The sequence below is a fragment of the Acinonyx jubatus genome, chromosome C1 (genome assembly GCF_027475565.1).
Source record: "Acinonyx jubatus isolate Ajub_Pintada_27869175 chromosome C1, VMU_Ajub_asm_v1.0, whole genome shotgun sequence".
In the NCBI taxonomy this organism is placed as follows: Eukaryota; Metazoa; Chordata; class Mammalia; order Carnivora; family Felidae; genus Acinonyx; species Acinonyx jubatus.
Window position 1 is genome coordinate 105,315,306 of NC_069381.1, and position 72,089 is coordinate 105,387,394.

Here is a 72,089-nt window from a genome sequence, read left to right on the forward strand (position 1 = left end):
TTTTGTTCTTAGAAAATATCAAACTGGCTATTTATTTTCACTTTAATATCCAAGGACTCAAAGTTTCTAAAGTCTTCAGGATTTAATTTTAATAAAGGGTTCCCAAGGATTTTGCTGTTGAGACATACTCTGACCAGGTGTGATCCACTTTCCAGCTCAGCATAATTTTCTAAGGTGGGAACCACAGCTTCTATGTCTGGATCTATCACCATGAACTACTTGCCCCTCAAAACCTTAGAAATTCCTGGGTACTGCTTCCCTATAGGACCAAAACAATATGGTGTCATGACGAAAGTATGCCTCAAAAAATGTACAGGGTGTGGCACAAAAACAGACACTCAGGTCAATGGAACAGAATAAAGAACCCAGAAATGGACACACAAATGTATGGCCAACTAATCTTTGACAAAGCAGGAAAGAATATCCAATGGAATAAAGACAGTCTCTTCAGCAAATGGTGCTGGGAAAACTGGACAGTGACATGCAGAAGAATGAACCTGGACCACTTTCTTATACCATACACAAAAATAAACTCAAAATGTATGAAAAACCTAAATCTAAGACATGAAGCCATCAAAATCCTTGAGAAAGCAGGCAAAAACCTCTTCGACCTTGGCCGCACCAACTTCTTACTCAACACATCTCCGGAGGCAAGGGAAACAAAAGCAAAAATGAACTATTGGGACGTCATCAAAATAAAAGTCTTCTGCACAGCAAAGGAAACAATCAGCAAAACTAAAAGGCAACTGATGGAATGGGAGAAGATATTTGTAAACGACATATCAGGTTAAGGGTTAGTATCCAAAATTTATAAAGAACTTATCAAACTCAACACCGAAAAAACAAATAACCCAGTGAAGAAATGGGCAAAAGACATGAATAGACACTTCTCCAAAGAAGACATCCAGATGGCCAACCAACACATGAATAAATGTTCATCATTCATCATCAGGGAAACACAAATCAAAACCACAAAGGATACCACCTCACACCTGTCAGAATGGCTAACGTTAACAACTCAGGCAACAACAGATGTTGGCAAAGATGCAGAGAAAGAGGATCTCTTTTGCAATGCTGGTGGGAATGCAAATTGGTGCAGCCACTCTGGAAAACAGTATGGAGGTTCCTCAAAAAATTAAAAATAGAAATACCCTAGGACCCAGCAATTGCACTACTATGTATTTATCCAAGGGATACAGGTATGTTGTTTCAAAGAGACACATGCACCCCAATGTTTATAGCAGACTATCAACAATAGTCAAAGTATGGAAAGAGCCCAAATGTCCATCAATGGATGAATGGATAAAGAAGATGTGGAGTAAACACACTCATATACAATGTGGAGTATATACTCATATACAATGGAGTATTACTTAGCAATCAAAAAGAATGAAATCTTGCCATTTGCAGCTACGTGGATGGAACTAGAGGGTATTATGCTAAGCGAAATTAGTCAGTCAGAGAAAGACAAATATCATATGACTTCACTCATATGAGGACTTTAAGATACAAAACAGATGAACATAAGGAAAGGAAGCAAAAACAATATAAAAACAGGAAGGGGAACAAAACATAAAAGACTCTTAAATACAGAGAACAAACAGAGGGTTGCTGGAGGGGTTGTGGGAGGGGGGATGGGTAAGGGACATTAAGGAATCTACTCCTGAATTCATTGTTGCACTATATACTAACTAACTTGGATGTAAATTAAAAATATAAATGTAACAAATGCCAAAAAAGTGTTTAGGGTGAATAGGCTTGATTGAGAGATCAGAGTCATAGGATGGGAGGTTGGTGGACTCAAAATCACAAAATACACAGATCTGGGCAGAACTATCGCACTTGTACAGAAGTGGCTGGGAGCTTGGCCCACATTCCTAATAGCACACCAACTACCAGAAAAATAGGATTCAGCCTTTGAAAAAATAAAGCCTGACATCCACTAAGTACTGTAGAATGATAGTTGGAGCCTCAGAAGTACCCGTTGGTTTCAAGCTCTCAATGCCAAAGTGTCCAAGAATTCCTGCAGTCAATAAGTCCACTCAGGAGGGGGAAGAAACAGGAGTTGGACAAACCCATAAGGTTTGGACTTGCAACACCAGGACAAAAAAAGCCAGAAGTTATGCAGTTTACAATGCTGCCCCTAAGAGAGGACCCCAACAGCTGAGAGCTCAATGGGTAGAGAGATGCCCAGTTTTCATCAGAAGACTGCCCCCAACACCCAGTCCAGGATTCAATAGTTAATAATTCATTGATTCAGAAAATATTTATTTCCTATGTGCAGAAACCACTGTAGGTCCTGAGACATAAAGGAGAACAAGAAAGACAGTACCCTTATTTGTTGGCAATACAGTAGAATAAGGCACAAGTAGCCCTCTGTCTAGCTGGCTTCCCATACTCTTGGACTGGGGAGGCAGGGATGTACGTTTGGTTAACACAATGAAGGACCTCAACTTGGGAAAAATATCGAGGCTTAAACATACTGGCTTTGCTGGTGGAAAAAAGTTCATGTGGTGACTTGTTGCTTCCATACCACAGGCAATTGTCAAGTAAGAACAAGGGATGAATTATTCACTATGATGGGGAGCCTACTAGTGCACACATAGGCCTCTGCCCTTATGCCTTTTTGGATTTCTCTCCTTCGCTCCTTCCAAAGTCCCAGTGAAAAACCATGCCTGCACCAGTGCTGTGTGAAAGGGCGGGCCTACGCCGGCGGACTCTATCTTGTTCTGTGTCCTTCACCTTGACCACACCTCCTCCCCTTGAGTAACCTCTCGCTCACCCATTCAAACTTCCTGATCAAAACACGCCCAGTGACCTGCGTAACAGGACTCCGACCCTTCCCCAGCCAATCGGCCGAGGCCACGACCCTTCCCCAGCCAATTGGCTGAGGCCACAGCCATTACCTCACCAACTGCCCCTAGACCCCAATAAAACCTTTGTGCTTTTGAAACTCGCTCTCTCTCCCTGGTGTCTCACTGCTGCGTCGGTGCAGGTAGGGGATTGATCTCGAGCTAGCTCGAATAAAGGCTCTTTTGCTTTTACATCGGACTCGGCTCCCTGGCGGTATTTGGGGATCACAAATTCTGGGCATAACATTTGGGGGCTCGGCCCGGGATCCCCAAGACCCCTGAGGGACCCCCCGACCCAGAGAGCCTGACTGGCCATGGTTAGTGTCTGTCTGTTTGTTCTGTCTTTTCTGTGTGAGCTCATTTCTGGAATTCTGGTAGTGCCGACACAGTCTAAGTGGACGCACAGGAGGACCACGGGCCGGGAGTTTCGGAAGACGTTCCGATCCTCCCTTCTGGAGGGACGTGGAATCCCCTCATTGGTTTTGGAGGGACATGGAATCCCCTCAAAGGTCTAAGCTAGCTTTCAGTTTTGCTTCCATGGAGTTGGAAGACTTTCTAGGGGCCCTCTGTTTGTCATTTTTGTGTTTCTCTGTTTTGTTCTGTGGACTTACTGGATGGACATTATGGGACAGACTCAGACTACCCCTCTACCCACCCTCTTGGCTTAAGCCCTTCCTAGCCCCGCTCCCTCCGGAGCCAAAACCCATTCTTGCTTTGCAGGGGACAAAGAAGAAGAAAAGTCTTATCCAGCCTTCAGCATCCCTCTACCCTGTCTTACAGGGGGGTACTGAAGAAGAATTAATTTTTCTTCCCCCGTATAACCCCTCTAGGATGCCGGAAGAACACCATCCTCCCTCCCCCCCCTTCCCCCCCCCCCCCAGGGGAGGCAGACGCTGTTCCGAGAGCGGGAGGCGGAAACGCTCCAGTGGGAAGCCCGCCCTTTCCCAGACAAAGGGCTGAGAGGGAGCAATCCGCCTCCGCCGCCAACTCCACTATTCTGCCCCTGTGAGCCACCGGACCCCCAGACGCGGAGGGGAATCAGCCCCATCACTATTGGCCTTTCGCCACTAGTGACCTCTACAATTGGAAAGCTCAGAATCCTAAATTTTCCGAGAAACCGGCAGGGCTTATTGATTTATTGGACTCTGTTCTTTTTACCCATCAGCCCACGTGGGACGATTGCCAGCAGCTTTTGCAGGTCCTGTTCAGGACTGAAGAAAGAGAAAGAATCTTCAATGGGGCCCGAAAACTAGTTCCAGGCACAGACGGGAATCCCACCACCAACCAGGCTCAGATAGATGCCTCCTTCCCCTTAACTCGGCCCCAGTGGGATTTCAACACAGCCGAAGGTAAGGAGAGGCTCCGGGTCTACCGCCAGACTCTAATGGGGGGTCTCCGAATGGCTGCTAGAAAGCCAACCAATTTGGCCAAGGTAGGAAATGTACAATAGGGAAAAGATGAATCCCCAGCTGCCTTTTTAGAACGGATCATGGAGGCATTCCGTACCTATACCCCCATGGATCCAGAGGCTCCAGAAAGCAAGGCAGCTGTTATCATGGCCTTTGTAAACCAGTCGGCCATAGACATTAGGAGAAAATTACAGAAAATAGATAGACTAGGAGAAAAAAGTCTGCAGGACTTACTGGTGGTAGCCGAAAAGGTATATAATAACGGGGAGCCTCCTGAGGACAAGCAGGCTCGTGCCATGGCGGCTGCCAGCAGTAAGCAGACTCGAGACCTGGCCAGAATACTACTAGCTACCACTGCTGACTTCCCCGAGGAACGAGACCGCCGTCTCCGGCAGCTGGCAGACGACGCAAGAAAAGGTAAAAGAACCACCAAGGGGGGGAAGCAGAGGCTGCAGAAGGATCAGTGCGCATACTGCAAGGAGATAGGGCATTAAGCCCGAGATTGTCCAAAAAGGGCCGGCGGGAAGGGAAGCAAGACTGATCGAGTAAAAGTCCTAGAGCTAGATGAACTAAGTGATTAGGGGAGTCGGGGTTTGGACCCTCTCCCCGAACCCAGGGTAACTCTTAAAGTGGAGGGGACCCCTGTTGACTTCCTTGTCGACACTGGAGCACAACATTCGGTCCTCCACACCCCACAAGGAAAACTAGCCAGCAAGAAGTCCTGGGTACAAGGGGCAACTGGTATGAGCCAGTATTCATGGACTACCCGAAGAACAGTAGATTTGGGAATGGGCCGGGTATCCCACTCCTTTATGGTAATACTAGAATGCCCCTACCCGCTGTTCGGACAGGACTTACTGACCAAGATTGGAGCTCAGATAACTTTCAGACAAGGGGGGGCCTCAGGTCACCGATGGCAAGGGCCACCCCATCTAGGTCCTGACCATGAAACTGGAGGATGAATACCTCCTCCACCAGGAGGCGCTCCCGAGAGAGGATAATATAGACAGATGGCTACAAGAATTCCCCTCGGTTTGGGCAGAGACGGGGGGGGGGGGGGGGGAGGATGGGACTAGCCGCTCACAGGACCCCAGTCCTGGTAGAGCTCAAGCCAGGAGAGAGTCCGGTAAGGATCAAACAATACCCCATGTCTCAGGAGGCCCGGAAAGGGATCCAGCCACACATCCAGAGACTACGAAGCCTAGGGGTACTAGTTCTTTGCCAGTCTGCCTGGAACACCCCCCTACTGCTGGTCAAAAAGCCTCACACAAATGACTACCAACTGGTACAAGACCCCCGGGAAGTAAATAAGAGGGTCGCGGACATACATCCAACTGTTCCCAACCCATATACTCTCTTGAGCTCCTTGGCGCCCTCCAGGGTCTGGTATACTGTACTAGATTTAAAGGATCCTTCTTCAGTCTGCCGCTGGCACCCCAGAGCCAACCCTTGTTTGCCTTCGAGTGGCATGATCTGGAGGAGGGCTACAGTGGGCAACTCACCTGGACATGGCTACCTCAGCGATTCAAAAATTCACCCACCATCTTCGACGAGGCACTACATGAGGACCTGCGTCAGTACAGAAGGGAGCACCCTGGCCTCACCCTTCTACAGTACGTAGATGACATCCTGATTGCTGCCAACAGGGCCAAAGACTGTGAGCGAGGGACCCAGGACCTGCTGGCTACCCTGGGGGCCTTAGGCTACCGGGCATCCACGAAGAAGGCTCAGATATGCAGGGAGAGGGTAAGTTACCTGGGATATATCCTGGAGGGCGGACAGCGGCGGTTATCAGATGCCAGAAAAGAAACTGTCCTAAAGATCCCTACTCCCACCTCCCGAAGAGAAGTAAGGGAATTCTTAGGATCAGCCGGCTACTGCCGCCTCTGGGTTCCAGGTTTTGCTGAGATCGCCAGGCCCCTATATGAAGCTACCAAAGAGGGGAAAACATTTAAATGGGCTGAAAAAGAAGAAACTGCCTTTAATCAGTTAAAAAAGGCCCTCCTAAGTGCCCCAGCCCTGGGCCTACCAGACATTACGAAGCCCTTCCACCTCTTTGTAGACGAACATAAGGGATAGCAAAAGGGGTTCTAACTCAAGCCTTAGGCCCCTGGAACCGCCCAGTGGCTTACCTGTCTAAGAAACTAGACCCAGTGGCTGCCGGCTGGCCGCCATGCCTAAGAATTATTGCGGCGACAGCACTCCTAGTCAAGGATGCAGACAAGCTGACCCTAGGACAGGAGATCTGGATCACGACCCCACATGCCATTGAAGGGGTTCTGAAACAGCCTCCTGATAGATGGATGAGCAACACACATATGACTCATTACCAGAGCCTCCTACTCAACCCTCTACGAGTGCGGTTCCACCCCAGTGCAGCCCTCAATCCTGCAACCCTGCTGCCCAACCCTGACCTAGGTGCTCCACTACATGACTGTGCGGGAATCCTGGAACAAGTACATGGGTTCCGGACAGACCTGACCAACCTGCCCCTCCCCGATGCCGAGGCTACTTGGTTCACTGATGGCAGCAGCTTTGTGCGGGACGGACACAGGTATGCGGGTGCAGCGGTGGTCACCGAAATGGATACCATATGGGCGGAGGCTCTACCCTCCGGAACGTCAGCCCAGTGAGCAGAGCTCATAGCCCTCACCAAGGCACTGATGCTGGGAGCTGGAAAATGGCTTAACATCTACACAGACAGCCGTTATGCATTTGCCACAGCTCATATTCATGGGGCAATTTATCAGGAGAGGGGGTTACTGATGGCAGAAGGATGGACTATAAAAAATAAGCAGGAGATACTTAACTTGCTTACGGCCTTACGGCTTCCTGCCAAGCTAGCCATTATCCACTGCCAAGGGCACCAAAAAGCTGATAACCCAGTAGCTAGAGGTAATCGAAAGGCTGACCAGGCAGCCAAGGCAGTAGCCCTTACTTCAGTCCCCACCATGACCATACAACTACCGGACCTGGGAGACCCAGTTTTACCAGCCCAGCCCAAATAATCCCAGGAGGAGTTACAGTGGATCAAGAAACTCCCCATGACCCAGGAGATAAAGGGATGGTGGTATACACCTAACAAGGAGCTCGTGTTGCCAGACCAGCTCGGAGTCTCAATATTAGAGCACATGCATCAGTCTACTCACATGGGGGCCCGAAAATTAAAAGACTTAATCCGACATGCCGGAATCAAGATTCACCAACAGGACACCAAAATAGAGCAAGTTGTATCTGCCTGCAAGACCTGCCAACTCACCAACGTGAGAGCCACATCAAATAAAAAAGGAACCAGGCTCAGAGGCACCAGACCAGGAGCCCAATGGGAAGTCGACTTCACTGAAGTCAAACGAGGAAAGTATGGTTATAAATATCTTTTAGTATTTACCAACACCTTCTCTGGCTGGGTGGAGGCACACCCAACCAAGCATGAAACGGCTCAGACGGTGGCTAAGAAGCTACTAGAAGACATCTTACCCAGGTATGGTTTCCTGCCATGGTAGGATCAGACAATGGACCAGCTTTTATCTCGCAGGTAACACAGGCAGTAGCCAAGTCGGTGGGGGCAAACTGGAAATTACATTGTGCTTATAGGCCCCAGAGCTCAGGACAGGTAGAAAGAATGAATAGAACCCTAAAAGAGACCCTTACCAAATTAACCATGGAGACTGGCGGGGACTGGGTGACTCTCCTACCGTACGCCCTTTACCGGGTTAGAAACACTCCTTACACTCTGGGTTTTACTCCCTACGAGATCATGTTTGGCAGGCCACCCCCTGTTATTCCCAGCCTTCGAGCTGAACTTATTGCTGAGTTTAAAGATCAAGAACTTTTTCTTTCCTTGAGAGGGCTCCAGAGGGCGCACGAGGACATTTGGCCACGCCTCCGTGCCATCTATGAGCCTGGCCCGACCCCGACACCTCATCAGTACAGGCCTGGAGACTGGGTCTACGTCAAGAGGCACCACTGAGAGACCCTCGAGCCGCGCTGGAAGGGACCCTACATCGTGGTGCTGACAACCCCCACCGCTCTCAAAGTAGACGGCATCGCGACCTGGGTCCATCACACCCACGTTCGGCCAGCGGACCCCTCCTCAATCCGGAAGGACTTCGTCACACGATGGGCCATCAGTCAGGACCAACACAACCCGCTCAAGCTCAAGCTACAGCGCATTTGACCCACCTAATATTGGTAACTCTGTTAACTCTGCTTGTCATTGCTCATGCTGCCGGGAGTCCCCATGCCCCCCAAAACATCACCTGGCAGATCATAGACACCAGCTCAGGGACAATACTTAATCAGACCTCCCAGAGCCACCCCAGGGACACTTGCTTCCCAGAACTTTGCGTAAACCTCCAAACTCTGTTCCCCTTGTCACCATAAATGCAGCCGGTCCCATGATTGGGTCCCTAAGCTACATGACAAGGGGGGAATGAAAGGGCGGGCCTACGCCGGCTGACTCCATCTTATTCTGTGTCCTTCACCTTGACCACACTTCCTCCCCTTGAGTAACCCCCCCCCTCACCTGCCTAACAGGACTCGGACCCTTCCCCAGCCAATCGGCTGAGGCCACAGCCATTACCTCACCAACTGCCCCTAGGCCCCAATAAAACCTTTGTGCTTTTGAAACTCGCTCTCTCTCCCTGGTATCTCACCGCTGCGTCGGTGTAGGTAGGGGATTGAGCTCAAGCTAGCTCGAATAAAGGCTCTTTTGCTTTTACATCGGACTCGGCTCTCTGGCGGTATTTGGGGATCACGAATTCTGGGCATAACACTGTGCAGGTACTCTTCATTTGCTCCCTGTTATGCTGTGTTTGAGTATCTCAAAGTGGGTGGCCACAACCACAGGTCTTCCAGTGGCAGGTAAACAGACACATTTACTATTAATAATATTTTATCACAGCTATTATTTTTAATTATAGCTGTGATATAAACATCTGTCTATTCTTATGCATAATTATATCCCAGAATCTCTAGTGTTATAATAAAATGAATGTGACAATTCTACACAACTAATTTAAATGCAATTTCTACAAATGTTAGTCATTCACATCAGTTGCATCATGTCAAGTGTAGATAATAACAGTACCACAGGTACCAATTGTTATTCACCTTCTACCAATGATAACTCACCTTTCAGCTAAATTTTCCCTGACTACTCCAGCCTAGATGAATCACCTCCTCCTCTGAACTACTCCTAAAACCTGAAACCCAGAAACACACAGAGTGAGTGATTTACTGACACATCATTCATTAGATGTAGGTTAGTTTCTTGTTTCTATCTCTATTTCAGCTCTGAAAATCTATGGTCCATTTTGCCTTGATAACATTGTAGCCTTTTCCCTCCCTAAACAGCTCTACCTTAAGACAGCCATTACTTAAAAAAACCCAAGGAAACAAAGCCATGGATATCTAACTCTATAATCAATGCTCTTAATGAACATAACATTCTAGTCCCTTCCATCAGCCACATCTGCCCTCAATCATCAGCTTTATCACCTCTCTCTTTGCAAGGACCCCTGTGACTCCTGGGTTTCATGAATTCCTCTCAGTGGCCCCACCCTAAACCAGGTAGGGATGGAATTGAGGGAAACCCAGCAGAAGGTGACTTGTATTTCAAGAATAGAGAAACATCCAATGATAGTTTTTGAATGCTTTGAATTCGGAACTTTACAAAAAAATTGTTGGGGTTACTTTTCAACTGTTGCCCCAAAGGACTCAAGATTTCACCCATTTGGCCAAAACAGGCCTCTGTCCTTGCTTCTGGAAAGTCACAAAATATGTAAAATAAGTGTTCATTTCTGCAAGAGATTTGAACATTGGTTTGTCCTCCATGTTAGGACATTAGCTCAGCCCTCCTTCTCTCTTTCCCAGGAATCCCAGTTCAGTCCCTGGGTGCCATGAATCTTCTTTGAGGCCCCAGTCAGCCCAGACAGGGTCTCAGCTCTATTCTTCCATTGTTGTACCTCCTCATCTCACTCTGGGAGCTCAGGAGACAGTAAGCAATTCTCTGTGCATGTACCAGGGTGCTGGGCTGTGTGCAGTGTGAAGGAAGGCTGACACCAAAGACAGTGACCTCACGACTGAAGATGTTATGCACAGTTGCATTACAGCATTTAGCATGTGATGTTTGACTCCATATTTACGAATGTGTGTGTATTAATAGTTCTGTCACTCTCTCCTGAAAGACTGTGAGCTACCCAAGAACAGACAAGTGTGATATTCATCCATGTATGCCTGGTTTCCTGCAAAGTCCTTGAGCAGAGCCTGGTGTTAAGAAATGTGAGCTGGGGGCGCCTGGGTAGCGCAGTTGGTTAAGCGTCCGACTTCAGCCAGGTCACGATCTTGGAGTCCATGAGTTCGAGCCCCGCGTCAGGCTCTGGGCTGATGGCTCAGAGCCTGGAGCCTGTTTCCGATTCTGTGTCTCCCTCTCTCTCTGCCCCTCCCCCGTTCATGCTCTGTCTCTCTCTGTCCCAAAAATAAAAAATAAAAACTTTGAAAAAAATTAAAAAAAAAAAAAGAAATGTGAGCTGAATGAATGATGCAGGTGGCATGAAGGTAGACAGTGTGCAAATTTCCTGTTTCCCTTATCAGATGTCCTGCTAAGTCACAGGAAGGTGACGAATGCAAGGACAGTCCTAGGAGTGTGCCAGGCTGTCCACTCCCTGGGTTGTGAAAGCAGCAGAGGGCTCCAGCCTGCATGACAAACCCAGCCACAGGATAAAAGTGCTCCTACCTTGGGCTCCTCACCTGCAGCATCCTCAGGAACAGCCTCATCCTGCCTCCTCTGTATCTGGTGAGTGTCCCCTCAGCTGGGAGCTTTGGGAAGACAAGCCCAGATGTGATCAGAACCAGCAGGAGGGGACCCAGACAGGGGCAGCAGTGGGGGAGGGGGTGGTGGTGAGGAAAGAGCCACTGAGGCACCTGTCAGGGGGCTGTGAACCCTCAAAGCCACAGGTCTTCAGGATTCCTTCCATTCTTGTTCTGAGTAGGTGGTCAGGGGTGCACACAGACCCATCTGGTGTCTTAGTGTGCATGTCCACTCCGTGTCCCCATGTCCGTCCCACACAGCTTGGCTTAGGAAGCAGTTTGGTCATGAGGACAAGTGTTTGACAAAACCCAGAGGGAAGAGACTTTTGTCTGAAGCTTCTGTGTTCACATAAAAAAATGTTTCTTTTATTTGTTCCAGATCAACCTCCTGCCGCGATGTCCTGCCAGCAGAGCCAGCAGCAGTGCCAGCCTCCTTCCAAGTGCCCCCCATCGCCCAAGTGCCCCCCGAAGAGCCCAGCACAGTGCTTGCCCCCAGCCTCCTCCAGCTGTGCTCCAGGCTCCAGGGGCAGCTGTGGCCCCAGCTCTGGGGGTGACTGCTGCCTGAGCCACCGCAGGCGCCACGGATCCCATGGATGCCGGCGCCACAGCTCCAGCTCCTGTGATGGTGGCAGTGTGCTGCAGTCCGGGGGCTCTGGGTGTGGCCATGGCTCTGTGGGTGGTTGCTGACTTGGGATCCTGATGCTGAGACAAGTGCTCCTAGAGGGAATGAGAATCCAAAGTGCCTGGGAAAGCTCCTGGTGATGCAGACTTTCCAACATCCCCTAATCTCCCTTTCCTGGCTGAGCACATGATCTGTTCATGGAGATGGGGAAGTGGTGAGCTCTCCCCAGAGGGTTCTGTAGATGTCTTTTCCAGGAGCCCACATGGTGCTTCATAGCATTATCACCTCTATCTGACAAGGTAGAAAAATAAAGCTTCTTGTTACATCAACTGTCTCTCACTTGTCCTTTGACTGCATTGTTCCAGGATACTTAGTGGGTCCCCTCCCTGAACTCCTGTGGGTCCAGCATGCCAGCACGAGGACTAATCCTGGCATGGGACTAAGACATTAAGGGCTCGTATGTTTCTCACACAGAGGGACCCTGAGAACTTCAGGGTGGAAATGTGGACAGGGGCTGCTAGCCAAGGCCTGACCGTGCTTATGTGATATGGTGGGAAGAGACCATCTGATGCTGGAATCCACATTTCTGTTGAGGGTAGTAGAGTGGATCAGAAATTGAGAAAAATGAAACCAAAGAGGAGGCAGAAAGGAAGATCTGAGGGAGGAAGATCAAGTTAACCTACAAATGATGGGTTTGAGAAAGAGGGGTGAGCTGCAAAGTTAATAAATCCCAAAAAAATATGAGTTGAGCGTTCCCTGAGAGAGTGCCTGGTGCATTCAGTGTGTGAGGGGCTCTGAGCTCTGAGAAAACTGAGAAAAAAAATAGAACATGAGAAATGTCTCAGGGAGTTACAGATTGGACACCTATAAATTTCTTTCAAGAGATCTCAGGTAGGATGAAACTCATTTTCATTATTTTTTGGCCGTTGAATGCCACTTTTCAAAGTCAATGTATCAAGGAGACATGGCCATGCTACAGTTACATGGGGTCCCAAGTGGGGGAGATCCCACCCCAAATTTGGAATAGGGCAACATTTATCTGTATGCCAAACTGACTTTGTCATTCTTGATGAGAACCAAATTTGCTGTTTCACTTGTATCACTAGATTTTTGAAATAGATGGTACAAAACAATGGGGGTCTGTTACACCCAAGCTCTTGAAATGATTTCAGAAAGATGAAAAGACATTATGTAACTATGGCTACAGGCAAAGTTGAAATATTTGAGAGAAATCAGAGTTAGAGCTTGGAAATTATAGACAAAGCACAAGATCTGTGTGATATTTTGGGAATTCAACTGGATTAAGTATATTTTTGTCATTTCATTTTTTAAAAGTAGTAATCTGAAAATTAGTTTTGCTACAATATTCTTGGACATATAATTTCTTAAGAAACTGAAATAAAAAGTGTCAAAATGAACCCAAATCTGTTCTGTCAGTCCAATCACTCAACTTGCTTACACTTGCTTAGAACTCCTTGAGGAAGTGGCCACAGACATGGGGCCTACATTCAAGCAGAGTTTGAAATGAACGTGATTGGCTACTTGATTTTGGATATTTGAAACATTCTTGAGAGATATTCTTTAAATGTAGGAGTTAAAATACACAACAGAAAAAAGGAAAAAGTACGCATAAGCTCTGTGCAGAGGATTTGCTGCCTGCTGTTGAAACATGCAAGCCACCACATTCAACTATGTTTGCGCAAAGCCACAAACATTGATCAGTCTGTTCTGCTTGGCCTCAAATCCACAGGGGCCATGTACATTTCAGGTGGCTAGCATATGAGATTTATCAATCAAATTCTAGCTGCATAAAACTAACTCAGGAAACAAGAGATGTTGTTGAGGAGGTGGAGAAAGGGGGACCCTCTTGCACTCTTGGTGGGAATGCAAACTGGTGCAGCCACTCTGGAAAACAGTATAGAGGTTCCTCAAAAAGTTAAAAATAGAGCTACCTTATGACCCAGCAATTGCAGTACTAGGTATTTACCCAAAGGCTACAAAAATGCTGATTCGAAGGGACACATGCACCCCAATGTTTATAGTAGTGCTATCAACAATAGCCAAATTATGGAAAGAGCCAAAATGTCCATCAACTAATGAATGGATAAAGAAGATGTGGTATATTGCTTGGCAATCAAAAAGAAAGAATGAAATCTTGCCATTTGCAATAACATGGATGGAACTAGAGGGTATTATGCTAAGTGAAGTAAGTCAGAGAAAGACAAATATCATATGATTTCACTCATATGTGGAGTTTAAGAAACAAAACAGATGAAAATAGGGGAAGGGCAGGAAAAATCAGATAAATACAGAGTGGTATGCAAACCATAAGAGAGTCTTAAATATAGAGAACAAACTTGAGGATTCATGGAGGGGAATTGGAAGGGGGGATGGGCTAAATGGGTGATGGGGATTAAGGAGGGCACTTGTGATGAGCACTGGGTGTTATATGTAAGTGATGAATCACTAAATTCTACTGAAACCATAGTTACACTGTATGTTAACTAACTTGGATTTAAATAACATGAAAAAAATTCTAGCTGCACATCAACTGGGGAGCAGTGTAATAAGAATACAGAGTGCTTAGATTCAAATCCCAGCTATGCAACTTAAGAGCTCAGCAAATGACTGTCAGTGTCCTCATCTAAAAAATGAGGATAATAACATTGTGTTTTGTGTGGTGACTAGATTATGTTAATGCATGTAAATAATGCAGAAAATTACTTAAATGTTAGTGTTTATTGGCATTTAATATGAAGAATGAAAGAACAAAGTCTGAAATTCAGAAGCTTCCAAGGATTCCTGCTGTTGGTATATCTAATCTGGTTGAAGAAAGAAAGAAGCAGGGTCAATGAATATAGTTCAGACATGAGACACTAGAGCAGTCACAGGAAGTCAGATGTAATTAGGCATGGTTCCAACACTAAACATTGTCTCCAGTAGCTGGAGGAAAAATCCATTCTTTATACTTGGTTAGGGTTGTATGAAGCCATCCTGGGACCATCAATTCATTTTTTCAGTCATTCATAACACAAATACTTACTAAGCATGTGTTGCCATTCTAGGCAGTGGGGATACAATGGGAACCAGACGAAGTTGCTACTCACTTGGAGTAGACACACAGGTGGGGACTTTGCAGGTAGGGACTGATTTTCTTGGTGTGCATCCAGTGTGCTATGGTCTCAATATTTATGTCTCCCCCTGCTGGAAGCCCAGCTATCCCAGCCCGAGTGGCAGGGCCCGGGCTTTGGATGGATTGGTGACTGCAGGGCGGCCCACCAACAGTGAAGCTTCTTGTACTCTCGCTTTTAGGTAATTTGGCCTTATTAAAGTACCTGGGGTATTGTCTGTTGGGGAATTGCCCTCGGCAGGCCCCCTGGGAAAAGAACCATTAGGGAAGAAAATAAGGTTCCGCAAGAAATTGTGCAGCCTCACGTTTAGCCCTTGCCATCCCCTAAGGAGACTCCACTTACAGGAAGGATAGCCTTATACATTTGCCAGCAAAGAGGGCCTGTAAAGGAGAGACATATGGATTTGAAAGCCCCACTCCGGCAACTAAGGAGTGTATCTCTGGGCACAGGTGACTTCAACCCCTAGGCCCACCTAGCCCCCGGAGGCATTCCAGATGATGACTGAACCTAGTTGGTTAAGGTACAGAATGGTTCATTAGTTCCTAGGTGCCTTGTCTCTCTGAGAATGTATGAGGCATGAGTTTCTAAGGCTTTTTCAGCCCCTTTCTGGCACCTTGGACCAAGGCAAACCCCTTGTTCTTCTGGCCTCATGTGGTTAGGAGATCATGTCCCTGTAACTGTTCCACTTGAGGTGTTAGGAAATGGAGGGCCTTTCACAAGAACAGCAAAGCAAATGCTTTGTAGATTATAGATAAATGCAGATGCATAATGGAATAATGTAAGAAATTGATCTATAATCAAAGGGTATGCAGGAAAGTTAGGGGAAAATCACCATGTTATTTCTTAAAGGTTGTTTATACATAGGAACATTTTCAAAATTAGGTAATGTTAGAAAAACATAGATGACATATGCTACAAGGAAATCACTAGCATATATAATGCCACGTTTACTGGAATAAATCGGCCAGTTCAACACGCTGCTGTTGTCTGTGTCCATTTTTATTTTTTGCTTTTATTTTAGCTTTTTATTGTAGTTTTTATTTTAGTTTTTTATTTTAGTTTTATTTTCACTTTTTCGCTGACACTGTTCATCCTTTGGGAACCCTGGACCTGCTGGAGCTGAACTCCGGCATCCCCTAAATTCATATTTTGAAGTCCTAACCCCCAGGGTGATGGTGTTAGGTGGTGGGGCATTTGGGAGGTGATGAAGTCCCATGGGATTAGTGCCCTTATAAAAGAGACCCCATATCTTCATCCATGTGAGGTTGCAGAAAAAAACGGCCATCTAGAAAGTGGGTGCCCACCAGACAGTCTGTTGGTGCCTTGGCCTTGCACTTCCCAGCCTCCAGAACTATGAGAAACCAATTTCTGTTGCTAGCATTTTGTTACAGTTGACCAAATGGACAAGCTGGATTCTCATCTGGTGTGTGCTGGGCACCAGCATAGGTGGGATAAACTCAGCCTTGGCAAAATCTGAGGCATGAAGATGTTGAATTGTGTGGGAGTTAACAAGGGCATCTAGTGACAATGGGCCCCTCAGCAGAGCCAACAATAGTAGAGGGAGAAAGACAAGTCATTAATGGAAAAAGGTTAGTGGGGGCCCTGCCTACTATTGTTGCATCACAAACCACCTCAAACTTTAGTGGTGTGAAACAACTACTGCAGTTTTCTAACAGTTTTGTGGGTCAAGAATTCAGGAAGGGGTCAGCTGGGCAATTCTTTTTTGAGTCTTTCAAGTATTTATAGTTAGATGTCGACTGGAACTGTGGTCACCTGAAGGTTTGACTGGGCTGGACACCCAAAAAGGGTCACTCAGATGGCTGGCTATTGATTCTGGCTGTCAGCTGGGGGATCTACAGCTGGCACCTATACATGGCCTCTCTGACATTATAGGGTTGTCCTGAGACTTCTTACAAGATACCTGGTGTCCCCCAGGGACACCTCCCAGGGAGAGCCTTCCAAGAGCACCAGATGAGATCTGCATGACCTTTTGTCATGCAGAAGTCACATGGCATCATTTCTACCATATTTGGTAGGTTAAAGCAATCACAAGCCTGCTTAGATTCAAAAGGGGAGAATACAGTCCCCATCTCTCAATGAGATACGTGTCAAAGAATTTTGGGAAAAGTTAAAAAAAACTATCATATGGGGGTATTGAACACTATCCTCATCCTCTCTCCAGTTCACATTACTTATTACTGGAGCCCCAGTGTAAACTTATGTTCCCACAGTGTTTTTAAAGGACTCAGCTTTGGCTATGGTTGTAATATATTCAAGCTTTGAAGAGGAAGGCTGGTCCTGTAGCTCTGATGTACCTAGAATGTCCAGAATCATTATTGCAATGATAACGTCCTGTCAAAGATATCAAAGGTTTTTACCTATGTCACGTTAAATTATTATTTCATCCTAGGAAACTAAAATAAAGTACAGTGAGAAAATATTACAAAACTAATATATATCTACCAGAAACACTAGTAAAATGATATCAGCCACTTCTATTACCAATCACATCATTATTATTTCCACCAATTGTTATTCAAATCTCGTCTTCCTTTTCCCCCAAAGCTTTCTGGCCAATAGGACATGAGCATACCTATCTCTGACCCACTCCCATGACTCTTTGATCAATAGCACAAACAACATAGTTAGATTTGTGAGTCTTGTCACTTTGGCAAGTGTAGACTGCTAATCTCTGGTTCTGCTTTTAATTCCAACATCTCTGGTTCATTTTGCCTGTAGTCGTTGTGGTTTTAGCTTTTTTTTTTTTCCTTAGATGTTTCTAGCTTTATCTTCCTATTTAAAAGAGAAGAGGAAGGATGGGATTTTTTACTCCAATGTCTATGTTCTTAGTTAGCACATTGTCCTGCCTCCCATTATCTTAGTTTCCTCCCCTTTCAGATTCAACTTCCCTCAGACGGCAGCTTTATTTCCTCCTTCTTCCAAGAAACTTCCTGCCCAGGCATTCCTGGCTCTTGGGTCCCCTGTGTCCTTTTAAACAACCTTAACGGGACCACCACAGGACATCTCAGCTTCTGCCTCCTACTCAAAAGCCATTTTGAAGGCCAAACACCTCACCCATCACCCACAAGTGAGACCAGTTACAACGTCTGGACACCTCACTCCTGTCAGGGCAACGGGAAATTGATACCAAAGGCTATGACATAAGTCCTCTGGAATTCCTACACACTTACATTATAGCAGGTATCATTCTAGCTCATAATAACTTTGTTACTCATCACTCTGCACTATGCCTGCTGCACTGTAAGATTCTCAAGAATGGGAACTGTTGTATACATTTCTGAAATGTGCACTCAATTCATGTTTAAATGAATGAATGAATGAATGAATGAATGAAAAACTAGCCTTCAAAAGTCCTGAGGGTCAGGGCCAGATATTTTTGGGCCATGGAGGGACTTCCCTGCTATCAGAAAAACATCTGGCCATCTAATGAGGAAATGTTGAAGGCCTGGACCTAAAGATCTGCTACTCAGATTATAACTTATCACTGTCACCACTCTCCATGTCTCAGCACCTTTTTTCCTGCCTAAATCAAAGGAGTAAGGAAGAAAATTTTGGGATTGATCAGTAATCATCTTGAGCCAGGTCATTTCTGCCTGAGACCCTTTCTATTTCCCTGCTACCTGTAGATGACCTAAACTGTGGGCTGAGGGTCATAGGGTCCGGATCTGCAATAGTGGTAAAGGGGCAACAGGACAGGGTTTATAGTAATTTTTACATTTATACTCCTGTATCAATGTGAGGTAATGGATTACTTTATTCTTTATTTCCTCCAGTATTACTGGACTGAGAAGTCCTGTCAGGATAAATCAATAGCAGTGTCAGCCTGTCCCAACTGCCTAACCTCAAATATCCTTTAGAAGTCTGGCTCTACCTCTCTTTCTGATTCCAGTTCTAGGGGAAGCTGCTCCCTGAGCCACTATGAGACCCACAAATGCTAATGGCAGTACCATAAGAGCATTGTGGAGGCCACAGCTGCTGCTGTGGCCCTGCAGGGGGAGGGGCTATTCTCCTGGGTCATGAGGACCACAGAGCATCAGAGTTGGAGGAAACAAGGAAGCACATGCCTGTCCCGGTCTGGGCTTCTCTTCCTCTTCCTCTCTGCCACATCTGGGGTTGAGCTTTCACGATGGCACCCTTAAGGATCTGAACTGGCCCATGAAGCTCATTCCTTTTGCTCTCCAGAGGTCTGTGTTATCCCAACTTATGCCACTGTCTCAGGCCTTGTGGAATCATAAAGATTCTCCACTTGAGCACTATCTGACTGTGGGCTGCATTTGTACCCGTCCACTACCCACCTTCCCCTTCCCAGACAACCTGGGTTTTTCCCTTCTCTTCTGCTGACCAGAGAACAGCCCTATGCTGCATGTGATGGGGACCACAGGACCAGAGGAGGGTGAAGAAGTAGGTTTTCCTCCATTCAAAGGGAGTCTTTGGAAACTGAGTCAGGAATCAGGAATCATCATGGAATCATCAGGAATCATCATGGAAGTAGGCCTCGTGTGTTTTGACCCTGATATGAGCAGGACCCTGCAGTCATGGGACGTCTTTGCTGCCCCCACTTCCTCCTCTTCTTCACAGTGCTCCTCCCCATCGACCCAGGCTCTCCATCGTGCATCTGCCAGGCCCACACCCTTAGAACCCCTCCCTTGGCAGGCTTTTCCCCTGTCCCCCATTTCAAATTCTTCACTTTTTATACACTGCAACCTCTCCTTTCTTGGTCTTCATTTGATGGGTGACTTAATGCTCTCCTCCACCATCCACTTTGGTCTTATTCTTCTTTGCCCACTTCTGATTCCCTGTCCCTCTCACCCCGTCATTCAGTCAGGGACCTCAGAACCATGTTCTTATAGGAACTCGGTGAGCAGACCCTGGGCCTCCCAACATCACATTAGATCTCACCTCATTTCACACAGGAAAACTCCAGGCTTTCACCAATCTGTATTCACCAATACCTCTGCCTAACCCCCTTCTATGTAATGCACAAACCCCCAAAGGTTCTTGTGAGCTGGGGAGATGGGTATGAATGGCTATGTTTCTGTTCCTGAGACAGGAGGAGGCCTGTTGGGGCAAAGACTTGGATATGTTAGACAAAGGTTGCAATGCTAATGAGAAGCTTTGTTTTTTCACAGGGACATAAAGGAGAGGGGAAGCTTTGACCTCCTGGAGACCTCCCTCTGGAGGTCTGGAGATACACCCTCTGGGGGAATACTCTGAAATCCAAGGAGTATCTCAGCCAGAGAGAGGGGACAGGAAGAAGATGCACCCCCTCAGGTGGCTTTCAGTCATTTTGGAATTTTTTCCCCCCAAATGCTTTTACTTAATCTCATGACCAGGGTCAGCAGCCGCCCCCAGAGCCATGGCCACACCCGGAACCCCCGGACTGCAGCCCACTGCCACCGTCACAGGAGTCAGAGCTGTGGCGCCGGCATCCGCGGGATCCGTGGCGCCTGCGGTGACCCAGGCAGCAGCCACCTCCGAGCTGCGGCCACAGCCGCCCTCGGAGACTGGAGCACAGTTGGCGGGGGTTGGGGGCGAGCTTTTCGGGGGGGCACTTGGGAGGGGGCCGGCACTGCTGCTGGCTTTGCCCGCAGGACATTGCGGCGGGAGGGCAGGGAGCCTGAGCAAACCACAACCCAAACCAAGTGTGTGTCAGTGCAGAGGCTTCGGGCCTTGTTTCCTCGTTCATCTGTGGATCCTTCTTCTCTGGTCCACTGTTCCCCAAGCCGAGAGCAGGCGGGCACCGGAAACTCTCTGGAGTAGCGCCCGGGGCGGGGGTATGCTGTCCTGCCCCCTGCTCTGTGCAGGAGTCTCCCCGACCTGCGTGTCCTCTCTCCCCCACGACGCCCCCAAAGCGGGCCTGTCCCGCAGACCCAGTGAACAGCGCTCCCCTGTGGGCATTCGGTGCGCACTGCAACACTGCCCCTCGTCTCTGCACCTGAGGATGTAAACCACCCAGGGGTGAGCAGGCGGGGAGGAAGCGTCTGGAAAGACAAGGAAGGAGAGGCCCTGAGGTCAAACGAGTCACAGAGCCCCTCTCAGGGTTTGTGGACGCTTCCTCCTCATAAGCCCGGTTCCCATCAGCTGCCTGCCATGGGTCTCTTCGTCCACCTCCATCCTGTCTTCCGGCTCCCCTCTCTTTGCTGAAGCACAGACACATCTGCTCAACCCCATCAGCTCAGGCTGCCCCCAGCTGGACATTTACTGATTCTGTGGAAACAGAAGAAGGCTCCGCCTCAGGCAGTTGTGGACCAAGGAGCCCAGGACTTGAGCCCTTGTATGCTGAGCGTTATGACCAGCGGCACAAGTGTATGTGTCCTTCTTCTCCCAGGACTAAGCTTTCCACATTTTCCACGGATTTTGAGGAATGACAAAAAGGAAGCAGGAAATCTCGGTAACAGTCCAGTTACCCCTGGCTCAGTCCCACTAGCTGCCATTCTGCTTTTATTTATACATTTGGCTCACATGGCCTGCCCTCAGGATATATCCTTGTGGGCACTGGTAATACGGAGACAAACAGAGCTGCCCTTGTCTAGCTCAGTGTCTCAGAAAGACAGAATGGACCACTGGACAATTATGTAGAGCTTATGTTCTCACTGACATAGCACAGGTGTGTGCAAAGGCATCAGGCCCAGGGCCACTTTGGGGGTCAATCCCCCACTGCTCTGTAGAGTCCCTCAGAGGGTGAAGTTTTAGGGGTGTTAATTAAGCTGAACTTACTGAATCTTGGGGAGCGAGTTGGTAAGTGGAAGAATGGAGCTGGGACCATGGCTTTTGACACAGAGACCTTAAGAGAACCTGTGGCATCTGGAATGCAGTGTGAGGGGTGGGGACGTGGGGGTGGGGGAGAGTGGAAGAGAAGCAGTGCGGGGTAGGTCTCCTTGCAGGAGCAAGATGATGTAAAAATGTGACGTTCATCTGTGGGGCTAATGGAAATCACAATTAATGGAAAACACAAAGGACATCTGTTTGCAGCTATCTGTGGGATGTGTGAGGCTGAATCTAATTCTATGTGTTATATTGATAATCGATGAAGATTTTGTTAAACTAGTTGATAATGATGAGGTCGATGGAGCTGTATGCATTTTACTTAATGAATAGCTTTGGTAATCCTTGAGGTTTGTATATGGTGAATTCATGTAAACTGAATTTTATTTTCCATTTGGTTTAAATTAAATTAATATTTGTGATAAATTCATATTGAATCTTTCTGTAATAATATAATAAAATATGTTATAGGTTCCCAAGGAAAACCACTGTCATGAATCAAAAAGAACTTTTTATTATACTAGACGTTTTCAAAGAAAATCATCACAATTAAGATGGTGTTAAGTTTCTAATAATCATGAACTTAAATTATACTGTGATCTTAAACATAACATTATTTTGGTCAGAGTAAATGGAAGACCATAGAATAACATACTTCTCCTTTGGCACAAAATACAACTAAGAGGATGTTAGTTCCTTCTTCCCGTTTGCCTCTTGCTCTCCTTTGAACAATTGCCATACTATGAGTTCATTCAAATATTCTGTGGAATTGAAAACAGGGAATTGAGATTCAGATGGGGAGCTGGTGAGAGGCTGGGGCAAGCAAGCATGTTTTGAGGAACACACTCCTGCCTGCAGAATGGGGTCCCCAGGGTACTAGGTTCTGATTTACCCTCAGAGCTAGGTTGGAAGCAACACTACCTTTATATTATTAAGAGCTCACACCCACTCATTCCATCCTCCCATGGAGATACTATCATGAAAAGAGACAATTACAAAGGATGAAAATAAGCCCTTGTGGAATGCCAGACTAAGTGATGTGGCTCAGGAGAGGAGGGAGTGGAAGGAAACTTAGCTCTATTTGCACCACCACCCTCACTTTCCCAGTGGAGCTGGGCATGAGAATATGGCAGAAGGAGGAGGGCAGCCTGAGGGAAAGGGTACCATCAGGGAACCCTGGGCCTTCTGCCAGCCCAGTTCTTATCTGTTTCCCTGTCTTCCATTACACAAGACTGAGATTTGGCCTGAGCCATCACCTGCTTTCTGTTCTGGAATTCTTTCTCACTCATTCATCCTCATGCTTCTTTATTGAAAAACTACTTGTTGGGCATCAGCTATAGGCCAGTCACTACACTCAGCATCAAAGATCCACCAGTGAAAGAGAGAGAAACAGCCTCTGCCCTCAGAGAGCTTGGTAACTAACCAATAGGACAGGCATCAAACACAACAGTGATGAATGTTCCTAAAGGGAAAATTCAGCTCTTTTGTGGGGAAAAGGGGCCAACTTAATCTAGAGCTCAGAGAACTCCAGGAGTTGACATTGACTTTTTTTCATCACCTGTGGTTTTTAGGAACAAGCATTTTCGGTCCAAACTTAGGTGATCTTGTGTCCTTGCCAGGCAAGAATCAGGGTGTGATACAAATCACAGGAATTGGTCAAGAGCTAAAACATCTTAGAGACACTAGGTGGAGTTCTTATGAAATGCAATGGATTTTTTTTCTTTTCTTTTCTTCCAAGATTTTATTTAAATTCAAGTTAGTTGATCACTTCTTTGGCTAAGATCAAGTATAAATTCAAGTTAGTTGACATATAGCAAGTATTGGTTTCAGGAGTAGAATTTAGTGATTCATCATGTACATATAACACTCAGTGCTCATCACAAGTACCCTCCTTAATGTCCAAGACCCATTTAGCCTCCCCCCCGACCCAACTCCCCTCCATGAACCCTCAATTTGTTCTTGATAGTTAAAAGTCTCTTATGGTTTGCCTCCCTCTATGTTTTTATGTTATTTTATTTTTCCTTCCCTTCCCCTATGTTCATTTGCTTTGTTTCTTAAATTCCACATATGAGTGAAATCATATGGTATTTTTTTCTCTGACTGACTTACTTCACTTAGCATAATACCCTCTAGTTCAATCCATGTCAGTGAAAATGGAAAGATTTCATTATTTTTAATGTTTATTTATTTTTGAGAGAGAGAGAGAGAGAGAGCACAAACAGGGCAGGGGCAGAGAGAAGGGACAGAGGATCTAAATCAGGCTCTGTGCTGACAGCAGCTAACTTGATGTGGGGCTCAAACTCATGAACCATGACATTATGACCTGAGCTGAAGTTGGATGCTCAACTGACTGAGCCACCCAGGTGCCCCAAGGTTTCATCATTTTTGATGACTGAGTAATACTTCTTTGCATATATATATTTGTATATATGTATACATATATACATATATGTGTGTATATATGTGTGTGTGTGTGTGTGTGTGTATATATATATATATATATATATATATATATAATTCCACATTCTTTACCTATTCATCAGTCAGTGGACTTCTGGGCTCTTTCCATAATTTGGCTATTGTTGGTATAAACATCGGGGTGCATATGTCCCTTTGAATCAGCATTTTTGTAGCCTTTGGATAAATACCTAGTAGTGCAATTGCTGGGTCATAGGGTAGTTCTATTTTTAACTTTTTGAAGAACCCCCATACTGTTCTCCAGAGTGGCTGTACCAGTTTGCATTCTCACCAACAGCGCAAGAGGCTTCCCCTTTCTCCACATCCTCGCCAACATCTGTTGTTTCCTGACTTGTTAATTTTACCCATTCTGACAGGTGTAAGGTGATATCTTATCACAGTTTTGATTTGTATTTCCCTGATGATGAGTGATGTTGAGAATAGTTTCATGTGTTTGTTAACCTTCTGGATGTCTTCTTTGGTGAAATGCAATGGATTTCTTTCTTTTTAAAAATGTTTATTTATTTAGATTGCGAGACAGTGAAAGAGCGAGTGGGGGAGAGGGGCAGAGAGAAGAGAGAGAATCCCAAGCAGGCCCCTTGCTGTCAGCACAGAGTCCCACCTGGGGCTTTATCTCATGGACCATGAGATCATGACCAGAACGGAAACCAAGAGTCTGACACTTAACCGACGGAACCACCCAAGTGCAACCACATGGATTTCTGAGTTGCTTTCTAAATCCTGCCATTGGCTCCCTACAGTAATGCTTTTATGACAGTTGCCTTAAATCTCTTCATTCTGGTGCAGAGGAGTCATAATCCCCACTTTAGAGCTCAGAGAGGCAGATGGTCAGACACAGAGAGGCAGATGTCCTGGGCTGACAGAAGAGTGACTCCTCAACTCCAGCATGAAGGCAACTCAGGTGCAAATCATGTAGTGGAGCATTCATCCCTAGTCATCCTAACACTCTGGAGTCCTGTGGGTTGAACCTGGGTTAGCTGATTGAAACTTTGGAAAATTTCATCATCTGGTTCTGCCACGTGGTGTAATAGGAAAATGCAGGGCAGCGTTGCAGACTTTTTATGCTCCTTCCAGACACCAAGTTGTCTTTATTAAAAAGAATATTGAATTACAGGTAAAGAGCAAGCCATTATAGATTTAATTCCAGGAAGTGCACCTTGACCAAAATGGGTCAATGACAAACTGATCAACCAACCAAGGACTGCACATACTATCATATGTGAAACATTTTTTCTTTAGTCAATCAGTTAATATCTTCCTAGTTCAAGTCTACCCCATCACCAAGACCGACTGTATCCTGTGAAATGCAGTTAATTCATTTATAGAGAAGATGGAATGAGGGAGCCTCGAAATGCTATCTTGACTTCCAATTTGTGCATGCTTTTCCCTGGGTTCCTCTCTGGGTCCTAATTAGCCCCTTTGGTAGATAAGGACTGGCCCTTTCCTACTGAATATGCTGCTGATTCATTCTGAAAAGCTCTAACAGAGTTTTGAAGGCACACATACTATTTTATGAAGATCTTGGTTAGATCCCCAAAGCTGAAAACAACAGGAACCACAATGCCTCTCCTTCCACAGACACCAGTATAGGCAGAGCCCCACGGGACTCACAGTGCAGTGGTAGGACTGGCCCTGCCACCCTCACTGCCCCCCCCCCCCCAACATTCTAACATATATAAAGGGGAGACTAGGAATAATGGAAAACTGTCACATAGAAGCTCATCATCTTGGGAGAAAGGTCTGTGGCATTTTTCTTCTCCTCCCTATGGGGTATGGGAGGAGGATGCTCTCCACATACAGCCACGCAAAGAGGCTCCAAAAGGACCACTCACTGTGGTTAGAGATGTCTGCAAGAAAGAGATGAACATCTTAATCCTTCTTTAGGCTATCACGTTGTATCTGTTGCCTGTTCCTATGGTGCTGGGATGAAAGGATTGGACAGTTTAGAGACAACTGGCAGCTGAGGCCAGCCTATATATTTACTGTTTGATGGGGCAGGTGGTCATAGGGGGTGGCAGCCAGAATTGAGCTGTGCTCTGCTCAGGAGGGTTGTCTAAGGACAAAGGGATGCCTGCAACAGATCAACACAGAACCCATGCCATCATGCTGTTGGGAGATCCCAGCAGGTCACATGCCTCCTACGAGGTGTTGTTTGGTGGCACGACCAGTTAACAGGGCATATTTCACCCTCTCGCTACTCTCAACCCTTTGTCTGCCTTTACATAATTTATATGGGAAGAGAAAAACCTATGCAGACCTGGAGGGGAGGATCTTAAAGTTTAAAATTGTGTTAAATTGGACTGGGCTGGGCTCTCTGTTTTGTTTTGTTTTGTTTTGTTTAATGTATACTTACAAGTGAATGGAATGGCATGGAATGAGCCTCCCAGTGATTGGAAACGATGATTCATTTTAGCACGGGAGAAGGCAGCATTTGAGAAAAAGTAAAGATGTTTCATGTTTGTGTAGCACTGAGCTCAGACACTTCACTTTTGTATCAAGTATTTCTGGGGTCCTCCTCCACATCAAAAGATGAAGGATACATTGCTTAACCAGGACCATGTCTCCCAAGAATTGGTGCTGTGAAATCAATGTGTGTCTGTGTGTTTGTGTGTGTGTGTGTGTGTGTGTGTGTGTGTGGTGTGCACATGAGTGCAGGCACACATGTGTTTTTATCAAGAAGGTTGGGAAATGCCACACATATCAATGAAAGCTTTGTGTTCCCAAATGTTCCCCTTCCCCCTACCTTCTCAATTCCTAGAGGCCACTAATGAATGAAGTAGAGTCAGATTTTCATGTTTTTCTGGTCTTGAACTGGCTTCCATACTTAGAAAATGGCAGAGCCATTTCTGCAGTGGTGAAGGTGTGGAAAGTACCCTTGAATACGGTGAGTGGAGATGTAAGAACCTAAGAGGCAAGGCATACCCAGAAAAAGAAGTTTTGTAATTTCACATATTCATATGTAGCCTCTGAATGGGGTCTGGGAAGCAGGGATTGAGCAGTTCTAAGGTACAGAGAAAATGATATATTTTGGAAGATCAGAGTAGGTGAGACTTTTGGCGATAAACAGATGTCTTCCCCATGAGCAATGCAATCTGCTCAGCCCTGAAAAGTTGAGGAGGATGGGTGGGGGAAAGCTTCAGGCAAGGCAAGTCACTTGCCTCTTGACTTTGGGTTCATCTAATGCTGTTCCTCTAAGTCGTCAGGTCCCAGATTAGCAATAGTCCTTGGACCTATGGCAGCAGCCAGAGTCCTCAGCTACTGACCACTGCACTGCCATGGAAATAGGAGTTCTGGTGGCTATGGTAGGATTGCAGGGCCTAGGTCCACTCAAGCAGATGCCACACCCAGAGCTGGAGCCATGGCAGGAAGATGCTACAGATAAGGTGTTTGAAAGGCATTTGGGAGCACTTGGAGGTGTTCAGTACAGCCAGCAGTTTCACTGGCAGCATATCTCAGCAGGACTAATTCAGATGCATCAGATAATAATCAAGCTTTTTGTTTTTCTTATGAAGTTTAACCACATTATGTGGTTAACATATGGATAAAATAAACAAGAATATGAAAGAAAACTCTACCCAGGGTACCTTCTTTAAGAAGATTCCTTCTTTTTTTTTTAAATTTTTTTTACATTTATTTATTTTTTGAGAGACATAGAGAGACAGAGCACAAGTTGGGGAGGGGCAGAGAGAGAAGGAGACACAGAATCTGAAGCAGGCTCCAGGCTCTGAGCTGTCAGCACAGAGCCTGACATGGGACTCAAACTCACAAACCATGAGATCATGACCTGAGCCGAAGTCAGACACTTAACCTACTGAGCCACCCAGGAGCCCCAGAAGATCCCTTCTCTAGGCAAATACAGATAGGTGTGAATGTGTGTGTATATATAAATAAATCTCCATAGATCTATACAGCCTCAGTTAGACTCCCAGCTCCTTGCAGAAACTCAGCCATTAGATGTTTAAGAGTGTCTGGGATGCTTCAAGGGTTTCATTCCAAGGCTGGTGCCTTTCTGTTTGAACTTCACTTTAATGCCCATTCTTTCCCCTTTTGTCTTGCTCCTTCATTCCCACCTCTTCTTAGGCTTGTGAGTCCTGCTACAGAGAGGCTTCCCTGGTTTCAGATAAGACCTCCTTCCTGTGAAGTCAGATCAGAGGAAAATCTTGCGAAAAGGGCACCTTTCCTGGGAGATCTGAGCTCTGAGGTGTGGTGTGGCTCTCAGAGGTGCAGGTGGGTGCTCTTACACAAGCAGGGAGGGGGAGAGCCATTCCTGGCATTCTCCTACCTCCTCACTCATCCCTCCCAAGGTGGCTGCATGGGAGCTCCCAAGTGGCCTTTCCAGTGCCCGTGGATGAGGGAAAGATTCATCAGGGCACATCCTTTACTGAGGTTGGGTCCCCACTGGAACCTGGGGATCCCCATAGAACCAATCATTGGATTAGAAATTTGGGGGCTCCAGGTCTCAGTGTGTCTGTCCTTTCTTAGGAAATATCTAGTCATACCCTCTCCTTTAACCCATTTGAAAGAGGGCAGGAGAAAGGAAGATCAGTTGGTGGCAGTGGGCCTGAGAGAGCAGAGTATATCAAGAGAGACTTTGTAGAAGGTATATGTAAAATTTAGTGACTCACTGCCTGTGAAAGGTGAAGAATGTGAGTTAATCAGGAATGATGCCATCTGTGCCCAGTCTGATAGCTGGGGTAACAGAATTATCATAAGTGAGATCAAGAAGGAAGGTGGAGAGCTCATTTTACAGAATTTTGAGCTTGAGGTCACAGTAGGATTCTGAGGTAGATATATGCCCAGGATGTTTGGAGAGATGAGCCTGGAATCTGGCGACTTTCTAGGCAAGAGAGACTAGAGGGAAACTTCTGAAATGTACTCTGATTATTTTCTTCCTCCTCTCCCCCTTCCCCCTTCACCTCTGCCATCTTTAAAAAATTTTTTTAATGTTTATTTATTTTTTAGAGACAGAGAGACATAGAGCACAACTAGGCAAAGAGCAGAGAGAGAAACACACCCATAATTTGAAGCAGGCTCTAGGTTCCGAGCTGTCAGGACAGAGCCTGACGCAGAGCTCAGACCCACAAACCGTGAGATCATGAGCCAAAGTCAGATGCTTAACAGACTGAGCCACCCAGGCGCCACTTCCTCTGTCATCTTCTTTTTCCTTTCTCTTTCTTTTCTCTTTCTTTCTTTCTTTCTTTCTTTCTTTCTTTCTTTCTTTCTTTCCTTTCTTTCATTCCTTCTTTTGTTTCATTGCCCTACTCACCAAGAACATATTTGATCCCATGTATAACAGAGCCAGTAGATAGCACTCATATTTCTCTTGTCACAAGATCTCCAATTAGCTAGAAGTGGTGGGTGGGCACAAAAAATATATATAATTATAAACCACTGATGTCAAAATCCATGGACGATGTGTCCACTGTATTAACAGCACAATGTTCTTAGTGGTTCCCAGCTTGTGGTACAACTGTGAGTATCCCTGGACATGATGTACTAGAGACTTTTAATTTCCCTTTCTGAGCACATATACCCCCTACACATCCTCCACATATACACCCCCACATACTAACCCCTCTGTTATTCTGCTACAAATGCTTCTGTAACCGAGTGAAGACACCATGGCTGACATTACCAAGGCTATTTCCAGTGTCCCAACAACCTCACTGGAAAGTGACTCAGAGCTGTTCAGTCTTCAAACCCATGCACAGGTTGTGTATGTGTGTTATAAGATGGTTTTCAAAAATCCACAGAACTAGGAACTTAGGGGCAGGGGACATGTGGTATCTATCACCTTTGAATTCCTAAGCAATGATGAACTGATCATATGAACATGTTTAATTAACCTTTGCTAAATTAAACTAAAAGATCTGAGAGACAGGGATCATGTCTGAGAACACATTCAATGAGAAGTTGAAAACCAGAAAGATAGATCCAGAGAAGCCAAGGGTTTTGGCTAGGTGCTGGAGTTCCTATGAGTACTCCTACCCTTCTCATGTGCTCTGCTATGCTTCTATTTCCTGTATTTCCATCATGTCCACATAGCACTTGAGTCTCATCAGATATTTTGGCCTCAGGACTGAAGATGCTCTCTTGACCTTGGAAGAGCTTCCCCCTTACCCTGTGCCTAGAATAGAATCAGGGATCTAGCAGGGGATATCCTGTTCTAGCTACAGGCATGGGGCCAGGAAGCAGCATCTGAAGTAATCATGGGGATATTCATGGGGTCTCAGTAGCAGTCAGAGTGCAAGGAGACTGAAATCTAATTTAGGACTCTGGGAAAGGAGCAGGGAGGCAATACAGTACCAGAACCCCTCAGAAAAGGGGCAGCTTCTTGGAAATGTCCAGTCCCCACTTCTTCAGGATTCCCTCACATAAACACAGTGCTTTGTCCTTTGTTCCCAGTCCTTTGTTCAGATGCCTTGGAAAGACTTCTTAAGGATTATATTCGATGAGAAAATAAGTGTTAGAGAAAAAGTTTGAATTTTGCTGACTGAACGTTCTTTCAGTCACTGAATGTTTTCAGTCACTGAATGTTCTTAAACCATGTGAAGGAGTCTATGGGATGGAATCACACTTATGAGAACATCAGGGATATGCAACTGATGTTGGTAGTGGTTGAGCCAGTTTCAGATAATGGCACAGGGAGGTGAAGGTGGGCAAGAGTAGCAGAGATGAAAGATGGGGCCAAGAGCTGAGTGGGATCTGGGGCAAACATGAAAGAAGTCTCTGTGAGCTTCTGCAACTGACTTCCAGCAGATTGCCTAACTTCTTTGTGCCTCAGTTTCCTTATCAGTAAAATGGGGGTCAAACTGGTAGTGTGGAATATAAGTGCTTTATAATGATAAAATAAAAAAGGCAGTGAGATGGGTTCCAAAATGTGCATTTGGATCATAGACTCTGAAGAAGTATTGCTTGATGTCCATGGGTTCCATGCTCTCAAGGATCAGTGGAGAGTCATCCCAGAGTAAGTCTTCATCTTACCTGAGCTCCCAGGAAAACGTCAGTATGAACAGATGGACCTGAGCTTATATATCTTAGACTGGCTTCACTCTCTTTGCTCTTGACTGGTTTCTTAATCCCAGAGATGTCCAGCAAAGCAGTGTTACTTTCCTCTCCAGTACCAATTAAGTCTAGCAACAGAAATACAGTTATGGAAAAGAGTCATTTGTTACAGAAGCAATTTCCATTTGGAGAGAAGTTATGAAAATATTCCATAATACATAAAAAATATTAGGTACTTCAGAAATCATTGAAGTTTGAAGTCAATATAAGTTACATGGCAAAACTGTCATTTGTAAACTTACCTAACTTATAAATTTATTCACTCAAAACCTATTGTAGATAAAAGAAAATATATAAAATTTATTTGTATTTTATTTTTTTATTTTATTCATTTATTTTGAGAGGGGGGAAGGGGCAGAGAGAGGGAGAGAGAGAATCCTGAGCAGGCTCTTAATTGTCCATGCAGATCTTGATGCAGGACTCAAACTCATAAACCATGAGATCACGACCTGAATAAATTTAAAGTTTATTTAAGTAAAAAACCAAACAAATGCCAGGAGGGAGGCAGAGCCACCGGAGGGATGGATCCATAGAAGCACAGCGTTGGGTGTTTGCGTGGTGCAAGCAAGTTCTGTGACAGGAACTGGTTCCCTTTGGGATTTCGGCTGGGGGATGGGAGAGGGAGATAGCGCTTGCCAGCTCCTTTGTTCCCCCTCCGAGCTGAGCTCTGTCTTCCAGTGCTGAAAAACTCCCTCCCCGTGTCCTCTCACCCTCCCCACTCCCCGAGAGCAGAGCTGTTCACCTTTAACATTCCAGACGTTAAGTCCCGCTGGTGGCTGTCAGAACTCATGCAGTCCAGCCCCTCCGCTTTTGCAAGCCAGACTTGGGGCTCTGCCTTGCTGCGCGGGCTGCCCTTCCACCGCCCGGCTCTCTCCCGCCAGTCCGTGTAGCGTGCACCGCGTCTCTGCCCTTCCTACCCTCTTCTGTGGGCCTCTTGTCTATGCTTGGCTCCGGAGAGTCCGTTGTGCTAGTTTTCTGGCGGCTTTCTGGGTTATTTAGGCAGGTGTGGCTGGAATCTAAGTGATCAGCAGGACGAGGTGAGCCCAACGCCCTCCTATTCCACCATCTTCCCTGAATTTCTCCACGATATATTTCTCTATTTACTTAAATCTTCAGTGCCTTTCAAATTTTATTAAAAAATATCTTGCAAGTCTTCAAATTTCGAGGTTAGATTTATTTTAAAATACTTGATATTTTTAACAATAACATAACAGGAACTTTAAAAAAGTTTCCCTGCTTATTGTTTGATTTTTATATATTCATTTTATGTACAGACAATAAATTCTATCTTAATAGTATATCTATGTATTTGCTTGATTTTTCTACATACACAATAAGATCATCTAAAGTAATGAAAGTTGTGTTTTGTTGTTTCTAATCCCTATGTGTTTTATTTTTTCCCCTAACTTTAATGCTTAGTTTGAATTGAAAAACAGAATAAAAACAGAATAAAGAATAAAGAAAAAAAAGAAAACAGAATGAAGAAAAACAGAATAAAGAAAACTTCATTTACTAGATTAAAAAATTATTTAGAATTTTTAATAGTTAGAACTGCTTGATAGTGCCATAAAAACAAATACCAGACCAATGCATCAGTGAAACAAAATATAGCATGAAAGCAGACCCATGAATATATGGGAAGTTAATATATGACAAAGTTGGTATTTGAAAATAGAAGCCCTTAGCAGTCACCAAAAGAGATTTTAGATACTTTAAACACCTAAATGAAAAATCAAAACTGAAAGTTTATGGAATAAAACATCCAAGAATACCTTTACAACCTTGGAGTAATGTGGGCTATTAAAAACAAGACACAAAAGAAAACACTATTAAGTAAAAGGCTAATAAATGTACCTGCATTCAAAATTTTTCTCTGCTTCCAATTATTTTTTAAAAGGCTGAAATATCAGCAATACATTAAAAGAAAATATTTCTAGCACACATTGTAATCAAAGAAATAAATTCAGAATATAAAAATAACTCATAAGTTAATATAAAAATTATCCTAAGAAAAGTAGACAAGTGTATGGGTGAGACTTTTACAATAGAGGAAAATCATGTAGCAAATATATGTGTAAAATGACATGCCAAACCTCTTAGGTATTTGGAGGACTACAAGTTAAATAAATAGCTTGATATCATTTTTGCCTTCATTTTGGCAAATATTAGAAACAATGGTTTTATGATATTAAACACCGAGCTTGAGAAAGAGCTATCTCTATAGACCATGGTGGGAGTGTTGTTAATTAGCAGGAATGTCATATAGTCACAGATAAATTTTCCATAACTATTCCAACAAAAAAAATGACATATTCTCTATCTCAACAGTTTTAAAGTTTGATGTCTTAACTACTCACACACTTGTGTATGCACATGAGGACACTTATGAGATGCCGGTCTATGGCAGCATTTGTAGTTAAGGAAAAATCAGGAACAGTCTAAATGTCTGACATGAAGAGAAGAGATACACAAACACTGACATATTATTCAAGGATTCGGAGGTGAGGGCAGGAGAAAGACTGGGTGTCATTGCAGTTATGACCTTCAATGAACATGCCCTTCTCCACCACCAGGTGGCAGCACCTGTGGGAGTAAGAACAGGTTTGGCTAAGATTTTGTCACTGCTGTCACCAACATCACCATCATCATCACCATCAGTAGCTATAGCATCAACAAACTTGTAAGTTAATATCTAATTTGCATAACTTGCTACCCTGTAATCACTATAAAGATTCTTTCATTCCACTGTTATTTATCTGTTAAACAAGTATGCACTGGGCACCTCCTATGAGACAGGCATTGTGATTGAATATGAAGCTTTTAGACCAGTGGGGAAGACAGCACGTCATCAATTCCAATACAGATCATGTACATGAGGAATTCTAAGTAGTCTGAGGTCAGAGAAGGTCTAACAGGAGCTGGACACCCAGGTCCACTTACAGCAACTTCTCTGGAGTGAGAACAGACTGCTTTTTTGCCCCAGTGTTACTTAGGTTTTCTTGAGATGCTTTTGTGATGAGAGCTCCTTTATTTATCTGTCTCTTGCACATATGTATGGTATAAGCTCTGGCATGTCTGCATTTGTAGTGTACTCTGTTTTTATGTTTGTATATAGGTCTGTGCTAAAAATTTAGTTTGGCTTCTAGTAACAGAAACCTGAAAATCGCAGTGCTTACATAAACTAAAGGATTAATTTTATTTCACATGCTGAACATCTAGAGAGATGTAGTCCAGAGATGTTTGGTAGCTCCATGGTGTCATCAGAGCTCTGGGTTCCTTTTCCTTTCCTCCTTCCTCCTCCATCTTTAGTTCTGGCTTCTATCTGTAAAATTGCTAGAGCACCAGTGTGATGGGGCTCCACCTGTAATGTCTGGGCTAAGACTCAGGCAGGAAGAAGAAAAGAGGCATGGCAAAGGGTGTCCACCAGCTTGGTGAATCCTTTTACTGAATTTTCTTAAAGTTCTACCTTTGGACATTTTCATATTTTTTGTCAATTATAGATACGGCCAAATCAGTAGTTTTCCCCCTCAAAAGTGTCCCACAACACCCCCAAAATGCAATGCATGCCCCTTTCAAAGCCATATCCTTAGAAACTCCTAAGGCGATTGCTAAATCGACTTTTCTACCCTTACCCTAGGACACTGGCATGTCCTCATGTCTGGATCCATGGAGGCATCATAGGTATGAGTTTCCTCACTTTTTGTGATGAAGGTCACAGGTGTTACTCTGTCAGATGCAGTGCAGTGCACCCAGAATACTGCTTCTAAATGTCCAGTTGTCCCACTGTTTTTACTAGAAAGTCATACCATGATCAAAACTATTTAGTTGCCTCCAATATTCATTTTCTCTTCTTCCTTAATTTTAGAACCTCTATATTATCAAAAAGAACAACGAGCCTGGTGTAGGGAGGAGGCAAACTCTGAACAAGGAGTGGTCAGCATCACTGTTTCCTCCTCTCTCTTCCTTCACCATCCTGATTACCAGGCACAGACCACTGGCAGCCTTCAGAAATTGCAGAAGGGAGTAGAGTCTTACAGCCCCAGAAGATGGTCAAGCAGAGCAAGTAGAGTGGGGACCATAGAGGAGCTGAGAGATAGAACAGCCTAGAAACTGTGGAGTCCCAAAGCATATACTGAACTGGGTCCTTTGGCAGAGACATTTTCCCTAGGAGCAAGATAAGGGACCAGGACACCTCTGATTTCTTAGCATAAATGTAATCTGAGAAAAAAGCCCCTGATTCTAGGCTCTGGGAATCTCCTGAGCGCTCTGTGGAACTCTGACCTGAGGAAACAGTGTGACTTTCTAGAGTTCAACGTACAATGCTGATTTGAGGAATTCTGACATCTCCACAGCACGTTCGAATGTCAGAAGGCATTCTATCTACAAGATAGATAGATAGATCACACAAAGTGTGAATCAAGGAATTTAGATTCAGAACAGCCATCCTTCAACTAGAAAGACAACATAACTCTGTTATGTTGCAAGACTGCAGTGATTTTGGCTTGATGAGCTCTTTCTGAGGAAGTAACTAGATGACCTCTAGCCTGTTAAGTGATGTCAGAGGAAGCTCCAGAAAATATACTGAGGAAGAGTTGTCAGATCAAAGACACAATAAAAAATGGGGGTAATAAAATTTCATAAAATAATGTGCCTGATTTAGGACCAATATGTCACCATTTTGTAAGAATACATGCAAGCAAATTCGCCTGGAAAAAAATTTTTTAATTTATATTGGCTCAAAAAGAAAAATTCAGCTCTTTACTGTATTCAGGAAATGTATCTAAAACCAAGTAATTCAGAAAGTGGAAAATAAAGGGCCAGAAGAATGTACATGAGGTAAATGTAAACAGTAAGAAAGTAACGGTTGTCATTTTGATGGGATTTTGGAGTGGTGGTAAGGGTCCTAAGCTGACAGCCAAGAAAAAAAATTCTTGAGACGTTTTTGGTGCAAAAAGGTGATTTTTTTTAAAGCATGGGGACAGGACCCAAGGGCAGCAAGAGCTGTGCTGGGGTTGTGAAGAAAGACTGGTTATATACTTCGGAGTTATAGACAAAAGAGAGGTCTCCAGAGGGACTTTGATGTGCTAACGACAACTCCTAAAATACCTGAGGCCTGCTATTGTCAAGCTAAGGTGGTTTTTCTTCTAGTAAGGTATTAACATTAGGACTGTGGGGGGGGGGGTCCTAGAGAAATGTTATACTCTGTATTTGCAAGTATTTGTCAGTGGGCCGCAGGTTATAAGGAAATTTAACTATACCTACTGATGAGGGAGAATAAGGCAAGCTGAGGACAAAATACAAGCTAGCACCCCCTCCCCCATGTGGGATGTGTGTGATATTCCTCAGGCACTCCTGGCTGCCCAAGGACAAAGGAAAGGAAAGGAAACAAATGGTTAACTGATAGAGATCACAGTCATACAAGACATGGGTCTCCATCAGTTTACAAATATCTTAGTAAATGACAAGAAAAAGGCAATCTTATCAGAAGCTTAATCTCCAGAAATCTACAGACTCAGTTTCCTGGAGCCCCTAATATCACCCTCCATAGTGATGTGGGGAACAAAGACAAGAAGGAAATGGCAGGTAAAATTAAATTTCTTTATAACCTACAGCCCATTGACAGATACTTGAAGCAACATTTCTCCAGGAACCCCCTACTGTCATACTGTTAATACCTTATTAGAGGGAAATCAACCTTAGTTTGACCATAGCAAGGCCTCAGATATCTTAGGAGTCCTCTTTAGCACATCAAAGTCCCTCTGGAGGCCTCCCTTCTGGCTTTACCTCTCCCAACTCCATAGTATATAACCAGTCTTTCTTCACAACCCTAGTGCAGCTCTTTCTGCCCACGGGTCCTGTTGCTGTACTTTAAGGAAATCACCTTTTTGCACAAATAAACGTCTCAAGAATTTTTTTCTTGGCTGTCAGCTATGGACCACCACCACTCCAAAACCTCATCACTAAGATATATGTGAACTGATGGAGACTCCTGTCCTGCACGACTGTGATCTCTATCAGTTAACCATTTGTTTCCCCCTTTCCTTTGTCCTTGGGCAGCCAGGAGAGCCTGAGGAGTGTCACACACATCCCTTGGGGGTGGACTTGTTGTAGCTTGTGCTTTGTTCTCAGCTTTTCTTCTACTCCTTCATCAATCTATTTGATGATGTAAAATTCCAGTTTCAAAGTGTTTTAAAGACATTTTGTTTTGCTAAGGGAAATTATTAACATTGAAAATATTATGACTATATACACCAATTACTATACAGAAACTTGTATAGGACAGAAATTACAGGGTACATGAGGAATAAAGAGCACCCACTAAAGAAAGATAGAAAGAATCTAAACTTACACTCAATAAGGCAGATCTAATAAATGTACTGAACACTTGACCTGACAGTTGAGAATGCAGCTAATCTTCAAATGTCCACAAAGCTTTCATGCAAAAAAGACTGTTGTAAGTCTGCGAAGATCATCTTTAGAAAATCCCGTATTATAAAGAATACAGATACTGTTCTCTGACTACAATGAAATAAATCAGTGAATATTTAGAAAATAAGAAAACTAGGGGTGCCTGGGTGACTCAGTCGGTTAAGCGTCTGACTTCAACTCAGGTCACGATCTTCTGGTCTGTGAGTTCGAGCCCCGCGTCGGGCTCTGGGCTGATGGCTCAGAGCCTGGAGCCTGCTTCGGATTCTGTGTCTCCCTCTCTCTCTAACCCCCCCCCCCCCCATTCATGCTCTGTCTCTCTCTGTCTCAAAAATAAATAAACGTTAAAAAAAATTTTAAAAAAAGGGGAGTACTAGAAGATGGCGGCATAGGAGGACGCTGGGCTCACCACGCGTCCTGCTGATCACTTAGATTCCACCTGCACCTGCCTAAATAACCCAGAAAACAGCCAGGGGATTAGCAGAACCGAGTCTCTGGAGCCAAGCACAGACGAGAGGCCCACGGAAGAGGGTAGGAAGGGCGGCCAGGCAGTGCGCGCTCCACAGACTGGCGGCAGGGAGCCGGGGTGGAGGGGCAGCCTACCGGCCAAGCAGAGTCCCCGAGTCTGGCTGGCAAAAGCGGAGGGGCCTGACGGACTGTGTTCCGCAAGCGCGACTTAGCGTCTGGGAGGTCATAAGTTAACAGCTCTGCTGGGAAAGCGGGAAGGCTAGAGGACAAAGGGAGGGAGAGCTGCTGAGCCCCCGGATGACAGAGCTCAGTTTGGTGGGGAACAAAGGCGCTCGCCAGCGCCATCTCCCTCGCCCAACCCCCAGCCAAAATCCCAAAGAGAACAAGTTCCTGCCAGGGAACTTGCTCGCTCCGCGCAAACACCCAACTCTGTGCTTCTGCAGAGCCAAACCTCTGGCAGCAGATCTGACTCCCTCTCATTGCCACAGGGCTCCTCCTGAAGTGGATCACCTAAGGAGAAGCGAGCTAAGCCTGCCCCTCCTGCCCCCGTGCACCTTGCCTTCCCACCCCAGCTAATACGCCAGATCCCCAGCACCACAAGCCTGGCAGTGTGCAAGTAGCCCAGACGGGCCACGCCACCCCACAGTGAATCCCGCCCCTAGGAGAGGGGAAAAGAAGGCACACACCAGTTTGACTGTGGCCCCAGTGGTGGGCTGGGGGCAGACATCAGGTCTGACTGCGGCCCCGCCCACCAACTCCAGTTATACACCACAGCACAGAAGTGCCCTGCAGGTCCTCACCACTCCAGGGACTATCCAAAATGACCAAACGGAAGAATTCCCCTCAGAAGAATCTCCAGGAAATAACAACAGCTAATGAACTGATCAAAGAGGATTTAAATAATATAACAGAAAGTGAATTTAGAATGATAGTCATAAAATTAATCGCTGGGCTTGAAAACAGTATAGAGGACAGCAGAGAATCTCTTGCTACAGAGACCAAGGGACTAAGGAACAGTCACGAGGAGCTGAAAAACGCTTTAAACGAAATGCAAAACAAAATGGAAACCACGAAGGCTCGGATTGAAGAGGCAGAGGAGAGAATAGGTGAACTAGAAGATAAAGTTATGGAAAAAGAGGAAGCTGAGAAAAAGAGAGATAAAAAAATCCAGGAGTATGAGGGGAAAATTAGAGAACTAAGTGATACACTAAAAAGAAATAATATATGCATAATTAGTATCCCAGAGGAGGAAGAGAGAGGGAAAGGTGCTGAAGGGGTACTTGAAGAAATAATAGCTGAGAACTTCCCTGAACTGGGGAAGGAAAAAGGCATTGAAATCCAAGAGGCCCAGAGAACTCCCTTCAGACGTAACTTGAATCGATCTTCTACACAACATATCATGGTGAAACTGGCAAAATACAAGGATAAAGAGAAAATTCTGAAAGCAGAAAGGGATAAACGTGCCCTCACATATAAAAGGGAGACCTATAAGACTCGTGACTGATCTCTCTTTGAAACTTGGCAGGCCAGAAAGGATTGGCACGAGATCTTCAGTGTGCTAAACAGAAAAAATATGCAGCCGAGAATCCTTTATCCAGCAAGTCTGTCATTTGGAATAGAAGGAGAGATAAAGGTCTTCCCAAACAAACAAAACTGAAGGAATTTGTCACCACTAAACCAGCCCTACAAGAGATCCTAAGGGGGATCCTGTGAGACAAAGTACCAGAGACATCACTACAAGCATAAAACATACAGACATCACAATGACTCTAAACCCGTATCTTTCTATAATAACACTGAATGTAAATGGATTAAATGCGCCAACCAAAAGACATAGGGTATCAGAATGGATAAAAAAACAAGACCCATCTATTTGCTGTCTACAAGAGACTCATTTTAGACCTGAGGACACTTTCAGATTGAATGTGAGGGGATGGAGAACTATTTATCATGCTACTGGAAGCCAAAAGAAAGCTGGAGTAACCATACTTATATCAGACAAACTAGACTTTAAATTAAAGGCTGTAACAAGAAATGAAGAAGGGCATTATATAATAATTACAGGGTCTATCCATCAGGAAGAGCTAACAATTATAAATGTCTATGCGCCGAAAACCGGAGCCCCCAAATATATAAAACAATTACTCATAAACATAAGCAACCTTATTGACAAGAATGTGGTAATTGCAGGAGACTTTAACACTCCACTTACAGAAACGGATAGATCATCTAGACACACGATCAATAAAGAAAGAAGGGCCCTGAATGATACATTGGATCAGATGGACTTGACAGATATATTTAGAACTCTGCATCCCAAAGCAACAGAATATACTTTCTTCTCGAGTGCACATGGAACATTCTCCAAGATAGATCATATACTGGGTCACAAAACAGCCCTTCATAAGTTTACAAGAATTGAAATTATACCATGCATACTTTCAGACCACAATGCTATGAAGCTTGAAATCAACCACAGGAAAAAGTCTGGAAAACCTCCAAACGCATGGAGGTTAAAGAACACCCTACTAAAGAATGAGTGGGTCAACCAGGCAATTAGAGAAGAAATTAAAAAATACGTGGAAACAAATGAAAATGAAAATACAACAATCCAAACGCTTTGGGATGCAGCAAAGGCAGTCCTGAGAGGAAAATACATCGCAATCCAGGCCTATCTCAAGAAACAAGAAAAATCCCAAATACAAAATCTAACAGCACACCTCAAGGAACTAGAAGCAGAACAACAAAGGCAGCCTAAACCCAGCAGCAGAAGAGAAATAATAAAGATCAGAGCAGAAATAAACAATATAGAATCTAAAAAAACTGTAGAGCAGATCAACGAAACCAAGGGTTGGTTTTTTGAAAAAATAAACAAAATTGACAAACCTCTAGCCAGGCTTCTCAAAAACAAAAGGGAGATGACCCAAAAAGATAAAATCATGAATGAAAATGGAATTATTACAACCAATCCCTCAGAGATACAAACAATTATCAGGGAATACTACGAAAAATTATATGCCAACAAATTAGACAATCTGGAAGAAATGGACAAATTCCTAAACACCCACACTCTTCCAAAACTCAATCAGGAGGAAAGAGAAAGCTTGAACAGACCCATAACCAGCGAAGAAATTGAATCGGTTATCAAAAATCTCCCAACAAATAAGAGTCCAGGACCAGATGGCTTCCCAGGGGAGTTCTACCAGACGTTTAAAGCAGAGATAATACCTATCCTTCTCAAGCTATTCCAAAACATAGAAAGGGAAGGAAAACTTCCAGACTCATTCTATGAAGCCAGTATTACTTTGATTCCTAAACCAGACAGAGACCCAGTAAAAAAAGAGAACTACAGGCCAATATCCCTGATGAATATGGATGCAAAAATTCTCAATAAGATACTAGCAAATCGAATTCAACAGCATATAAAAAGAATTATTCACCATGATCAAGTGGGATTCATTCCTGGGATGCAGGGCTGGTTCAACATTCACAAATCAATCAATGTGATACATCACATTAATAAAAAAAAAAGAGAAGAACCATATGATCCTGTCAATCGATGCAGAAAAGGCCTTTGACAAAATCCAGCACCCTTTCTTAATAAAAACCCTTGAGAAAGTCGGGATAGAAGGAACATACTTAAAGATCATAAAAGCCATTTATGAAAAGCCCACAGCTAACATCATCCTCAATGGGGAAAAACTGAGAGCTTTTTCCCTGAGATCAGGAACACGACAGGGATGTCCACTCTCACCGCTGTTGTTTAACATAGTGTTGGAAGTGCTAGCGTCAGCAATCAGACAACAAAAGGAAATCAAAGGCATCAAAATAGGCAAAGATGAAGTCAAGCTTTCACTTTTTGCAGATGACATGATATTATACATGGAAAATCCGATAGACTCCACCAAAAGTCTGCTAGAGCTGATACATGAATTCAGCAAAGTTGCAGGATACAAAATCAATGTACACAAATCAGTTGCATTCTTATACACTAACAATGAAGCAACAGAAAGACAAATAAAGAAACTGATCCCATTCACAATTGCACCAGGGAGCATAAAATACCTAGGAATAAATCTAACCAAAGATGTAAAAGATCTGTATGCTGAAAACTATAGAAAGCTTATGAAGATAGTTGAAGAAGATATAAAGAAATGGAAAAACATTCCATGCTCATGGATTGGAAGAATAAATATTGTCAAAATGTCAATACTACCCAAAGCCATCTACACATTCAATGCAAGCCCAATCAAAATTGCACCAGCATTCTTCTCGAAACTAGAACAAGCAATCCTAAAATTCATATGGAACCACAAAAGGCCCCGAATAGCCAAAGTAATTTTGAAGAAGACCAAAGCAGGAGGCATCACAATCCCAGACTTTAGCCTCTACTACAAAGCTGTCATCATCAAGACAGCATGGTATTGGCACAAAAACAGACACATAGACCAATGGAATAGAATAGAAACCCCAGAGCTCGACCCACAAACGTATGGCCAACTAATCTTTGACCAAGCAGGAAAGAATATCCAATGGAAAAAAGACAGTCTCTTTAACAAAGGGTGCTGGGAGAACTGGACAGCAACATGCAGAAGATTGAAACTATACCACTTTCTCACATCATTCACAAAAATAAATTCAAAATGGATAAAGGACCTGAATGTGAGACAGGAAACCATCAAAACCCTAGAGGAGAAAGCAGGAAAAGACCTCTCTGACCTCAGCCGTAGCAATCTCTTACTCGACACATCCCCAAAGGCAAGGGAATTAAAAGCAAAAATAATTACTGGGACCTTATGAAGATAAAAAGCTTCTGCACAGCAAAGGAAACAACCAACAAAACTAAAAGGCAACCAACGGAATGGGAAAAGATATTTGCAAATGACATATCAGGCAAAGGGCTAGTATCCAAAATCTATAAAGAGCTCACCAAACTCCACACCCGAAAAACAAATAACCCAGTGAAGAAATGGGCAGAAAACATGACATTAGACATTTCTCTAAAGAAGACATCTGGATGGCCAACAGGCACATGAAAAGATGTTCAATGTCGCTCCTTATCAGGGAAATACAAATCAAAACCACACTCAGATATCACCTCACGCCAGTCAGAGTGGCCAAAATGAACAAATCAGGAGACTATAGATGCTGGAGAGGATGTGGAGAAACGGGAACCCTCTTGCACTGTTGGTGGGAATGCAAATTGGTGTAGCCGCTCTGGAAAGCAGTGTGGAGGTTCCTCAGAAAATTAAAAATAGACTACCCTATAACCCAGAAATAGCACTGCTAGGAATTTACCCAAGGGATACAGGAGTACTGATGCATAGGGGCACTTGTACCCCAAAGTTTATAGTAGCACTCTCAACAATAGCCAAATTGTGGAAAGAGCCTAAATGTCCATCAACTGATGAATGGATAAAGAAATTGTGGTTTACATACACAATGGAGTACCACAGGGCAATGAGAAAGAATGAAATATGGCCTTTTGTAGCAACGTGGATGGAACTGGATAGTGTGATGCTAAGTGAAATAAGCCATACAGAGAAAGACAGATACCATATGGTTTCACTCTTATGTGGATCTTGAGAAACTTAACAGAAATCCATGGGGGAGGGGAAGGAAAAAAAAAAAAGAGGTTAGAGTGGGAGAGAGCCAAAGCATAAGAGTCTGTTAAAAACTGAGAACAAACTGAGAGTTGTTGGGGGGTGGGAAAGAGGGGAGGGTGGGTGATGGGTATTGAGGAGGGCACCTTTTGGGATGAGCACTGGGTGTTGTATGGAAACCAATTTGACAATAAATTTCATATATTGAAAAAAATTAAAAAAAAAAGAAAATAAAACTAAAAGACACACTTGTAAGTTAAAAAAAAAATCAGGCCTTAAATACATATAATTCAGGCCAAAATCCAGAATGGAACTGGGGAAAATCTAGAAACTCCTACATTAGATTCAGAAAAAAATATGTTCACTATCTCCAATGCCTTTCAACATTGTATTTAAGATATTAGCCAATGAAATTACACAAGAGAAAACAATTAGAGACATTAGAATTTGAAAGAATAAGGTAAGATTAACTCTATTTGCAAATGAAGTAATGATATAGCCAGAATACCCTTAGAAGTCAATGGTACTGCTACCAAAAAACAAAAAGAGTTAGCAAAACAGCAGGTTGTGAAATCAACATAAAATGAATAACCTCAGGGAAGCCTGGGTGGCTAAGTTAAGCATCTGTCCATCCCTTGATTTCAGCTCAGGTCATGATTTCACAGTTCCCCGAGTTCTAGCTATCGGCCTGGAACCTTCTTAGGATTCTCTCACTCTGCCCCTCCTCTGTGCTCATGAAAGAGAGGACCTACGCTGGCTGATTCCATCGTGTTCTGTGTCCTCCATCTTGAGTGACTATGTCCCCGACATGGCCCTCTTTCCGGGGAAAACCGCAGAAACCTCAAACCGCCTCCCCTTGAGTAACCTCCTGCTCACCCGTTCAAACTTCCCTATCAAAACACGCCCGGGAACCTGCATAACAGGACTCCAACCCTTCCCCAGCCAATCGGCTAAGGCCACAGCCGTTACCTCACCAACTGCCCCTAGACCCCTATAAAACCTTTGTGCTTTTGAAACTCGCTGGCTCTCTCTGGCATCTCACCGTTGCGTCGGTGCAGGTAGGGGATTGAGCTCAAGCTAGCTCGAATAAAGGCTCTTTGCTTTTGCATTGGACTCAGCTCCCTGGTGGTCTTTGGGGATCGTGAATTCTGGGGCATAACACTCAGTCTCTCTCTTTCTCTCTTTCTCAAAATACATAAATCAACTCCAAATGAAAATGAATAGTCTGCATGCAAAGAAAAGCAAGGTAGAAACTGAGGAAGGTAGGAAACTAGTTAAGTAAGTAGCTCAAGGTCACCCAGCTGTTGCATGGTAGGGACTCCAACCCAAGCAGTCTTGTTTCAAGGTCTGGTCACCTAATCATTATTATCTGACATTTTTTTCCCCCTTTTGGAGTATGGTCTTCTAGAAAAGGTAGTTGAATCCCAGAGTATCTGGAAACAGAACTACAGTCTCATCAGCTGTGATCCAGTATACTTGGAGTGACTTTCAACATGAAAATTCATACGTTGGTACCCAGTATGTCACTTCCAAGGGCTCTAACAGCAAAGGCCAAGTGCTCTGAGGCAAATCTGAGGGGGAAGAGTAGGTGAGGCACCCAGGCTGGGGTTCTCAGAAAGCAATTATAAAAGGCTGATTCACTGTGGCATTTGGGCATGATAAGGGTCTCCCTGGAGACAGCCACCCCGACCTAGCCTTATGGATAAGGGAAAACTGTGACAGTGTGGAGCTACCCCCAACCCCCAAACACACACACTGGCCACTGATGCAGGAAGGAGGGCCTGAACCTCCTCTCAGAGGGAAGGAATACCATTCAGAGAATCTGGCTGAAAATAATGAGCAAAGGGGGAGGAAGGACAGGGGATGAAGGGAGATAAACCTGCAGAGGACCTACCCCAAAAGTCTCCAGGGTCTAAATTTAACTGCCTTTAGCCTTTCTTGTTTTCTGGTGTTGGAGAAGTAAATAAAATATGCCAAAGATGGCCAACAGGGCTAAAACAAACTCTGGTCTCTAGCTTAGAGACCCCCTCCTCCGGGTTCTTCTTTTGTTTGCTGTGCTCATGAAAATCGCTACAGATACGGAGGCTGTCAGCTATAAATTACCCTCCTCACTTGCATTCTGGGCTCAGACCTTTGGAGAAACAGTCTCCTCTGAGCCTGCCATGTAAAATAAATCTCCGATCCACCAAGATCTCAGAGTGCCACTTGGTTTTTCTGCCAGCATTCCAGCCTGGTTCCAAATCACACTTGGTTCTCTGACCGGGAAACCCAACCGCGCTGACCCATTGTTGCCACCGGTTTGGGAAAACAGCGAGGCAGTGACGAGTGAGAGATGGCAAGGGAGAAGGCACGCCCTGCCTGAATTTCAGCCGTCTCCTTCTCAGTTGCCTCTGGCTGGCCCCACTCCATTGTTCCTGCACAGACTCAAAGAGACCTGGTAGGTGAGGACCTGGATCCGATGTTGGAACCGGTAAGGCCGGGCCCCAAAGAAGTCAGGCCCACCCAAAAGGGTGGAAGGGGGACCTGATCAATTCCTGGAGGCCTTAACAGGTCTCACAGGTAGAGAATTTTGTGGGAGGGAATGTAATAGACTCGTGTGTGTGTGTGTGTGTGTGTGTGTGTGTGTGTGTGTGTGTGAATGTGCTACTCAGCCAGGCTTGCCAGTCGATTTCAAGTTTGTGGCTCCACGGACAGTCACTCTTAAGGTCCCCAAAAGTCTATGGAGTCTGAATGGGCTCTCCTGTGTTGTGGTGAGCGTATAAGGTCTAGGGCAGTATCGGATCAGATTCTGATCATATGTCACAAAGCTGAGTCCCTTATGGCCAAACCTCACCTAAAGTTTCCCTTGGGAACACAACCAGAAGAGTATCTGATTGGTCCTCTCATCCGAGGGGATACCGTCCCTTTGTCTGTCTTTGTGACACCAAACAGGAGAAAGAAATTAATAATGGGATAAAAACAGTGTAAGCCTATGATTTTAGAGGTCATGCTCAAAAATTTTAAAAAGGGATTTTCAGGAGATTATGGGGTGAAAATGACATTCAAGAAGTTAAGGACCTTTTGTGAACTAGAATGGCCCATATTCAATGTAAGATGGCCCCCAGAAGGGACATTAGATGCTCAAATAGTGCAGCGGGTTTGGCTAATAGTCACAGGGAACCCAGGCCACTCTGATCAATTTCCATACATTGACTCCTGGCCTGAAATTGTCCAAAATCCCCCTGCCTTGGGTGCGATTCATCGTTAGCAAACAGAGCCAGGCACTTTATCCGGAGGCTCACCCAGGAAGCCAAAGAAGCAACGCACCGCTCCTCTAATATTTAAAGGAGATGCACAGGAAGATATTGTCTTTCCACCTCCTGATGACTCACCAAGCTCCCTCCCCACTGCCCCTGAGCTTGAAACTCCTCCCCCATCTGTCTCACCACCAAGACCACAGTCGGCACCACAGTCGCCACCGCGGTCTGTGCTGCAGCCGGCGCCACAGTTGCCACTGCAGTCACTGCCACAGTTGCCACCACAGTGGTCGCCACTGCCACAGTAGCTATTGCCACAGTCACCACCACAGTCGGTGCCGCCACTGCTACTGTGGTCACTGCCGCCACAGTCATCACAGCAGTGGTGATGAACGGTACCTCTCTATACGGAAGAAATATAACCTTAAAGAGTAATACAACCCTATGTTCAACCCCTGGGGTGTTCTATCTATGTTCTAATTCAGCCTACCGATGCTTAGAGGCCAACTGGACTCAGATATGTTATTCTGTCTTCCTAACCCCAGAGATATCAGTATACACTGAAGATCAGCACCTAACAGCCTTTAGCCCCAAGTCCCAGGCTAAATGGGCAGTCCTGCTACCTGTTCTGATAGGAGCAGGAATTGTGACAGGAATAGGAACCAGAATAGGGGGCATAGATTCATCCATCGGACTATACCATAGACTATCTCAAGAGCTAAATGAAGACATGGAACAGGTGGCAGATTCTCTGGTAAACTTACAAAGCCAAATAAACTCTCTGGTGGCAGTGACCCTCCAAAATAGGCGAGCCCTCAACTTCCTCACTTCAGAAAAAGGAGGGAATTGCATCTTTCTGGGGGAGGAATGTTGCTATTTCGTAAACCAGTCAGGAATAGTTACAACTAAGGTTAAGGAACTCAAGGAAAAAATTCAATGTAGACAACAGGAAAGTATCAATCAGTGGAAAGGATGGGATCTCACAGATTGGGCATCCTGGCTTCCTGCCCTGGTGGGGCCCTCCTCTCCATAATTTTACTTGTATCCATTGACCCCTGTATACTGAATGCCATGGTACGTTTTATTGAAAACGCTATTGCTTGCCAAACTACTGCACATATCTTAGCCTTCTGAAAGTACCAACCTGTAAAACTGAATATGAAAAGTTTTTTTTTTTTTTAAAGCCATCAAAGGGGGGAATGTTGGAGAAGTGGATAAAGTACACCAAAGATGGCTGATTGGACCAAAACAAACTCTGGTCTCTAGCTTAGAGACCCCTCCTCCAGTTTCTTCTTCCTTTGTTTGCTGTGCACACGAAAACCCCCACAGATATGGAGGCTGTTGGCTATAAATTACCCTCTGCGCTTGCATTCCGGGCTCAGACCTTTGAGAAACAGTCTCCTCTGAGCCCGCTGGTGTTAAATAAATCTCCAATCCACCAAGATCTCCAAGTGCCACTTGGTTTTTCCGCCAGCGTTTCAGCCTGGTTCTGTAACACTGAGAACATCTACTACAATATTTTCATGGTTGGGGACCCCTCAACTCAATAACTGAGTTTTACTGTTTGCCCAGTGATGTGATGTAACGTGGGGGTTCAGGAGCAGTGAAGAAAGAATTCTTGAGACATCTTGGTCCAAAAAGTTGGTTTTATTAAAGCATGGGGACAGGATCTGTGCTCAGAAAGGACTGCACTGTAACTGTGAGGAGCAATTGATTATATACTTTTTAGTTGTGGGGTTTAAGTCTCTAAGGAATTTGGACACAAGGGTTCCACGGCCTTGAGGGACTAGTGCTGTTAAGATAAGGTCATTTACTACTGTACAGCAAAACCTAGTCATGAGACCCTTCAGATACACACACACACACACACACACACACACATATGTGTGTGTGTGTGTGTGTGTATTGGGGAGCATATGTTTGAAGGATGACTGTCAAAAAATAACTTGTGGGGATAGAGATAACGGAATTTTCCCAAAGGATTTTCATATGTTAAAGACTTAGAGGATACTGGAGGTCTGGCTAATGTCAAGCTAAGTTTGCTTTTTGCCTTTAGCAAAGCCTTAACAATAAGATAGTTGTAAGTTCCTTGAGGATGGTCACTCTGTTTGCCCCAAATATTTATAAATGGGCTGCAAGTTGTAAAGAAATTTAATTTTTCCTACATTTCTTTAGTCTTTGTTCTCCACATCAGCCAATACATATATATCATTTCCAATTATATTATGATAGTTTTGAGCCTTAATTTACAATAACCCACTGGCAGCCATGGCTCTGTCTTCTTATTATATAATACTTTGTCCTTGAACAACTATACATCTGCTTTATGTTTTCAGATGACCCAGATCAGAACTGCCAGTCACATACCATGACTTGTGATACTAGATATAAGATTATGGTGACCTGAGCAAACAGAACATGGTACCAAGGCTCAGTCATTGGGATTCTATCTTGAGAAATGCCCAGTCAGGAACCCTGACTCTAGCTTTGGGCAACTGGAGACCATAGTCTTAGGGCAGCTGGATGGAGGACTTTAGGAGACAGAGCAAGGAGCAGGTGAATGTCAGGGATAACCCAGCACACAGAGCAGTTGTGTGATGCTGCCATCTGCCTCACCCAGGGCCATAGCTCACCTTAGAGCCTACGTCTGGCTCTCCTATAAAAGATGTCCTGATACCTGCCCACTGTCCTGATACCTGCAAACAACACTGCCCAGGGTGAATGTTTTTGGAAGCCCTGGGTAGATTTTGGGCAGGGATGGAGACATAACTGGTGAGTTTTCAGAGGAGGAATGGGTGGAGCTATCATACAGCCATGAGAAGGTGATATTTGAGGAAACATATGAAATGGATTTGTTTTATTTGTATCTAAAATAGAATCAACTTTTTAACATAGGAATATAGAAGTGCAATGTTTCTTTTTTTTTTTAATTTTTAAGTATTTGTTTAGTTTTGAGAGAGAGAGCATGAGTGGGGAAGGGGCAGAGAGAGAGGGAGACACAGAATCCGAAGCAGGCTTCAGGCTCCTGAGCTGTGAGCATGGGGCCCGACATGGGGCTTGGACTCATGAACGGTGAGATCAGGACCTGAGCCAAAGTTGGACACTTAACTACTGAGCTACACAGGCGCTCCGAGAAATGCCATGTTTCTTGATGACACTTGTCAGGAGCCTCATCTGGAACTGGCACTTTTCCTGGATGGGGAAGAGTAGCTGTACTTAAGTCTATGTCAGCTTTGCTCTGGGACTCACTTCCTAAAGGCGCGTCTCTGAAGAGTGCCCTTTTCTACCCAGGTACAGGGTCCTCATGCAAGTCTGGAAAGGCTGGTGCCACTCTCTCTTCTTAATTCTCTGCAGACACAGAATTCATCTGGGGAGTGGAATGAAAGAACATTGTCTTTAGTGCATAGATCAACATAAAACTTATTGAAATTGCAGGATGACTTCTTAAATGTTTTCTAAGGTTAACTCATTTCTAGGCGAAAAGATGTAAAAGTGGGGTGTAAGTAACACTACTTAGATTAGCTTAGTGCACATGAAAATATTTTGTATTCTTTCTCAGCTGTATTGGACTTCTGCTCTATTGATGTCCTGACAACAGAGCCAGCAGCAATACCAACCCCTCCAAAGCATCCCTCACCCCAGTGCCCAGCCTCATGTCACCCTCCAGTCTCTTCCTGCAGTGGCTTCATATCTGGGGGTGGCAGTAGCTGTCTGGGTCACTACAGGCCCCATCTCTTCCTTCAGAGCCGGCACTATGAATGTGAGTCCTTGGAGGCTCCAGCTGCTGCCAGGGCTCTGTGGGTTGCTGCTGACTAGCGACCTTGGGGACCACTGAAGAGCAAAGAAGGAAAAGCCAGATATTCCTGGGCCTTCCCAGGCCAGATGCTTTTTTCTCTTTGTTGATCTTTTTACCCTCTACCTCCTGGGTTCATCATGCTTTATGTAGACTAAAGAGGTTTTCCAGCTGGAATTCTCAGTGGATTTATAATCCCCAAAGTTTAGTATGGAACCAGACTTGCTCTTGATCTTTTAACCTTATTCAACAATAAAGTTCAAATTGTATGATCAGAGTTGTGTTTTATTCCATTTTATTGAAGCCCCTTCTCAGAGCTGGGATCCTCAGAAACTGTTATAATGAGATCTTTAATTTTGTGTACCTCTTCCATTGTCATGTGAAGCAAATGCGAGATCCATTCAATCTTCAAGTCAGAGCTACTTCAGATGATGGCAGCAAAAGCAGGGATGCATCTGTTGGGACGGAGGGTTCAGACCAGGAGTGGGTAGACCCAGACACAGCAGAGTCTTCAAGATATCACCTCCTATATCATGACCACTTCTTATTTAATCATTTTATTTTTCTACCCTTGTTCTAGAGATGGTTTGTGTGTTTATGATTGTAAATAACACAAAGCTTAACATCTTAAAATTCTGAAGTTTTGTTTGAATTTTAGAATATTTTCTAAGATTCAATGTCCCAATTTAGAATTCATTATAAAGATTTTGTAACAGAACTATGTAAGAGGGTGGTTTTAATGGCTCTAACACAGAATTGGAGAGTATCTCTTTAAAATAATCAATGATGGGTATAAAATTATATTTTATTGTTTTCATTTGTATTTCTTTATTTGGGAGAGTCAACGTTTTTCTAAATATTTATTGTTTCTTTGAATTCTCTATTTTGTGAATTAAAAAAACATGTTTATTCATTTTTTAAATTTATTTTTGAGAGAAAAAGAGACACAGAGCATGAACAGGGGAGGAGCAGAGAGAGAGGGAGACACAGAATCCAAAGCAGGCGCTAGGCTCTGAGCTGTCAGCACAGAGCTGGATGCAGGGCTCGAACTCACAAACCACGATATCATGACCTGAGCCAAAGCCAGATGCTTACCTGACTGAGCCACCCAGGCACCCCGATGTTTGTTGATTTTTGAGAGAGACAGAAAGGGAGAAAGAGCCAGCGAGCACGTGCAAGTGGGGGAGGGGCAGAGAGAGAGGATCTGAAGCAGGCTCTGAGATGACAGCGGGAGCCCAAAGCAGGGCTCACCCACGAATGAGATTATGACTGGAGCTGAAGTCAGCCGCTCAACTGAGTGAGCCACTCAGGTGCCCCTCTATTTTGTGAATTTTTAAATAACTATTACCAGTTTATCTCTAAGCTCTTATATTTTCTTATTGCTCACATGTGATTTTGAAATTCATTAAGTTACATAAAGTAGTCATTTGTGTCTCTAACAAATGCTACAAATTTGATTGGTTATTTTATTAATTATATAAATTGCTCTTCCCTTAGAAGAGAATGGCATGATTCTTCATAATTCAACTCTTTTGTAGGTGACTTTCTAGGTTCATTCATATGAGTCCTGAATAATTTTTATTCAGGTGATTTAAATATTTCATGGTTAGTGGCTTTACATAAAGGGCGACTTGAGCTCATAGACTGAACCCAGGGTTTGACTATTTATAGCATGTGGCCAATTGACAGAATTTTCTTACTAATTCTAACAATATTCAGATCAATTATTTTATTTTACTTTGATGATAGTTTTGTGTCATTCTTTCTTTTACATATATATCATATACATGTTTCTATACTATTTAATTTGTTAAAATTTCAGCAAAAAACTAATTTATAACGGTAATTGACACATTATGATTTTTGCTTATGTGAAACAAATTGTGTTCATCATCTCACAGATAATCCTATTTCTCAGAATTTTCTAAGATCTTTTTTATTGAGATCTAATATTGAATTTTATTAAGTATTTTTTAGAATTTGTTGAGACAGTTATGTACATACTTTTCTGAATAACATTTGAGGTCTTTGGAAGACTGATTCTTTGAGTTTGGAAGGAGGACAGCTGAAGAAACTGAGGTGTGGAGAGGTGACGTCACTGTTGCAAAGTCACAAGTGAAGGTGGTAGTAAGGCCAGAAATTGGACTCTGCTCCCACGCTTGGAACTATGGCTCCCTGCTACGGATAAAGGGAACAAAATTACTTAAAAATTATTGGGTTACAAGTTAGTTAGGGCCTGTGCCTACATTTTACCTTTTCAACCTTATCTTCCTCATCTGGTCCATCAAAAACATCAACATAAGTCTTAGAGATCTCACTGCTGCCCCTAAATCCATCCTGTTAGGAGACTCTGCCTCTTTTTTTTTTTTTTTTTCAAAAAAATTTTTAAGCTTATTTATTTTTGAGAGAGATACAGAGCTTGAACAGGGGAGGAGCAGAGAGAGAGGGAGACACAGAATCTGAAGCAGGCTTCAGGCTCTGAGCTGTCAGCACAGAGCCTGATGCGTGGCTCGAACCCATGAACCATGAGATCATGACCTCAGCTGAAGTCCAGTGCCTAACTGACTGAGCCACCCAGGCACCCCTGAGATTCTGCCTCTTGATTCTGCATCTTTCCCAAGATCTTGAACCTCTGAAACAAACATGGTGGTCACACTCTTGCAAGTGGTCACACTCTTGAGCCTTCCTATTATTTTTTTCTGCTTATTAGTCACTTTGCTTATGATGCTTACTTGTGCAGACATTAGTGAATACTAAAGGTTAAAGGTACACACTTTTAGTCATGAAATAAATAAGTCATATGGGTGAAAAGTACGGCATAGGGAATATAGTCAATAATAGTGTAATAATGTTGTATAGTGACAGACAGTGACTACACTAGTGGTGAGCATAGCATAACGTATAGACATGGTAAATCACTGTACTGTATATCAGAGAGTAATGTAACATTGAGTGACAGAAGGCCATTCCTAGAGTGATGCTTGCCAGGAAACTCTTTCCCACCCTACCCAGCACATGCATTCTGAGTTTGTTGCCCAAGTTACACAAAGGCAGTTAGTTCCTGGTCCTTGCAGGGAAGGAATGCAAGCTTGGAACTGAAGCATCTTTGTCCTTGGTATCACATTCATCATCAAAACACTAGTATCAACTTTGTCATCATCAGTCACCTATTTTTCATGATAGATGTTTCTAGAGGTACTTTGTGAGAAGGTACTTTGTGAGAGGTATTTTGTTTATTTGTACATAAACAAATGTATCTTATGAAAATACATGGAAAGAGTTGGCTATCAAGAGGAACTTTCCATAATTGGGAACATTCAACACTAAATTTTCTCATCTTAGGTGTCTGTGGTCTGAGATAGAAGAAAGGGTTATGTTTTTGTGTCGTTTTTTAGTTTGTTTTTCTAATTATGGGAAGAACTCTTTCCGTATCCTAATTTTCTTGTATGTTAAGAAAACTCATGCGCTTCCATAATGGTTACCATGGTGCATGTGTTCTCATGTCTCTGTGTGTGTGAGCGAGTGAGTGTGTGTGTGTGTGTCCATGTATGTGAACAAGAGAAAGAGAGAGACATATTGGAGGAGAAAGAGGGAGGGAAAGAGAGAGAGAGAGATCGGAGGAAAGGGGAGGAGGGAGGGAGACTTTCTGAGAAGGGTTATAACTTAGTGGAAACATAGACGGGGCTACCAGACTTCTCATTGTTGTCTCCATGGGGGGACTCCATGGGACAGAGCAGAGTCATGACACAACTCTCAACAAGAATCAAGACGTGCCCATACATAAGACCATTTTATATCTCCACCTCCCTAGGCTGACCCAAGTACAAGTACAAATATGCTAACCTCCAAGATCCAATCTGAAGGATTCTTAGAGAAGCAGCTCTGTAAAAGATTTTTGGTGCCTCGATTGAAGGCTTTATTCCCACACACAGATTCATGGACTTGACCCAATGAAAAGAGCAATGTTTACTCCAGGGGAGTGGATTGAGCCCTGGGAAGTGGTATCTTGGTAAATGTTTAAGTAGTGGGATTTCTGGGGAAAAAAAGGAATGTGAATTGGTGCCAATTTCAAAGATGCAAATATTTCCACCATGGCAGATTTCAAGCTACCAAACTGAGAGCACTGAATGCAGAGTTGGGAAGGGATGCACACATTGGCTGTCCAGCCCACTACTGGACTGGGACACTAGACCAAACATTACTGAACCTGTTGGGAAGAAAAGCCTCATGGCACCTGGTAAACCTTGCGTAGAAGCTACTGGATCCCAATGTGGAGGTGGATCTAGGCCAAAGGGATATTTCTTAAAGGTAGACAAGGGTGAGTTTAAGACAGAGGTTGGAAAGACAGGCATTCATAACCTCCTTAGAAAAGGAATTTTAAAGACCACGGTGCTAGCATCCTCTATCTAGCAGCAATTTGATCTCCACAAACCTGAACCAGAGCCAAGGGGAAGAGTATGATTTACAGAATGCCACATATATATTTGTTCCCCCAAAGCCCTGCCTGAGGCTGCCTGAGGTTGGGAGTTCCCACTTCTAGCTCAGTGTGGAAAGAACCAATGGGCTACGGAATGTCAGGAAGAACCTGCACATGCTTTGCTTGTGCAAGAGCCACGTCCTGCTCCTTCCAGAAGCATGGCTTACCTGAAGCCCAGCCCTGGAGCCCATATAAAAGGTGTCCCTGCTGCTGGCACCTCATCTGCTCAGCTTCCTCAGGGACATGATTGCGGTTGTCTGAGACCAGGGTGAGTGTTTCTATGAGACCCAGGGGGGCACTGGGCAGTGTGGAGATGGAGGTGAAATGCCATTCTGGGAGAGGGGCAGACTGGAGTGTGGAGTGGAACAGAACAGTGGGCATGGACAGAAAATCAGGACTGATGCTCTGGACCAAGCAGGAACCACTTAGGAGGGCTAGTGGTCAGAGGGGGAGGTGATATATGTGGTCAGAGACAGAGATGATATATGACCAAGAACTATACAGTCTTGCAGTGAGTGGCCTGCTAACACTGAGCCCATTGCTCTGAAGGAAGCTTTTCCCTGACTGTGCAGATCCCCAATTTATACTGTGTGTGTGTGTGTGTGTGTGTACACATATATACATACACACAGACACAGACACATACACACACATCTATGACATATATATATTTCAATATATATGGACTCAATATGTCTTTGAAAGGACATGAGATATCCATTCTAGTATTTCATTCTAGCATTTGGATATTGCTTGATGTATGAATTCAGCTGCTGTTCTTAATCACTTGAGAATCAAGAACTGTGGGGGCGCCTGGGTGACTCAGTTGGTTAAGTGTCCAACTTTGGCTCAGGTCATGATCTCACACCTCGTTAGTTTGAACCCTGCGTCGGGCTCTGTGCTGACAGCTCGGAGCCTGGATGCTGCTTCAAATTCTGTGTCTCCTTCTCTCTGCCCTTCCCCTGCTTACACACACACACACACACACACACACTCTCTCTCTCTCTCTCTCTCTCTCTGTCTCTCTCTTTTTCTCCCTCTCTAAAAAATAAATAAACATTAAAAAAATTAAAAAAAAAAGAATCAAGAACTGTAGACCACTCTAAAAAAGTAAAGTAGTAGTTTCAATGAGGTTAGTAAGTCTATTCACACAGGCTGCTACACATAAGTTTACAAACACTTATATCTTCATGAATGAAGATGTTACTTGAAATACACACTAAACCTAGTATAGGTTCAATGAGTTAACAACAGAGCTATTACCATATGCTTCAACACCTAAGTTTACATACACTTAGATCTTTTTTTAAAGTTTTTATTTAAATTCCAGTTAGCATAGTGTTATATTAATTTCAGGTGTACAATATAGTGATTCAATACTTCCATACATCACCCGATGCTCATCACAACAAGTGCACTCTTAATCCCCATCACCTATTTCACCCATCCCCCCACCCCTCTCCCGTCTGGTAACATCAGTTTGTTTTCTATAGCTAAGAGTCTTTTTCTTGGTTTGCCTCTCTCTTTATTCCCACCCCCCTTTTTTTTCCTCATTCTATTTCTTAAATTCCACATATGAATGAAATCATAGGGTATTTGTCTTTTTTAAAAATTTTTAAATGTTTATTTATTTTTTGAGACAGAGAGAAACAGAGCATGAATGGGGGAGGGTCAGAGAGATAGGGAGACACAGAATCCAAAACAGGCTCCAGGCTCCCAGCTGTCGGCACAGAGCCTGACGCGGGGCTCGAACTCATGAACTGCGAGATCATGACCTGAGCAGAAGTCAGACTCTCAACCGACTGAGCCACCCAGGCGCCCATTTGTCTTTTTATCACTGACTTATTTCACTTAGGATTATACTCTCTGGCTCCATCCATGTTGTTGGAAATGTCAAGATTTCATGCTTTTTATGGCTGAGTGATAGTCTATATATATATATATATATATATATATATATATATATATATACATACACCGCAGCCCAAGTGTCCATTGACTGATGAATGGATAACGAAGATGTGCACATATTTTAGATATCCTTCCCCAACCCTGCGGAAGGATTTCAAAAGAGGGAGAAATTTAATGGCTCTGAAGGTTAATTCTGGGTATGTTTCTGTTTTCTCATTCAGGTTGGCTGAAATCCCACCAAGATGTCCTGTCAGCAGAACCAGCAGCAGTGCCAACCCCCTCCCAAATGCCTGCAAAAGTGTCCCACCCCTAAATGTCCCCCTAAATGTCCACCCAAGTGCCCCCCAGTCTCTTCCGGCTGTGGCTCCAGCTCTGGGGGCGGAGGCTGCTGTAGCTCTGGGGGTGGTGGCTGCTGTCTGAGCCACCACAGGCAACGCAGGTCCCACTGCCACAGACACCAGAGCTCTGAATGCTGTAGCAGTGGCAGCAGCCAACAGGCTGAAGGATCTGACTGCTGCTCTGGGGGCTGCTGCTGACCTTAACCAAAAGGAACACTGAGGAACAGCGTTGCAAGCATTAAAAGACAAAAGACCTACTGTAGCTTGGTGTTTTTGTCCCCTTTTCTCTCTTGTCTTACCCACCTGGGATTTGCTGATGATTTGCTGCTCAGAAGCCATCAACTTTATGCTTTGGGTTTGCGCTCTTTTTGGCCTCATGTGAATATCAATTTTACTCAGGTTGTTGAAAAATATCCTAAAGCATGTGCTTTGCAACTGTAAATTTACCTTCAAATCCCAATTTTATTGGTGGCTTTTATTCCATTTTTTTTTTCTTTTTCTTACCTAAATCCTTGTCCTCCCTGGCTAGAAAGACAGACTTACCGCTTTTACTAGACTAGAAAAAACCAACCAATTAAACTTTAATGAATTGATATTTAATGTATGTTTATCTTCAAGAAAATCTAAACTTCTGCAGTATTCATGTGAAGTCAGTAAATTAGGATGGACTAGAATTCCCAGAGGAATCTAACTTAAAAAAAGATTAGGAGGGAGTAGGGCAAATGAGGAGATGTGGGTCAAAGAGTACAAACTTCTGGTTAGAAGATGATAAATTCTGGGGATCTGATGTACCACATAGTGATTATAGATAACAGTACTTACTGTACTCTACACTTGAAAGTTGACAAGAGTAGATCTTAAATGTTCTTGGCACAAAAAAAGAGATGGCAATTATGGACGTTAAATTTATACAATGTTACATGTCAATTATATCTCAATAAAGCTGGAAAAACATTGGTGATGAAAAATAGCCATGCTACTCAAGTGATTTGGACAGAAGATCCTATTAAGTAAAAAATGTAATTGTTGCTTCATGCATACCTCCTAAGGACAACCTCTCTCCGTCTCTCTCTGTCTCTCTCTGTCTCTCTCTCTCTCCTACTTGCTCACTGTTTTTAAGAGAATTGAGATAACAGAATAGTCCCAGCGCCAGTTGGGAACTGATGGAGAAAGCTTGCTGATTATCTTTGAAAGTGCTCTCTTTATGCTGTGTTGTGAACATACAGAAGTTTGGTTAAATAAAGTATGATTAAAACCCAGACTTTTTAATTTTTCAGTTTTTTTTTAATTTTAGTTTTTAGAAGACTATTTATAGAGACCCAAGCATCAGGATTGGAATGAAGTTCTTTCCTTCTCTTTTCCATATGTTGCCCTAGAGATAGGAAGCTCCTTGTTTCTGAGCTCTGCTGATTTGGGCTCTCTCTCAGAAGCCTTGTATATGATAGATTAGATATTGCAGACCCATCCTAGCCTTGTAGTCATGTGGAGAGCTCAGATGAATTCACTGAGAGGAAACAATGAAGAGCTGAGGTGGGCATCAATATGGCTCCCTTAAGCTTTTTGAGAAACGCTTTTTGAAATAAGCCTGATTTGTTATTGTTTTTGTATTCACCACCATTTGAGATTGCATATCTATTTCCCTCATTTTTTAAATGCCTCTTCCCTTCTCCCTGGAGAAGATTGCACTGTGTAATTTATATTATAAAAGTTTCAGGATGTCAGTGTCCAGTCATGAGAACAGAGACTACTACGGCTATTTGAAATAAAGAGGAGTTTAATGCAGAGAGCTTGTTATAAGAGTATTGGAGGGGCTAAAGAAGTAAGAAGGGCACCTGGGGTTACCCAGAGATATGGAAGCATCAAAGCCATGGCAGCAGTGCCAGACTCCTACCTGTCATCCTGTGACTTGCCAAATAGCTGTGTTTGCTCAGGAGGGCCCTGGAAACAAAAGTATTTTGTTTTCAGGGAGCCTCAAATCAGCAGGGCTATGTAACAAGGAGCTTCATGTCTCTAGAATGGAGTGTGAGGAGGAGAAGGGTAGAACTTCATTCTAATCCTGGTCTGAGAAAAGGGTAGAAGACAGTGGTAGAAATGACCAGGGACTGCGGTGATGAGATCTCAGACTTTTTGGAATGCAATTCATCTGAATTAGAAGAAAGCTCCTATTTCTTACCCTGCCTATCTGCTTTCAGGCTTTTTTTGCCCAGGATTGAATGCAATTGTGAGTATTCCATATAGTTGATGTGGGATAATGGACATCAATCCTAGCAAAACTAACCCACATTCAATTAATACTTGCTCATATGTTAGACACATGATTTATTTCATGTTAATATTTGTCTGGAGTATTTATTCAAAAAATATATATAAGGTGCTTACTATGTTCCAAGAACAGTTTTAAGATCTAAGAATATAGATGTGAACAAAACATAAAATTTTCTCCCTCACTTAATTTATTCTAATAAAGAAACAGATGACAAACAAAATGAATAAGGAAAAATATGTTATTTGCTCATCCAACAGGTATATTTTGAGGGCACCAAGTGCTTGAGAAAAGCACTGTGGATAGAGCAGTGAACCAAAGGGGTGAAGATACCTGATAGAGTTTACAATCTAATGTGAGAAAATGGAAAACATGTACATACTTAAAATATGTCATGTGTTAAATGGTTGCAAACTCTATGGGGAAAAACAAAGCTTGGAAGAGGGATAGGGTCCGCCAGGTAGGTGATGGTTATGCTTTTAAACAGGGTCACTAGTAACGGCCTTCCCAAGGTCATAACTGGACAAAGACTGAAGGAAGTGAGCAAGTTAGCCACATGGGTGTCTGGGAGAACATTTTGGGGAAAGAAAAAAAAAGAACAAAGTTCCCTGAAGCAGGAGGTGCCTGTAACATCAGATGAACTGCAAGGAGACCATTGTATCAAGGGATTGAGTAGGGGACAGTGTGGGACATGAAGTTAGAAAGTAAGGGTGGGGGGTCATGGGTCCAGTCTGTGTATCCCTTTGACAGTGATTGTAAAGACTTAGGCTTTGACCTTGAACAGAGTGAGAAGTCATTAGAATGCATTTAGCAGAAGAGTTGCATGATCTGACTATTAGTATCTCTGTTTTACAGATGAAGAAGCTGAGAGCCAGAAAAGTTCAGTAGATTGCCTAAGATTATGTAACCAGGCTGTGAGGAGAACAATGTACTCTCTGGCATAAGTTTGTAGGAATGAAGTTGGTCCTTTGTGTGTTGGTCTTGGGGTGGGGGTGGGGGATTGGGATAAAGGACAAAACATGCTATTTTCACTGGAAGGATGGATGGAGTGGTTGAGGTAGGGGGGGCTCCAATAGGGAATATGATTCAGTGGATTATATTTGCAGTAATGTATTAAGGAATCAGAGAACTTCCTTGTATCCTAAAATGCAAAGATGAGGCCATTTCTACTAAAAATTTCAAGGGATGGTCCTTAAACTCTGAACTTAAACAGCTCTACAAAGTGGTAGATAAACCCAAGAGACTGGTTACCTTTTGTGTGTTATAAGAGAATAAAATAAGGGAAAGGCTGACAGAAGTTCAAGGAAACCAACCCCAGTGGGTCATTCTAGGAGAAAGAGGGATATACGGGCACCAGTGTTCCCTGGCCTCTGTAATCAAGAGGGTTCTGGTGCTGTCTTACCCTGTGTTTCTGACCCAGACATAACCCAGGCTTTGATCCAGGTGGGGTTCGGTTCTCAAATTTCAATGACCCACATGTGCACACAGTGGGAATCCTGTGTGACCCTCCTCTACATACATGAAAACAGTCTCTGCTCCATAAAGGATGTTCCTTTGAGGACTTTCACTGGATCCTCTTGTGGTAGTTTTGGTGGGGTTGGGGGATAGGGAAGGAGGCAAGGATGAGGTCAGGTGAGGGTATTCCCTAAAAAGCCTACTCAGTGGCCATGTGTTGTAAGGGAATGTATCCTGGATGGAATTCAGAAATTGCTGTCTAAAGTCTGCTCCTACTTGGATGTGTAGCCTTGATCAAATTTCTTCCCTTCTCTGTGGGCTTCAGTCCCAATATAGGGGCCAGTTTCTATGCCTGTAATGGCCCTACCCTTGCCAGTCCTCCATTCTGTGGTTCTATGATACAATCTCCTGATAATATAGGAGGAATCTCATATTGTCACTGGAATAATGGTTCAGGGGATCTCTGGCAAAAGTCTCAGAGTTGAGCCTGGAGCAGAGAGGTACAGGGACATGGGATCTAAGGGAGGGGACCTCTGTATTGTCTTCTCAGACACAGAAGTGAGATTTCTCTTGCACAATTCTTGTGCCCTCCATCTCCTATTTCTGTGGCTTCTCACTTCCTCTTACTTCTCTTCCACACAAAAAAAGAGGGGCCCAGATTTTGCCCTTGAGTTCCTGCAGTCCCTGATCAAGGAAAACACCCAGGATGTGAGGAGGCCCATGGCCTGTCTTCAAGGAGCAACGTGTCAAATTGGGTACTTGCCCCTCCAATTTACTGGTCAGTGTTGGGTTACCACTGAGTTGAAATCTTGATTTGGTTCATGCACTTATGGGTACAACTTCAAACATGTAATTTATGTCAGGATTCCTTGATGCTGGTGCTATAAAGGACCTTAAGATCATCTAGTATACAGTTTCTGACTATCCAGATAGTAAGTCTGGAAATGAACTAACCAGTGGACTGCAGAGAGCTTTTAAAGACCGAAGGTTTTCTTAAGGAGAGCAGCCCATTAAGCCTCAGATATTAAGACTCAGATATTGCCTTGTGTTATGGCAGGAGCCAGACTCCATGACATGTTTTAGTCCCCTCCACCTCAGAGATGCCATGATTCTGAATTTGTGATCCTGTTATTCTGTGAATTCATGATTCTCTCTACCTATTACCCTGTGAGTCTACCAGACTATTATTGCATGAATCCACAGGTCTCTGCTTCTATGGGCTTATGTCCAAAGAGATAAGTGTTGCCTTCTAAGGATAACCCTGTGACTCATCCTGGCACTTATACCTGTCATCTGACTTCTCCACACCTTGACTTTCCAGCCTATAAAATGCGTGGGGCACAACCCACACAACTGTTTTGGTGGCACATGGAAACAGTATCCTCATCAGAGATGTTCGTGCTGACTGAAGATGTCAAACCCATTACTGACAGCCTGACCCCATGGAGAGGAAGTGAGCCAATCAGAGCTGAGAGATATCATGATGTGCACAGAGTAACTAATAGCAGGATGGGCATTCGCTGCATGGAGGAAGGAGGTTGGTTTAGGCTGTACTGTAAAGCATCCTCATTCACTCAGTCATTCATCCATTGGTCCAGTTAGTGTTCCCAGGTACTGTGCTAGAGCCAGGTGATATACAATGAGTGCATCCACAGTTACCAATGCACAGAAATTATAGTCTAGTGGGAATAACTGCAGAGGCAGTTAGGATATGAACACATTTCCTTTGTAGAACAAGCTCCTATAATCATAGAATATCATAGCTAAGAGGGGCTTTATTAACTATAACTTCATTAACATTAACTGCCTAGAGATAGCAAGGCACAGTGGAGCCACACTGTGTGTCAATGGCAGAATCAGAACTAGGGCTGAGTTATTTGTGCCTTGAACAGTTTCTGTTTTGTTGACATGCCCTAAAGTGGTTGGCCTTCTAGGGCATTTTCTTCCCTGTAGAGAGGGGCTGTCCCATCCTACATCTGATATAGAGGGCTTCTTAATAACCATGTCTGTTGGCTAAAAGGTATGGTTCCTAAAACTTCATGTATTTCAATGCTAAAAACAACATGTGGCAGAAAAAAAAGTGGAATAAACCTGGGTTCAAAATTATGGGTCTACCACTTATTGCTATGTGAGCTTGGGCAAGTTTGGCTCTTTATTTATTTAACACAGTCTTATGGAGACTAAATGTGATGAGCTACCCTCTGTGACATGTACAGCTTCAATAAAAGATAATCCTTGTCCCATTTCCATCATAAAACATCAGGCCTGGGTGTCAGCTGAGGTGGGACAGAGGAGGACAGGCAATGGAGCAGCCTTAAACCACTTCCCTCCCCTCTTCCCTGATCCCCTTCAGGACAGGGACTGGTGGGCTTCACACACAAATCTATGGAGTGCTACAGGCCCACCCAATGTGGGGAAGCAGGAAACTTTCCAAGCCTGGGGCTGAATCTCCCCCTTGCTTCCTCCAAATTGTTCAGGGGCAGACCCTGCAAGATTTGGCTTGCATCAAGGAAGTGTCTGTGGACTAATGGGGATTTGTTTTCTTTGTTTAGGAAACTGGGGAGCCTTAAGGCTTATGGGTCCTGGGTAAATTGAGATCCATTATGGAAAAATGCAGAGGCAGCTGTTCCCTTAGAGGCAGTGGGACCATGGTGGGGCCTACATTGGCTGATATGAGGGAGTGGCAGTTTGCAACCAGGACTTGGCTCAGGATCAAGATACATTTCTGCATTGGGCAACCTGACATGGTTCAGTGGGAAGAGCATGGGCTCTGAAACTAGACAGACTTGGGTTTAAATGATACTCCATTGCCTATCAATGGGACAACCTTGGTGAAATAGGCCTCTGGGTCTCAGTTTCATTGTCAAAATATGGCTAACATAGCCTACCTCACAGGATGCGCTTAATGCATATTATTCCCATGTCTCTTGCTGTATTTACTACATTGAAGAAAGGGAAGGAGGCAGATATTCAGGGACAGTGCTACATCCAGAAATAAAAAGCAACATGTTATAGTGATAAAGACCATGGCCTATGAAAGCAAACTGCCTGCGTGTGAATTTGAGCTTCTTACCTAATTGCTTTGTGACAATGGATAACTTCCTTAATCTTTCAGGAACTGTTTGGCACATAAGGAACATTCAGTTAAATGTTAGATTCCTCTATTATTGTTATCACACAGTGTTCATTTGGCTAGAATTCCCACTGTACTGGGTTCTTAGGGATCTAGGCTTGGTAGTGAGGTCCAGGAAGGTGAGGATGGGGAGGCTGTGAGGCACAAGTTGAGGATTGGAGGTCATAAGGGCATGAGAAGCTGAGGAGAGACATCCCAGATATAGAACCTGAGGTCTGAGATCATTAAGTTCCTACCCAGCTTCCCAAATAAACTTAGAATAACCTGCCAGTCCATGGAATTAACCTGGAGTTCTTGGGCGGGGAGGTGGGGGGGGGGGGAGGGGGCTGCTGCCATATGGAGGCAAAGACCACCAGGCTCAGCAACCCAAACCAGCAGGATTCACCATGGAGGCCCTTGGAAAGAACACAGTTTTGGCTGGGAAGAAGCAGTGTAGCTTTGGGCACAGTGTATGAAACACTGAGAAGCTGACAGCATCTTGGACGAGTCCTTAAAGACTCAAATGACCTAGAAATGGCTTCGTAGGTACAGATCTCACAGGTATCTCATCTCTCATAACTTCTAGGAAAAGAAGACTGACTTGTTTCATGAAGAAGGCCACAGGAATCATTTATCTCATGTTCTGGAAAATTCAGTGTCAAGCAGAGACATGCCCTGCCTCTGAGTGAAGAGCCAGGCATACTGGGGAAGAATCTCACTAATGCCGTGCCAGTCCTGGTCCTCGTGATCTCTCCTGCTTCATTTAGATGCCATTAAATTGCCTCATTGCCACCCTATAAAAGGCCTCTCCAACAGCCAACTCCTTAGATCCCTGGCTTTTTCCTGTCTCGCTCCTGTCAGCGAAGAGGGTAAGTCTGTGCCTGGGATTAGGGACACAGCAGGAAGGAGAGATGGCTCTGGGGTAGGATGAGGGTGGTCAGGACTTGTCATGAGGGCGGCCGCTGAAGGAGCTGGGGCAGAGCTGGTGGGAGCTGGAGGCTGGAGTGTGATGGGGAGAGGCAGCTAAGCTGAGTGGTGGGTCCTGCGTGAAAGGTATTCTCCAGAGAAATGCCGTCCTCTCTCCCTCTGTGTGCAGTCATGTGTTTTTCTCCTGGGTCCTTTTATGGGGTGAAGTGGTAGTCCGGCTCACTCGAAGAGCAAATGGTGGAAACTCGCTCAAACTCCGGCCTCATCAGGCTCTGGGGGCTCAGCTTGAGACTCACACTGGCTCAGGGGCCACTGATAAGAACTTGCCTTTCCTGGGGCTGCCTGGCCTGGCAGGAGGGAATAGGGAAGCCAGTCTTGAGAGAACTGGTGGTAAGGGAAAATCACCCGGGCAAGAATTACCCAAGGAGAATCTATAATGCAGTCACCAAAGTGAGTAAGAGAGGGGGCTTGGAGAATTGGGTAGAAACATACATCACTCCTCCCACCTCTTCATTTTCCACTGTGGAAACTGAGGCACACAGCCAGGCACAGGCAAAAAGCTAAACAAGATGCTTGGCTCTCAGTCCAGCATGTGTTAGGTCTGGGTGCTTGTGACCTTCTCTTTTTGAGAAGCCTTTTTGGCTTCCACTTACAGACGCTTCTATTCAAAGGGGATGCTGTGGATTTCCCTGGGAACCTTCCTAGTTCTGATGAGACCTTTCTTTTCAGATTTTGCAAAGCCACAGGAAGATGTGTGACCAGCAGAAGCAGCCACAGTTCCCCCCATCTTGCGTGAAAGGCTCAGGATTAGGAGCTGTGCAGAGTACTAAAGGTACCTCTGTGAAAGGCCCAGCTCCATCCCAGACTCAAACCTGCATGAAATGCCCAGCTCCATGCCAGACTCAAACCTATGTGAAACGTGTAACTCCTTGCCCAACCCAAACCTATGTGAAATACCAAGTGCCATGCCAGACTCAAACTTATGTGAAATATGCAGCTCCTTGCCAGACATATGTGAAGTGCCCAACTCCGTGTCAGACAACCTATGTGAAGTGCCCAGCTCCGTGCCAGACAACCTATGTGAAGTGCCCAGCCCCCTGTCAGACCCAGACGTGCTATGTACAGGGCCCTTCTTCTGGCCAGACCTACTACGTTCAGGCTCCCACAAGTGGCTTGGCCATGTCGTGCTGCACCCCTGACCCATCCTCTGCTCCCAGTTCCACCAGCTACTGCTGTCTGGCTCCCCGGACCTTCGGGGTGAGTCCCCTGAGACGCTGGATCCAACGGCCCCAGGACTGCAACTCAGGATCATCTGGCTGCTGTGAAGATTCTGGGTGCTGTAGCTCCGGGTGCTGTGGCTCCGGGTGCTGTAGCTCCGGGTGCTATGGTTCTGGGTGCTGCTGTTTGGGAATTATCCCTATGAGGTCCCGAGGTCCTGCATGCTGTGATCATGAGGATGACTGCTGCTGTTAAATACAGAATGGCCCTGCTCTACCTTCTGGAACCTTCACCAGCCTCTGGCCCCCTCCCTGTATTCCTGGTGATGTAGAATCTCACTGCTTCACCGTGTACTGTGCTTCTCTATCAAGGCAGCCTGCCAGAGTTAGCGCACCCCCAACCTTTGGCAAGAATAAAGCTCTGAATGCAATTCACAGTGACATCCTGTGTATTTGGTCCATATTTATGCTTTTCTATCAGAAAGTCTTCCTCTTGCTTCTCAACAAAGGGAAAGGTCTGTACAGATATGAACAAGCCTACCAAGCTGCTGCAATCCCAGCCTGGGATCCTGAGTATTCTAGAATTCTGCTAATAAACTTCCCTGTGCAAGTTAGCTGGAGATTTGGGGGTTGGGGGTGCCTCTTTCCTGCCCTCTGTTGAGGAGAGGATCTGGCCATGCTGAGGCCCTTATGGAAGCATGATTGCTATATGTAAACTCAGGGTTCAGTTTTCTGGATGTTGAAAGCCTGTGAAATCAGATCTGCTCAGGAGCCTCATGATGATGCCCCTGCTTCTGTGTGAGTGGCTCTATGGATTCCATTTTCTTATCTGATGTGCTTGCCCTCCTGCAGCCACAGGGTCAAGATCTGAGGGAAAGGGTGAGGACTCCCCTGAAGCCATGTTGGCCTGGGAAACACCCCTGGTAGTGAGGGAGATGTTGTCAAGAGGAAGGAGAGCCTTTTGGCATAAGCATCTGGGTCTCAGTCCAGACACCCTTCCATTACTTTGTTGACTCTGGGGGGTTGGAGTAAACTTTTATAACTAGAGATCGTAAACCCACACATTAAAAAATAGGTAGGGGGTTAGTGCTGTTCAAAGCAGCTTCACAAGTCCTGGTGCATGAGCAGAAGAGGCAGCATGTTTGGTGAGTATGTAAATGAACATTCCAACAAGAGCTGGGGACCTTGGGTTTGTTTCTAAGCAACCTCTGTTGGGTTGCTCTGGACCACTGGCATAAAGTCATCTGGACAACTGTGCTGCCTTTGAACATCTAAGTCACCCATGGTCTCCCAAATCATAACCCATCCCTCAGCCAAACCCACTGCAGCCCAGTCACTGAGCCCAGTGGTCTCCTCTTACAGCACTGAGTGGCTCCTGCAGTGTTGGAGGTCCCTGAGCTGCTCCTTCAGCAATGAACGTGGGAATGCAATGCTTTGTATTTATTAATTAACAATAAGGTAAGTAGAATGAGCTTATGTATACATTTGAATAGTACATTTGATGCCTGAACCATGGAGGGGTTAGGGGCCTTGATCCCCCACACCATCAAAATTCCACACTTTTGACTCCCCAGAAAGGTAACTACTAGTAGCCTTCTGTTGACCAGAAGCCTTACCGATAACATAAACAGTCAATTAACACATATTTTGTATATTATGTGTATTCTATCTTGTATTCTCATAATAAAGTCAGCTAGAGAAAAGAAAGTGTTATTAAGAACATCATAAGATAGAGAAAATACATTTATTATATTGTATTTATTGAAAAAAATCCACATATAATGGGACCTATGAAGTTCAAACCCATGTTGTTCAGCTGCACGACATTTATAGATAAAAATTAAGTTACTTTTTAACTTCTAATTCCACACTCTTTTCTAAGGATGCCTACACTGAGTTTGGATTAAGTCTTTGTCTAGCGCCCAGTGGTCCAATGTATGCAGACAATGGGTGGCATCCTAAAAGCCTAGCCCAACACTTATTGTAGGGAATCCATTTCATAACTCATATTTCTAAAACTCCTACTTTCTCTCCTCTTGAATTATCCCATATCATGAGCACAGATGCTCAAGATTCCCTCACTGAACACCCCCAAATACTCTCTAACATCCAGACAGTGTGGTTTCTTTTGTCTCTTTCTCCCTTGCACCCCCTTCCCCACCCCCGAATCATGTTTTATCCTGGTGGTACAGCCTGAGTCTCTCTGGCTGCTTTGTTACTTTTCTCTATTCTTTACCAAATCCTGGGATTCTCCTTTCCAGAGGAACTGACCCAGGAACAAAAACCTCTCCCTTGCCCCCCAGCGCTTTCTATTGTTTTTATACAGGGAAAAGGGAAGAGACTATAAAGCGTAAAAGGCAAACACAAAATTCTCTTGGTAGGGAGAGTGAGTAGAAGCAATGGAGATGAAAATAAACACATGCATTAATAAATCTCAACCCAATACATATCCTGAAGATCTCCCCTTTTTGTAATGTAGAATCACAGTATGTGATTGCTCTGTGATCATCTGTTTTCATTTAATAGTGAATATTCATCATCAGTTTTTGTTAGTGCATATAATTGTATCTTTTACTTCTTGTGGCTTGTTTTCTGACATTTCTGATGTGTGGCTAGTCAGTGATTCATTTAACCATCCCCTTGTTGCCCTTTATGATACACAGCAAAGCCTTGGATTGTTGAGTGTTCCGCAAGACGAGCAAACATTTCTAATAAATTTTAACTTGATAAACGAGTGATGTCTTGCAATATGAGTGACACTGAGCATCACATGATCACAACTGAGCCAAGGGTTCTTCTCTCTCTCTCTCTCTTTTGTTGTGGGATTGTGGGTGGCCGTCTCCCATGCTCAGATGCTTGGTCTCAGGCAGTGGTGTTTAGAAGAAATCAGTGATTTTTTCAGATCATTGGAAGGTGCCTACAACTGGCACTAGTATATTTTTTGTTACTTCAAAGCACCTATGGATAGTCCTTTGCTTTTCCATACATGAGTAAGCTTAGGAATACTTTGCTTCATTCTAGGTCAGGCTGCCTGCAGACATAGATCCTTTCTTCTGCTGCCTTATTGCTAGTTACATTAAATACAGTATATGATAAGAGTGTATTAATACCGTACTGTAGTCAACATCCATTAGTGATACTGAAAGTTGTCCTACATGATAACCTTCCTCTCTCTTGTCTCCCTCACACCAGTCACAAAGATTTTCAAAGGTAAGTTTAGGTTAATTTGTTTATTTTTCCTTATTATTTTGTATTTTATTACCATATTGTAATCACTTTTAAATGAATTTTTTGGATTGTGGAACAAATCATCTGAGCTTCCATTATTTCTTATGGGGAAATTCACTTTGATATACAATGTTTTGGACTACAAGCATGTTTCCGGAATGAATTATGTTTGCGAGCCAAGGTTTTACTGTATATTTTCATTCTCTTTCTCTTTTTATTTCCTTCTCCTACTTTTGGTCTCTCTCTGTTTGTGTCTCTATCATTATTATGAGTTGCTGCTAAGGTCTTTGTAAATATTTTTGAGGTTTTATATTGAAATATAACACACAGAAAAGTACACAAATTTTAAGTTCATCACTTAATGAACACATCTATGTAACTACCACCTAGACCCCAGAAAGTTAACATCATGTTGAAAGCAAATAAATCAAAGTTCTTGATCCCCGTGGAGCAGGGGATTAAGTTTGGACGCATAAGGTGGGGTAGAACAGAAATATTCTTCTATAGCTCCAGAAGCTTTGGGAGAGCCCTGCTGTGTGTCATGTAGGAAAGAGCATATATGGAGAAGCAGCCAATGGAATCTAGGCTTTCAAGACACCCAGAGTGTGCCTCCAGGAGCACCTCCCAGTGAACCCCAACACCTGGTGCTGGAGACTCCTCTCCCCTTACACAGACCTCAGGGGACTGAGTAGCCAGATGCCAGGACTTGAGAATTCCCTCTGAGCCTGGCCAGTCTGGAAGGTCTAGAAGTAACTTCTGTGTCTGATTTTCATTCATTTACATAATAAATAGTTATTGAACACCTATTTTGTTCCAGGCACCATCTCTACTGTGTTGTTTTACAGCAGAGAGGGAGAATAAATGATTAAAAAAATCCAGTAAATAAATATAAAGGTGCACAGCTATAAAGGATACTGGGTGTCCTGACTTCTTGTAATATGCCAGTTTTCCCTGGCCAGGGAGATCAGAAAGGACTTTTCTGAGAAAGTGCAGCTCCATCTCAAGGTTGAGTAGGAGTTAATCACAGAGAAGCAAGGGAAGGCTTCTCCAGGCAGAGGCAAGAGCACAGCCAGGGACTCTGTGGGAGGAGGGGGCCTGGCAGGAGGGAGGAGCTGAAGGGAGAGAGTGTGCAGTGAGACAGAGGGCAGGAGGGCCTGATGGGAGCTGCTGAAGGTGAGGATCGATGGTGTCACTGGAGATATCCACCAGGTCAAAGGGAACACTTGAGAGATTTCAAGGGGGCAGGCGACAGATACCATATTATTTGTGCCTATTAAAATTGATTTTTCTCTGCAAAAAGAAATTCATATTTTTAGAGCATCTAAAGGATCATCTAAAACAACTGCCCAGTAATATTAATTGACCTGGTTTTCTCCTACCCTGTCCTGTGTAGCTCATACACCTGGCTCTGGGCTTAGCTTGTACAGCTGTCATATGAAAGCTCAGGCTGCTCTGTGAGTAAGGGAGCCTTCAAGTGCCAGCATCAGGTGGTCTTTGCCTACAGCACAAGTACCTTCACATTGCATGATGCTGGAGTTCTTATCTCTAAAACTGATGAGTTAGAAAAGCACAGAATATTCAGTTTCAGGACATTTTAAGGCTAATCAAAAGTTCTACTGGTTTTTTTTAAAGTTAAAAAAAATCTCAATGTGCCATTTCTCATGTAAAAGAATCCAGATTTCCTGACTACTGGTCTTTCTACACTATCTATAAAGGACTCATTGGGAATGATTTAAAGAGAATGGCAAGTCCAGAGCATGGAAGCAATCCCTGGAAGACTGGGGACAGTGTCTTTGGATGGGCTGAGGTGCTGTTCTCTTGGGTTCTATCCTGGAACACTGGGGACAGTGTCTTTGGATGGGCTGAGGTGCTGTTCCCTTGGGCTCTACCCTGGAGCGCTGGGAACAGTCTCTTCAGATAGGCTGAGGCGCCATTTTCTTGGGCTCTACCATGAGTCTGCTTTCCTACAATTTTTTTTGGAAAAGAAAAGTCCTCTGAGTCAAATTCTAACCCCACTTCCCTGTGTAGGATGTTTTTTAATGATGTTTCCTCTCTCAGGAAAATGCCTCCTCCAAAATTATCCACGAGTAAGGCTAATACATACAGATAGACCTCATAACATTTCTAAAAATTAAGAAATAAACATATAGTCATATACATCTAAGTTTTTTACCTTAAAATACCTTATACATATATTGTATATGTATGTATAGCTAATATGATTTTTGATGTCTGCAGGGAAGGACAGAGGGAATTGTCTTTTATTTATTGAGGGTTTACTATGTGCTGGGTACTGTGCTGGTCGCTTTACATGAGATGCCTCTCTTATTTGAGCAAGGAGATGACTGATCTAAACTGCATGGCAGGTGTAGGGGGAACAACAGCCAGTGTTGTCCTAAGATTGGGACTTTTGAGTCAGAGGGGCCTATGTGATCAGACAAGTTGTAGGATCTCTCCACTCAGAGGGATGGTGTCTCATAAA

The 72,089-nt window shown here is 44.1% G+C and overlaps 2 protein-coding genes and 1 pseudogene across 2 annotated transcripts; 2 read left to right on the forward strand and 1 right to left on the reverse strand.

Annotated features, from left to right (window-relative positions):
* The first annotated feature begins 10,905 nt into the window (after positions 1 to 10,905).
* LOC128312095 (late cornified envelope protein 3D-like) lies at positions 10,906 to 12,016 on the forward strand. The gene is made up of 2 exons (XM_053204533.1): positions 10,906 to 11,057; positions 11,451 to 12,016. The coding sequence occupies exon 2, from the start codon at positions 11,468 to 11,470 to the stop codon at positions 11,756 to 11,758; it is 291 nt and encodes a 96-aa protein (XP_053060508.1). The 5' UTR covers positions 10,906 to 11,057; positions 11,451 to 11,467; the 3' UTR covers positions 11,759 to 12,016.
* Positions 12,017 to 20,180: 8,164 nt separating this feature from the next.
* On the reverse strand, positions 20,181 to 20,546 carry LOC113595424 (late cornified envelope protein 3D-like; annotated as a pseudogene).
* A 44,405-nt stretch (positions 20,547 to 64,951) lies between these two features.
* KPLCE (KPRP N-terminal and LCE C-terminal like protein) lies at positions 64,952 to 66,822 on the forward strand. Its single transcript, XM_015067542.3, has 2 exons — positions 64,952 to 65,104; positions 65,892 to 66,822. Exon 2 carries the CDS (start codon positions 65,913 to 65,915, stop codon positions 66,633 to 66,635), a length of 723 nt encoding a protein of 240 aa, XP_014923028.1. The 5' UTR covers positions 64,952 to 65,104; positions 65,892 to 65,912; the 3' UTR covers positions 66,636 to 66,822.
* Positions 66,823 to 72,089: the final 5,267 nt, after the last annotated feature.

What these genes read in the sequence shown, in the direction of transcription:
- LOC128312095 (XM_053204533.1), top strand. Translation starts at nt 11,468, where the DNA reads ATGTCCTGCCAGCAGAGCCAGCAGCAGTGCCAGCCTCCTTCCAAGTGC.
- KPLCE (XM_015067542.3), top strand. Translation starts at nt 65,913, where the DNA reads ATGTGTGACCAGCAGAAGCAGCCACAGTTCCCCCCATCTTGCGTGAAA.